The sequence below is a fragment of the Molothrus ater genome, chromosome 4 (genome assembly GCF_012460135.2).
Source record: "Molothrus ater isolate BHLD 08-10-18 breed brown headed cowbird chromosome 4, BPBGC_Mater_1.1, whole genome shotgun sequence".
NCBI lineage: Eukaryota > Metazoa > Chordata > Aves > Passeriformes > Icteridae > Molothrus > Molothrus ater.
Genome location: NC_050481.2, coordinates 57,330,313 through 57,391,260, shown reverse-complemented (window position 1 = coordinate 57,391,260; position 60,948 = coordinate 57,330,313). Strand labels below are relative to the sequence as shown.

General features: G+C 37.5%; 1 protein-coding gene across 3 annotated transcripts; it reads right to left on the bottom strand.

Annotated features, from left to right (window-relative positions):
- Positions 1-9,092: 9,092 nt before the first annotated feature.
- On the bottom strand, positions 9,093-58,383 carry TAPT1 (transmembrane anterior posterior transformation 1). Of its 3 annotated transcripts, XM_036382351.2 has the most exons (15): positions 58,154-58,383; positions 53,484-53,614; positions 49,270-49,388; positions 44,182-44,205; positions 35,220-35,382; positions 31,390-31,525; positions 30,498-30,595; positions 30,253-30,322; positions 22,537-22,617; positions 21,585-21,694; positions 19,995-20,054; positions 18,549-18,617; positions 17,503-17,579; positions 13,873-14,033; positions 9,093-11,229 (listed from the first exon to the last, which is right to left on the bottom strand). In XM_036382351.2, the coding sequence occupies exons 1-15, from the start codon at positions 58,368-58,370 to the stop codon at positions 11,000-11,002; spliced, it is 1,746 nt and encodes a 581-aa protein (XP_036238244.1). In that variant the 5' UTR covers positions 58,371-58,383; the 3' UTR covers positions 9,093-10,999. The 3 variants fall into 3 exon arrangements, with proteins under 3 accessions (XP_036238244.1, XP_036238245.1, XP_036238246.1); XM_036382352.2 differs by lacking the exon at positions 44,182-44,205; XM_036382353.2 differs by lacking the exons at positions 53,484-53,614; positions 58,154-58,383 and adding an exon at positions 44,865-44,931 and having other exon boundaries at positions 49,270-49,359.
- Positions 58,384-60,948: the final 2,565 nt, after the last annotated feature.

Sequence of the window (60,948 nt, the reverse complement as noted above, 5' to 3'; positions counted from 1 at the left end):
TCAGTCAAAGTAGATTGTTCTGCAAGCCACACATCAGCTAACCCTGCTCCCAGTCGGGTCTGCTCTAATTGCTGCCTTGAAAGAAAGCTGTGCACAGCCCAGGCAACTCTGTAACCTGCTCATTACAGACTTGGGAATTAGGAGGTATTCAGTTCTTACCATGATTGCTCTTAATAAGCCCATATAATTATATGATAATATGATGCAAAATTTCTTCTGTGGGTTCTCTGCACTAAAGGAGCATTTCACCCTGGGAGAAAATGTTTAGTTAAGGTGGCAAGGGTTGTTTTTGCACTGCAGTCTCTCAACACTTGTGCTTGCTGTATTTCCTAAGGCTGGAACTCCTGGGGTCAGCTGATTATACAGCAATCTGCAATTTATGTATTTATTTTAGAGAAAAAATCTCATCTTAGGATGAGATGAGACATCATCAGACAAAAGCTTCCAAGTAATTACCACTAATAAAAAAGATGTCCTGGAGGTCCCAGAAAAGAAAGTGGCATTCAAAGCTTTTTGTTTTTCAAATCTCACAGTGTGCATCAATCATGGTGCTTCAGACAGGGGTGAACCTGCCCTGAAGTTTATCCCCAGAGAATGGGTAATCCTGAAACCTGGTCTGAAACTGCCCTGCACATTCCCTTGGGGAAGCCTAACACAGTGAGTAAATCTAAAGTAAATCAATGAGTTTCTTTGCCTCAGGCAAGTGCTGTTCTTTAGGATGGACCAGCACTATAAGTCCTTCTGGCCTTGCTCCTTACTCTGAGTCAGATTTTGGGTCAGTGAGCTAGATTCCCTGTTAGCATTTCATGGATTTCTTAAGCAGAAATAGTCTCCCATGTCCCACTGTGGGAGAACGTGCTGCTGTGAGGCTTAATTGAGATTTGTTGGGTTTGAGATTATTGACTGAAATGTGAAAGCATGATATTACATTTGCACAGGGATTTATTGCACATTTCAGAAAGCAGAAAGGACTGTGGCTTAGGTGAAAGCTATTATAGAATTTCAGGTGTAGGTTTTCATAAGTGTATCACTTTCAAGCAGACACAAACTTTTAAGCAGTGACAGTTGTTTGCTAGAGGAGTGTCCCAGGATGATCTGTAGTGTATTTCCTAAATAATTACTTCAGATTAAAGGGATATTTAAATGTTACTGCACTGAAGGGAAAGCTATAATGGTGCTTTCAACTTGCAACCTAGAAATTACTAATTGAATTTGTTTTAATTAGGAAAAGTCAGCTACAATTGAGGAGCTGTCCCACATAATTTGGAAGATTTTTGTAAATTGCAATGCCCTAGAAATTGCTACCATTTGCCTGATAGCAATAGTGTGGGATGGGTTTTGTGGAGTTTTGTGTTTGTTCTGGCTTTTGCTGTTTGTGGGTTTTTCTTTGCTTTTTTTGGTTATCATTTTCTTTTTTGTTTGTTTTTGTGGAATTTTTTCCTGTTTGTTTTGTTTTTTCTTTAACAAGTATTTGCCTTTAGGTTTTTTCATTAGGTTTTATTTTTTATTTTCTTTTTTCCATTTTATTTTATTCACAAGATTGGGGTCTTTACACTAAATTAGCACTGTATAAAAATACATTAAATGCACAGAAAACCTGTCAGGGTGAAGTATGTCACTGATTCTTTGTGGTCTGCTGGTATTTCACTGAGAATTCAGGCTCAAGGACTTAACTTCATGCCTGAAGTATTTTATTTCAATTCTCATCCAAAAATATAACATCCAGATCTTTGACACCTTGCTGGAAGTGTAAATGTAAAGATTGTTGAAGTGCAAAGGAAACTGGGCAAAGCTTGCAGCTTTCCTCTCCCCTTCACAGCACTACATCAAGGATTTCATGTCAAGACAGTGGCATTGTAAGTGGAGCTGATATTGTGTTTCAGCTGCCTGCTTCAGGTCTTGGAATAAAGTGATGTTTGATTATCTGTAATCAAGGTGTCAGGGTCCCAAAGCCAAACCATTAATCCATATTTATAGCTATTACACCTTCATAATAAGAAGTGCCAATCTCAACAGAATATACAGGAGATCAGTTTCATGAAACTATTCAGGTGTTTAAATAAAATTAATTACCATCTAAATCTTTTTAAAGTCCAGCCCAGACTTGGTGCAATTTGGCCATGCTGCTACATGAGAAACATCCAAACTTTATGCTGACAGAGACAACTTGATGATAGATTTGCTTTATCAACTATAAGGTACTTCAATAGGAGCATAACATGGAAAGGAAGAATCACACTGTTGGTTTTGTTCAACAGAAGGTTTTTGTGAAGCCTTGGCAGGAGGATGGTCTCCAGTCTTGGGACCAGTGCAGACAAAGTAGGGAGAGTCTAGAGGAAAGAACTTTAAACTATTTCATCTAGGAAAAGAGGTGATCAAGAAGAGTTATTATAACAGTTCTCCACTAAAAATGTAATTTGGAAGAAGGTGATTTGTTGCTCACTCTGCCTGTTAGGGTAAGGAGAAAGGAAATTAATGTATCACAGGCTTCCTCTGCTTCCGCTCCTAGCAGGTAGCACCACAATAAAGATGGTTTGTTACGCTGCTCCAGTATCCTGCCAGCAAGTAAGAATTCATTCTTTGTTGTAGAAAAGAACAAATGTCTTGCCAAAAAAAGAAATTACAGTCATCACTGCAATGAAAAAGCAGCAGGGGCTGTGAAAGGTTCAGATGGGTGTGATGGAAGGGCTCCTGCCCAGGAGATGTGTTCTCTGCACCAAGACAGCCAAGTGACACAGGAAGGGACCCTGGCCAATCAACTAAGGTACCCAGAGAGAGCAGGGGAGAAAACAGTAGGGATGCTGCCCTCCACTTGGGAATCCTGAGCCTTCTGCTCTAGGGTCAGGTGAAGCCAAAAGCTTCCTGGAGGGAAGCACACAGGTGCTGTTTCCAAGGTGGCTTTGTCACCCTCAGCCAAGGGATGGCATTGCATGAGCTGTTGAGGAAGATGAGAACCCTCTTGACAAGGGAAGCTTTGTCTGTTGGCTTTCCAGGATGGGGAGGCTTTCAGTCAGATTTGGGAGGAAAAGAATAACAGGAGCCCATTGGTAAGCAGTAACTGTTCAATCCCAGCTAAAGCCTCAGGACCAGAAAAAATCAGGTAGTTACTGTAAATCCAAGGCAGGGACAGGTAGGAATGTGCCTCCACTGAACATTTCAGATGCTGAAATCCAAATGTGGATACTGCCAGAGCTGCACACCATTCCATCTCCCTGAGACAGCAAAGCACCAGGACAGAGGGAGAGCCACAGCCCTCACCCTGTGTTTGAGGGTCATGGTAGCTGACTTTGACTTGGCTTTCTTGTTTCTCATCACTGGGCACTTAAGACATCACAAAATGCTTCGGAGATTTATCTCATACCTCCTCTACTCCTGCTGAAGGGCCTTTGGAAAACATCAGCTCTGGTGACAGCTTAGCACTTTTCTCCTTTTACCCCTAGAGGTTATCAAAGGCACATTAGTCAGAAGGGCTTTGCCCACCATGAGAGCTTCTTACTTTATTCATATCACCCTTCTTTGTAGAAACACCACACTAAGACAGAACACAGCAGTACAAACCCACCATTCTCCCTACCAAATATACCACCAGCAATCTCATGGGAACTTATGAGGATCTTGACACATCAGTACAAAGGGATGTGAGATTTTTCACTCAGCTTAGGTCTTATCCTTGGCACCAAAACAAAAAACTCTGAAAAGTGGCTAACAAAGTTGGTAGCAGATTTCTTGTGATTTAAAAGAGCAGTCTTTGGAAAAGGAAAAAAGGAAATGATAGATCAAACCAACTGCAGTCTTCCACAGTTTTTCTGGGCACATAATCAGATTTGGGTTTTGTTCTTTTCAGCATTTGAAGAGTAATGTGATGATGAATGAAAGCCAGCATAAATTTGTCAGATCATTTCAAACCAGTGCATTTCCCTTCAACAACACAGCACACCATAAGGTGAGAAGCAGCAGATAATCACATATGTTGACTTTTATGAGGCTTTTGATACTCTTTCATGTGATCTTTCCAAACTAAGGAAACATAGTAGAGATTAAAATTGCTTGGAGCAGCTGATAAAGCTTGTTGGGAAATCCTGCTTGGGGACTATTCATCACCATTTCATCCTCACACAGCAGTAGGGTTTTGCAGGGGTCTCTTCATGCTCCATTGCCACTCAGTGTTTTTAATCAGTAATATTGGGCAGGTGCCAGAGAAAGGTGAAGTGGAGGCTGTGGATACACTACCTGACAGGAGTTCAAAACAAACTTGACTAACCACAGAAACAGATGGTAAAGAAATTGAACTGAAGCAGCTCTGATACAGGATTTTACATTTTGGCAGCAGTATATACAGCACGAGTGCAGGCTTGGGAATAATCAGGCAGTTCCATTGGAAGCATCTAGTTCCTGCAGCACATTCAAACTCTCCTGGGTCAGAAGTGGCATCCTGTTTTTAAGAGGGAATTTCCATACCAGGATATGGCAGCTAAAAGCTGGCTGATGTAATCCTCAGGTTCAGCTCAGCTGGGATGGAAGGTATCAGCTGGAGTTCTGTGCTCAGAGTGAGCATGGGACACACTCTCCACACAAACAGAAGCTGAACTCATTGTGGGGGTTCAGCAGGAGCCTGAAGGGAAACACAAAGCAGTCTCAGCTGCCAAGGATGTAAGAAGAAAAGAGAGGGAGAGGCAAAATCTATTCTGCATGCCACAGATGGACAAAAAATAGGGAGGGTTAAATTTCAGTAAGGAAGACTTAAAGCAGATAGTGGGAAGGTAATAACAGCAATACAGTGTACATATTTACTGTTCAAGAAGATTGTCATTTGAGATAGAGAAAGATGTTAATTATCAGGATTGGACACTGCATTGGACAGGACCTGAGCTAGAATCAGTAGCTCTATCCAGCTTCTCATACTGTGAAACAGGCTTGATTAACAAGATTTAAAAAAATAGGTAAAACAAGTGAGTGAGCAGTGAGCCCTGGAACAAAGCCAGCAGACACAGCTGAACAAGGCAGCTCTGGCACCAAGCTGCATGGCTGGACCATGTGGCCAACACACAGCAACAAGGGGGGAACAGCAGCAAAATAGAACCAGAAAAACCAAAATTTTGACATTGGCTTTCCAGAGCACTCCAGCTGCTCTGGCCTAGTGCACTGGACTCTCTTCCCTGATTCTTTACAAGCTGTGACTGGCCCAGGCTTTGAAAAGCCAGTAGTGGAAGGGCTGGAGCTGATGTTGGATGACTCCAATGCCTCCTTTGCCTTCAACAAGGCAGGTAAATAAATTCCACAAAATTGCTCTGATTAGCAGAGCATCCATGCAAAGAATCACTACTGGGGCTTTGGGCCTTGCTTTTGAGAAATGAGGGTCTAGCACAAAATCTGGCTGGAGAATTTATTTGTTCCCACATGGAAGCAAAATAGCTCGTGGTCAGTCAGTAAATGGCTGAACAGGCACCACAAAGCATCACTTCAGACACAGCAGAATTCACTTTACTCCAGTGTTAAAGTAATTTAAAATGACTAAAGACACTCAGAGATTTATTGATCAGCCCAACAGGTGTATTCTCTGCTATTGCATTAGGGACATTGTCTCCCATCAGTGGTTAGTGCTGAGATTCAATACAAGGTTCATTTTCATTGCAGTTACACCTCAAGAGACTCCAAAGGGCAGAAAGCATCAGCCTGAAAACAATGTCCCACAGCTTCCAGGTTAGATACACATGGTACTTCAGGAATTGTTCCCAGAAGGAACTCACCTACCTCAGCTCCTGCTGCCTTGGCTACAGAAAGGTGGCTGGTGGCTGTATTGCTGCCTTTAACAAGAGTGCCAAGCTCAAATCCAAGCTGCAGGAAAATTTTGGTCTGACATTCAGAGCTGTACCAGGATTGTAGTTGGTAGCATCAACTCACACACCTTCCTGTGTTGATTTAGTGTATCAGTCCTAAGAATATGCTGTCCAGTGCTGGATTTTAAGTTTCCTTTCACACTTCTCAGTATATCAAATGCATCACTTCCTAAGAATCGGCAATCCCACTTATTTTAAACTGCCAGTATCAAACAAGTGATTCCTGAGCTACCTTGATAATGTATTTTCTGGGACAGCAGACAGGGAGCCTACAAGATGGAGAAACTTTTACAAGGGCATGTAGCGACAGGACAAGGGGGAATGGCTTCAGACTAGGAGTAGGTTTAGATTAGGAAGAAATTCTTTACTGTGAGACTGGTGGGACACTGGCACAAGCTGCCCAGAGAAGCTGTGGCTGCCCCATCCCCAGAAATGTTCAAGGCCAGGTTGGATGGGGCTCAGAGCAACCTGGTCTAAAGAAAGGTGTCCCTGCCCATGGCAGTGGGGTTGGAATTAGATGATATTTAAGGTCCCTTCCAACCCAAACCATTCAGTGACTCTGCAATCTAAGCACCTGTCAGGACTGGGCATCACAGGAACATACTGAAAACTGTCAATAAAGTTATTATTGCTCTTGTCCAACAAACTGAGCACGGATGGGAAGAAGAACAACAAAAAACCTGAGACTTCTTGAACACCAAAAATTGCTCTATTAAAAATATACTGCCTTGTAGCACAGCTCTCATACCACCACTCCAAGAGCAGTAATTTCTGATATAAAAATGTGGAAGCAGCAAACACAACATATAATGCATGCAACGTGTTTGCCTATAGAACACAGGATTTATCGAGAAAAGCTTGTCATAGAACTGCTCAGGTCTGCTTGTCATTGAACTGCTCAGCAGCACTGCCTTGGGTTTTTTGCTCAGCAAAAAACTAGAACCCAAGGCAGTGCTGCTGAACCCAAATCTTCCTATCCACAAAAATTGACTCCTCTCTCTCCCTCTCCCCACAACGCTCAATATTTCCTTGCAGTTCATCTGCCAGACAGAACTGCCTCCAGCTGGGAATGAACCTCAGCTCTGCTTGATAGCATCACTCTCCCAGGCAGTGGTGATGAATGGAAGCAATGACAGCCTACACAGCCTAAAGCTGCAGCTGTGAGGAACAGGTGGGCAGCAGAGTTACAACACGGGCACATTTTAAAAGCTGAGTTTATTTCATCACAAATATGATAAGTGTTTTGGTCAAAATTGAGAAATTTCTTAAAACTTATTGCAATTTTGGATTTTTTTGTTATTACAACTGTGAGCTTACTAATAAATGTTCTTTAGTGTTATATATTTATGATCTTTTACAACTCTGCTGGCAGTGTTTTACTAAATCAGGGTATACTGAAGTCCTAAAAAAAGCCTAACTGGACTCAGGCTTGGTAGGTATGGTTGCTGAAAGTTACTATGAAAAAGACCTACAGAAATTATACATTGCTTTCTGACAGCCTTCACAGTCTAAATATTTTATATAATTATATACAGAAAAATTTCTTTGAGATAAAGGTGGTCCCAACTGCAGCTTGCCCTGACAGCCGCTCAGTATTTACACAAAGTTATTTGTTTCCCTGCACTCAGCAAAATTAAGCCAGTCCAAATTTCTAAGAAAGAGCACTTATTCTGAAGAAGTTTTAAAAGCAAATTTTGTTTAGCATTTGTGAAGAGCATTCTGAAGCTATGACTCCCCAAGACTGAGTTGAACAACACCTAGTTTACTCACAATGAAAGAGCCCAGTTTATAAGACAAAATGTTTCAGGAGCTTCACAGAGTCTGATTACATTTGTGCTATAATTAAGTTGCATCCGTCCTTGCTCACCACCACCACCAAGAAGGTTCACATCTCCAGCCCAAGAGCTGAGCTGGCACAGCAGCCACAGCTGGGCAAGCACTGGCTTTAGCAACAGTGACCTCATCGATTATGCCGAGTCACAGAAACAGACTCTGGAACAAATTAATGGACTACACAAAATTTTGCACCACAAAAAAATTAAGACAAAGTCGAAAAGTTTTCACAAACTCACTCTAAATTAAGAGGAGAGTAAATGAACAGCATGGTTATGATTGTAAAACTACTATGCTTGAGGGGAAATTCTGTTTGGCTGATGAACATCTGAAAGGCTTGAAAAGATTAATTAAATAATCCTGTCAAAACCAGTTGTTTCTTAATGCTCCCATAATGAATAATACTAATTATGAATATACACTGTACTCAATGTGTGCTTTTGGAATTAATTTGGCAACTGTGACTTTAGCTGAAATGTTTCCTAGATTTTATTTTTGAAAGGATTTATCAATTGAAGAACTTAATTTATTCACTACTTAACTTGTGATGCTCTTATCTGTATCACTGTTAAGACAGGAGCTTTTCAAGGAAACCTAAATAATTTCTATAGATGAGAAATTTGGTGTTGCTGTTTTTTCTTGTTTGGTGGTTTGTTCCGCCTCAGCCACCTCTACAGTTCTGAGAGCACCACCCAGGGTCAGAAAGCAGCTGTGATTTTTCATCAAAGATACTCTGCTAGAGATCCAAGGAATCCCTATAAATCATGAACACAAAGATGAGAACTATCAGAGAGCTTGCAGCAAAAGGAAGGAATGCCCAGCTGGGCCCCTTCCAGACCTGGGGAGCTCAGGGAAGTGCTGTGTTTGCCATGCCCTCTGCACAGTGCCTCGAGTCCACCTTGCTGTTATGGTGATGCCAGGGCAATGAAGCCTCACCTGCACAGCAGGCAGGGCTGTACCAGCCATACCCAAAGCCCAGCTGGGCTGCTTTAGAGCAGGCACCACAATTCAAGTGTCAGACCAAGCCCCAGGAGGATTCAGGCCAGGACTCGCGCCCCAGTGCTCAGCAAGGGCTTTGCCTGTGCTGCTCCTGCATTCACACTTGGCTTTGCTGGGGAGGTGTGAATCCAACTGTAGTAACTGACTACAGAAAGTACAACTCCCCTGAGACATGGGATTTGTTCACTCACATGCCCTTAAAAACCAAATTAATAATAGGTTGGCATCAATATCTTCTTTCTACAAGTGGTAACAACCAACTGCTACAGGAATAGATCTGAAGCCATTGATAACCCAGTTCTTAGACTCATTCAAGTCCCACATTTGCAAGAATCCTACTTTATGGAAATTGGAAATTAATACATTAAATACTTTGCAAGATCACCAACTCTGAATATTAAAAAAGAAATGTTGACGCTGTACTTTTCCTTTTTTAAACAAATATTACAAAATTGAATTTTATTGAGTTTCACACAAGATGCACTTATAAAATTGATACAGAATGTCATTCAACAGAAAAAAAAATTAAAGCAATTTCAAGCTTTCTTTAGCAACTGCTAAATAATTATAAAATAAGATACACCAAATTGACAGATAATCTTAATTTCAATGTGTGAACATCTCCAATTAGTATAAAATACATCAAAAATTAAAGATTTTCAAATTTTTCCACAGCACAAGTCCTCTTCTTTTTACTTTCATCCCTAAACATAACCACAGATTTTGGCCATGACTCCCACCACTCTTATGGGAGAGGAGAGGCTGAAAGACTGCAGCAGGGAGTTCCCACCAGAGCAGACAACCCTAAACTGTACAGCAGAGTTCTCTCATTATCAAGTCTGCTCAGACACACAACTCTGTCCAACTGCTTCCATCTGCTATATTACTGTAGTCCTGCAAGTCTCAGGGATTAGCAGATACATTAAACTTTCAAATGTTCATACAGCAAAGAAACTGTGGCTTTCCCATTCTGACAAATTATGAAATTAGAAAGAGCAAATTGTCTTCATTTGTTCAGTACTGAAGTACTTTTATGATACCTTCCCTTGGAAAGTAAAATTGGTGCTTACTTGAATGTCTGAAAGGCATTTTGGAAGCTAATGCTGTGTTTTAACAACATATGAAGAATTAATCATTAGCTAAGGGGTCTCTTCTGATAAAACTCTCCAGCCTATGTTTTGAGCTCAAATTTAATCCATTCTTGGTCTGAGGATTCCAAAACTTCTTTTGTCAACCCTCCCAACCCTGCATCTCACACCAGAAATTAAGATGCATTGTAATGCTTAAATGCTCTTTATAGATCTAGTCCAACTACTTAAGTTTGACTACAACCAATCAATTACATTGAATGGATAATTATGGTTTGATTGTAAGTGTGAGCTTTTTATAGGCATGTTCTCAGGCAAGTTAATACACAGATGTCATTCCTCTAAGAGTTATATGCAAAATGCAGTGCAATGTTCTTTACTGCTGTGTTAATGCCACACGTACAGTTCCAACACAACACTTGCTTGCTGCAATTAACACTCCCATTCCTTAACATTAGAAGTGCCCCTTTAATATTTTTTCCTACAGCAACAAAAAATCCTCAGCTTTTAAAAAAATTTCTAAATAATTTGCCTTGCAGGACACACAACACATGAAATGAATATGCTTCATATTTGCCCAGTTAAGCAGAACCTTCATTACTGTGAACTTTCCTTGGTGTTTAGTATTCAGATAAAATACTAAGCAGTAAGTCTTTCACTTAAAGGCAAAATTTTATTCTGATTACAAGATTTTCAAGATACATCTTGAAAATATTTTTGTTGACAAGAATAACTATCTTGACTTACTGTTTTATGTACCAATGCTTTATGTGTTTGTTGATATAAGCACAAGTTTTGAATTCTGCTTGCAGATGTTTAATAAAACACGGTAACTGGATAGGCAAGCTTCCGGTCAAGTCACCAAACATTTCCAGGAATATCCTTACACTGGAGGAACCTTCATGACAAATAGTGTTCTGGAAGCATGGTTCCATAATGCAGAACAGGGTTATGCTTTTTTCCAGTCTGTGTTCCAGAAAAGTGATACTGCAGCTCTGCCACCAGGCTAGAGACTCACGATCCACCACATTTCCCAAGAGGCAAGATAAAGATCACTTACTTGACCTGACCAGATACCAAGCCAAGTTACTTGTAGAAAGAAATTAATAATTTTTTTGCCATTAATAATTTAAGTTTTTAAATAAATATTTATTTGCCTTTTGGCAACTGTCCATTCTGGTAGCATCTGCTGTCCCAACAGCTCAGTATCCTTAGCACATAGATTTAAAAAAAAATAAATTCTTAGTCAATTCTGTTTCCACAAATAGTAAACCTGTCTATCTCCAACAAGTCTTTCTTTGCAGACCTGTGTTTTAATTCTGAGCTGTCTTGGCTTATATCTTTTTCTTCTCCATCAGGAGTTGTCAGAAATTGATCAGAATTGCTTGTTACAAGTAAAGATGGCATATTCTCCTTCTGATGCACTGGTTGATTGGTAACTGATGTAGAACCGTTTTCATCTGTGGGAATTCCTGTTGGAACAGAAGACAATTACAAAGATAATAATGAATTTAACACAGACATATTGATACAATGTGCAACTTCCAGATTTGTCCAAAGCTATCCTGAAAAAGTGTGCTGCAGCAAGTCAGCAGAACAGCAGAAAAATGCTTTCTGGAAGCCACTACCTCTTCTTAGCTTTATGGTAAGAGATTTCCTTTTCTAATTTAGAAAACATATAGAAAATAAATAGACAGAAAAAACAAATTCTACAGAAGTTTAAATAATCAGCAAGAGCATAAGCTGCAGAAGTTAGGACATACATGCTTATTTTTGTTGGCTTGAGCAAAAAGATTTTTGACAGTCCTTGTGTGAATCACACAAATGTTTGCTACTGAAATGAACAAAAGGAATCTCTGTAGCAGGAACTAGATGTGCCTAATCCTCTTGATAAGTACAATAAACCTGCCTTCTCCAGGGATAGCTAATAAATGACTCATGCACTGCTATGCACTGGCTTCTAAAGCAGTGCTATTAAAGATGTCTATTTTTATTCCTGTCTCTTACTTCAGTGGAACTGAACACTGGCTTCATTAACCTAGGATATTGGTAAGTTATATCCATGTATTTTTTCCATATTTTGTTAAAACGCTTAAAGAATTAAAATGCACAAGCAAATCACAAGGAGAGAAGAAAAAAGAAAAAAATTATCTCCTCCTCAGTAAAGACTGAGCTATTGCTTCTAAAGGAATCTGAAAAAATCTGACTGATGTGGAGAGTACTGCAGACCAGCCCAAGGAAATGTTCCCTGTCAGAATGGCAGCACTATCCAAATTACTACAAAACTTATTTCTGCAGAGCATCTGTCCACAGTATGCCATCTACTACTTGGAGGTACATGAGTTACCCTCTACAATCTTACGGAAATTAAAGGTACTAAACTTGCATTGAAAAAGGAGACAAATAATTTTAATTCTAGAGCTTGGTTACAAACGTAAATATTTTCTAACTCAGCAGCTTCCAGATGTAGCTGGTCAGCCTATAAATGATTACCAGTAATTCCATCCTTCAAGAGCAAGTTTAGAATTTTATTCTTCAAAATTTCAACTGTTTTTGTGGACAAGGTGGAAACTCTTTAGGAAATTAGCTGACTTAAACTATAAGCTGGCAGAAAGGAGACCAGACCAATTTATTCCCTTACCCTCATCCTAAGAAGAGATGGGTTGAGAGACTGTATAGTAAAAACCTGGTAAGTGGGACACAGAGACTAACTAATACTGCAGAGTCCATCCAGCAGTAATAATGCAAATGCTGGGGAAGGTAAAATAATTCTTTCACATAATCAAGATTTCTAGTAAATAAAGAGGTGTTAAAAAATATAAAATCCCCAAAAAACTGTAAAATTTGAGTTCTTCTCATCACCAGTGGAAGCCAGGAATACTCTCAATAAAATCCACAAAAGCTTTTTGGTTGCTACTTTTTGCTCAAAATATTCCTGTTGGAGAAAATAAGCATCCCTGCCACTTCAGCTCAAAAGAGTCTTCAGGATTTACATTATACTGAGCCTTCATACTGTAAGTTGAAGGCTCAATATAAGTAAATACAACTTAAAAATGTACTAATAGAATGTTTAATTAAAACATTATAATCATTATAGTACCCTAATGAAATGCAAAACTGAATGCAAATATGAACAATTCATATCACATTCTTTCATCGTGAAAGTAAAGCAGTTGTATGAACTTAAAAGTAAACATTTGCACCAAGTTTCTGCCTGATGTGATTTGACACATATGAGATACAGAGGTTTAAGCCAAACACTGACAGATTCTTAACTCTCCCCTTGCTGGCCAGACACTCTGACGACTAACGAGCACCTTGCATTTCAAGCTGTTCAAGTTGTTGGCAAGCCATTGAGTGAACACAATAAAAGCCCCACTGTTAAGTTCTCTAAGGCTCTCATTGAGCTTTTCCCACAGGAAGATGCAATCCAATTGAGTTGACAGGAACAATGAAGGTTTCTGTTTCCTCCTATAATGTGTCACACAAACACAATACTGCCATATTCCCATTATAAATTAACTGCTGATGCTGAGGACCTGTAAGTGGAAATTGTGCTGCACAGACTGGAAATGGGGTAGAGACCCACTGAAATTCCTATCTGGATTTCATAAAGCTTTCCATTATGTGTTCATGACAACTACAATTAACTGTACCTATGCATAAACCTACCATGTTTTACTTTGATTTCCATGAGAAATATAGATTGCTTCCCTACTAAACTTAAGCACTGTCACAGATGATATGTAAATATTCCCTTATTTGCACAGTGACATAGCAAAGGGGGTTGGACTAGATGGTCTTTAAAGGTTCCTTCCAACCCAAACCAAACTGTTCTATGACTGTGATTTTAAAACAAAAGCATGCTTCAATTCCATTGTTTCTATCACCTCCACATATCACAGTGATAGGAGAATTGATTACCTAAAGAAGATGCATGAGCTAAAACCAATAAATTCTACTATATTTGCAGACTTGTATTCACAGCTGTGCTATGGCACAATTAAGGTCCAGCAACAGGGTTTGTGCAGCAAACATTGCCATGCATCTGGTTTAATATCAAATTTAGTCTGAAAGATTTTCACTAAAAAACAAATCAAGGCAGCTGGCCTTACCTTGGGTAGATTTAAATGTGCCTTGCTGTTTGCCAGCTGGCTTCCCTGGGGTGGCAGTCAGGATAGGATTAAATAATTTCTCCTCCATTTTTGCTTCCTTTACATATTGACATGATTTCCCCAGCAGTACAATGCTGTTAAGGACTTTGAGAGATATTAACCTGGAAAAAAAATTGTTTACATATTTGCATTAGCACATTAAAATAATTGCATATTATTCATACTGCAATTATTCATATGAAAATAATTGCAGTATGGTAAGTGCTGTCTTAGAAGGATTAGCTAAGAAAATTAAATCCTTTCAATATCAAGATCAAAAGGTAACATTTTTCCTTATTAATAAATTGTTTCCTTAAACAATTTGTTTCAGATTCAATGCTTAATTTTCTTCCAGAAAGCATCTAGAAAAAAACACCAAGTTTTATTATTTAACTAAAGGACTACAAGGACAATTAAGCAGCCATTTAAGACATTAAATATTTAAACACAGAATTATAAAGTGCCCTCAACACTGCAAGTCCAAAATAAATGTACCCAAATTAAGTGTGCCCAGCCAAGGATCTTTAGTAGACTTGGAACCACAGCACAGCAAATACAGAACCATGGAATCATTAAGGTTGGAAAAGATTTCCAAGATCATTGAGTCCAGCCATTAATCCTGCACTGCCAAGTCCTATATCTAGCTTTTACAAACTACAGGCTAATCATACTAAGTCCTTTTTCACATCACAGGAGACAGAGCATAAAATTCAACAAATCCAAAGAGGCAGCACTGCATTACCATCATAGCACAGTCCAGATGATGGCAGATTCTTTTTCTACTATGACTAAAATGCAGCACAAACATCACTGAGTACCTTTCCCACCTGTCTCCTTGTTTGAAGAAAAGGAGGCCTCATCTAATATCAAGTGCTTTTTTACCATTCAACTGAGTTTTGCAAAATCTAATTTTCATTAGTAGGAACACATGACTCAAAGAACAATGTCCACTCCAAGGAGTGAAGGGTCATTGCAGAACAACAAGGAGAGTGATCTGTTCTCTGCAAGATGAATGAAATATTCTCTATGCAAATCAAGCTATGTAACAACAGTGAACCAAATGCAGACTCTAAATTCATTCTCCACTCTCTGAAGTCTGTTTATCATGTACATCATTAAAAGACTAAAAAGACAACTTGAAATGAACATTCACAGACCCATGGAGCAGGTCTAATTGCTTCATCATAAAGTGACCCAAGCACACTCCAGCAGCAGCTCCCCTATCTCTGCGTAAATGTAATCAGAACTTGTCAAACAAAAAAACAAACTACTCTACACTTTTAAGGGAAAAAGTAAGTTTATACTATTTCAATAGAGAAATGGAAGAAAGAGCAGAGCACACCACTTTCAGTACTCAGAAGAAAGTGACATTTTAGTATCCAAGCAACCACAAAGAAGGTATCATTTTATATCAGTTGAAAGCTGTGCTTCTCTTCAATTTTATTATATTATTGGGACAGATTTTATTTCAGACAGTTGAGAAGTTTTCCTTCATTTTTAATGTTTTAGAGGTGTTTTTCTTATGCTTCTTATGTAACATGTTTTTTGTTCTGAGAGAATAGGTTTCTACAGCATAGTTTGACTCTGATTTAATGAGATCAGAAGTTGAAAAGGCCATAAATCACCACTTCCCTGTATCAGTTCCAGCTTCTCATTGAAAATTGTGCAAGCATTTCTAGCAATTCTCCTTTATTCTTTTCTGCCAGCCTATCTCAGGCTCAAATTTCTAACAATGTAAGTTAGCAGTTGTTCAAAATTCTAGAAAAAGAAAACTCATGGGTTTTTTGGCAAGACTCTTTAACTACAATTAAAGATTAACTAGAGTTGTTAATAAACAATACAAAATTAATCCATCCATAGTATAGGCACACTGCTTCAGATTTTATCATGCCATTTCTCACATATCTATGCTATTATGTTTGTATTCTATATATATTCTAACATCTGATGAAAAGCTGAAATTTATGTTCAGAACAAAAATTACTTGAAAGATGCGGGAGGTAAGCTAGCTCCAAGTCTGAGATCACAGCAAGAGTAAAAATTTGTTCTCACTTTTCCATAAGGACAAAATAGACCAAACTGTATTTAGTTTTGTGACCTATGTCTTTAAATAGCAGCATTTAACACTTAATATTAATCACATTACTTCTTTCTGCCCTCCATTCCCCAAGCCACAGAGAGTGAAAAATCCTAGGTTGCAGCAGTGGAATGGTAGAGGTAGGAAAATATTACACATATTGGGAAAAAGGAAAAACCACGGAGCAGGATGAAAGTGCTGACCTTGGTGTACCACAGCTTGAATGTGATGATCAGGGCATAGTGCTTTGAACTATACAAAGCTAGCTTTAGGGAGAACATGGGCACAGCATGTAGTATGCTGGGGAAAAAGTCAAAGTATGGTACAGAGGAATGTGGCTAAAATTTTACCATTTGGCCTATATGCAGTATCTCAAAGTCTTAATTAACTGACACTAAACAGATGTGTCCCTACACTGATGTAGACAAAACACATGTGATCAAGCTCTATTTTTTGCAGATTAGTGTCAGATTAGAGGTAATAGTCTACTTATTAATAAAGAACGTGTAGTAATCCTGTTCTTTTCACAAGCTATTGTAGAACAGTAGTCTCCTCCCTTCCAGCATGGTCTCCTCTCTTCCTGCTGAACCACTGCCTCAGCCTTAGAAGTCTTATGATTCTCAAGCCTTGCTGCCTTCACTTAAAACACAACTTGATAGGACACTGGAAGAAGCACTCTCACAATACTGCAGGCAGGTCCTTCTTCCATCAACAGCTTGAAACTTCATTGCTTATGATCAATTTTGAGAGACAACAAACAATGACAGTGCAGTATACAGCATTCCTAGAAAGTACAGACAGTACACAGATAGTACACAGCAAGTGTCTCAAGACAGGCAAACTAAACTGGATGTAAAGTACACTTATGCAGTCTAGAAATACCTATCAACTGGTGAGAAGTTAAAGGTAAGGTAAGTATAAACTGACTTGGCAGTGAAGGGATGCTGAAGGGATAATTATACATCTTTGGTATGGAAAATGAACTGCCATTGAACATTGTATTTCTTAACTAAGATTACTTAATGACCTACCCTTCCCAGGAAATGTGAGCCTTGCATTTATTTTTTAATAGTAGTTTCCTAAGCCAAAGTAAACCTTGCATTTATCTACCCGAGAGAAAATTTCATTATCTGCTCAGAGCACTTGAACTGCTTATTTTTGTTCGCTTCTTGAATCTTTCAGTCTTTTTACAGAAAACTTCATTCCTTGGAATTCAATTTCCCTTTTTACACAGAAGTATGGTGCTTGTTTCTCAGATTGCCTCAGTCTTTTTGCAATGAGTTATTTCCATTACTGAAGTTACTTATTGAGGGCTATAATCTCCCAATGTAGTCACAGTACTCAGGGACAAATCTGCACTGTCAATTTCAGATTATGAGCATAAGGGTTTTACATTTATATTCTACTGAATTTAAATTCTGTTTATCCTTACATCCAGACATATCAACAGAAACTTCTTGCACATATGTAATCAAATAATGGTGAATACTTTTCAATTGTGTGGATTTACTTACCCACAGTAGAACAGCACAACACAAACATAAGCTAAGACTCCTTGTACTTTTATTGAGCTTGTTACGACTCTGATGAGCTGTTTCAGATAAAGTTAAAATTTAGCACAGAGTTATTAACAGAATGTTGTAACAGACATTTCTTGATTGGTAAATTCAAGAAAAAGTAGAAACATTTACATTAACAGAAATTTAGTCTAATGCTCCCCTTGGCAGTACTAACTACTCCAGATCTTGATTTGTATGAGTATTATACCAGCACTTAGTTGCAACTTTGCCAAAACCAGAGTTTGACAATGTTTCCTTAACACTGACTTTCAAGTAAAATAAGAAGTGGAAAAAAGCATATTTGCTGACAAAGCATGTACAGATCCCCAGCATTATAATTACTGCTTGTCTGTATGTGTGTATCTTATGTGTGTATGGGGAAGGTCAGGACAGCTATTTAGAGAAAACATTCTGTAACAGTTGATTCAGGACAGCATGTGGACAGTTTCATTAATTAAGTCATTTTATAGCAATATGTATCTGTAACAAAGTCAACTATTTAGAGTGATGTACTCAACGACAGCTCAGGAGCTCAGTGCCTTATATAAAAGAATATAGAGTCATTAAGCATCATTACTGGGGACAGCCACAAGGACTCCTATGAAAAACCTCAATAAACTGCTGCACTACTGCTAACCTTCTGGCAACCAGCTGCTTTGACTATTCCAAATGAATGAATAGGATAACTGCCAAAAGGAATACATGTTTAGTAAATACAGATGTAGTTTAATTCCACTGGTACAATTCAAGTTCTTACAAATTCCACAAAATTAATATAGATTCGATTTTCTATGAAAGGCTGAGAAACAATAAAGCATTTGTGAAGCCACGAGTAGTATGAGATACAGGTTATACTGAGTGTTAACTCAACCTTTCAGCATAATTTCAGTTACCTCAGATGATTATTTCATCCTCAAAACATCCAGCCAGCTATCTCAGAGGGACACATGCTCAAAGTGAGATCTTATTGACAGAAAACGGATAGGAATGATAATACTTACTAAAACAGCCAGTGGAAGAGGAATGAAACCCATTCTTCTGGAAACAGAATCACTATAATCTGTATATGCCTAGAAAAAAAAGAGGAAGAATAATGAACTATTTATGCAAAGGAATGAGCTTATTTTAGCTTGGCACACCCTCCAGATAAGAATAAAGCTCTGTTAACAAACACGATACTGGTATAAAGTGTACCTATTCACATTTTGGAATTCAAATGGAGATAGCTGCACTCTCAGACAAAAATGTAATACTACCATGACCAGTAAGATTAGTTTCAATGCCCTAAATCAAGAGCAACTGGAGTATAATACAAATGTCTAAACCAAGAGCAACTAGGACACTGAATCCAAAGCCACTATGATATTTCATCTGTACATTATTACCGGCTTAGAGACCTTTTTGTATTAATTTGACTGATCCTCAAATTCTCTACAGAAAAAACTGTTACAGGGATAAAAGAACAATTATCCACTGCACTAGCAATTTTAAATCATTCTACAAACATCTATAATTAGCCTTAAGATAACTGTGTTAAAATTATTTTGAAAATGTTTTTACTTTTGTACTCAAAACACAAGTACTTCACATGACAGCTTGCCTGCAGTATTGAACATCACACCAAAGTCAGCGCCTAAATGATGCTATTTTATTTCACACAGAGGATCCTTAGGAAAAGTAATGGAGTTTTCAAAACTAATGAACTGGTGTTTTTTATTATTATTATTTGTAGCTGATGCTGTCAAGCTTCTTTATGAGGTTTACGTACTGCATTCCTCACAACAGCCCAAGAAACAAGCCCAAGAAAACGACAGAAATCATAGTAATGAAGTTCATTTACAGTTACAGCAGACTTCTAAAGCACTGATGAGTGGAATGCTAACAAGTGAAACCTAAGGAGTCCTCATCCATGAAAGGTGTGCAGTAAACAGCTCTCCAAAAAATGGTACTAACTAAAAATAGGTGGTCAGTGTGTTCTATAAATACCCATGCCATGACAGTAACATGCATAGTACAAACATCTCTAAACATCAGTGCACTCTATCTGTAAAGAAACATAAATTCCTAATGAATGCTGTACTTTAATCCAACAGTTAAAATACCATGAAAAGAACAGGGTAATATGAAATTACCCTGTTAAGTTTACTTACTTCCCATGTATGTCAAAAATGTGAAGTTGTTACAACTGTCCCCTTACTGTAAGTGAATTTGGAAAAGACTACTCAGTAGTATATTAAATGAAGCTCAAACTGACCTGAACAACTGGATATAATATAAATCATAAAGAAACATTCCTGTTATCTCTTATTAAAGAAAGCAGAGCAGAGTTTCAGCGCTGCAGGAGTGTAACAGTACTGTATGTATTTCTTTAAGTGTTGGTTCCAATATTCCCCTTGTAACAATTGTCTTAGTTAATACAGGAAAGAGCACTTTATTTTCAGGCTTACATTTTTCTGTCGACTGCTAACAAGGTCAAATGCAAGACTGGCTCTGTATTCACTGTAGACCTGGAAAAAATCCAGCACATCAGATGTGTGATTAATTTGTTATCACACATTATAAAAGCAACACAGATATCAATAAAGTATTTCCATAAAGTATTATGAACTTATGCATTTGCTGAAAGAGTCAAAGCCAGTTTTTCTGAGATCTAATGACACTCTTCAAGAGATGAGCCTCTATTTCTGCAATAAAGTAATTTGCATACATAAATATATATATACACACACACAACAAACAAACAACCCTATGCTATGCTCTAGGAATTGAACACGACTTCATAAAGTTACTGAATTTCAGGATCATGAGAAACATGAAATAAAAGAAATCACACTTAGTTTTTCCCCCCCACAGTTCATAACTGCTTTTAAGCTACAAGAAGGCTAGCCCTGGGATCAAATTAAACAAATGAGAGAGCTTTCTTATATGCTAAGCAAATAATCCCATGAAAAAATCAAACTGCATCAAATTTTTTTCTTCTCTTTAAAACAGTTCAGCATATTAAGAAAGAAAAGCATCTATCGTAAAGGTAAGTGGCACAAACCCCATAAAGTTTATTAAATAAACCTTGTAAACTTGCCAGTGACTACCCCCATCCTCCAGCTGTTTCAGCACTCTGAAGCATGCTACATTTTTGGCTACCATGGCTTCATTACTGCTCTTTTCCACACTCTCTATACAAAAGTAGGGCATGCATAAATGCCTCTGGCATAAGGGAGCTTATTAAGTGCATCTATTACACTTGTTTCTACACCTCACAATGTAGTTACTACGGAGATGCTGAAAAAGAAAGCACCTCACAAGTTCTGATCTCATTTTCTGAGAAGTGGTTTTAATAGTTAAAAGACACTAGCTCATATCTTCACAAATGTATTGAGCACATTTGAATTCACAGTGTGGAACACAAATGGCCCATGTGTAATGCTGCAACACACAAGAAGCAACCTCATCTACTGCTTTAAAAGAAGGACTGGATAATATATGCGGGCTAAGAAATTTCAGGAGTGGGAAACTAACATAACCTACTTGCTATTAGTGCTCCAGGGACAGTGGGAAAAAAAGATCTCTGATTTCAGATTCCACTTTTAACACACATGCAATAATAGAGTTAAAGCAGCCTAACAAAATATGCTTTTCCAAAAGCCTGAATTTTAACCTACAGTCCATTTTGTTAGGGAAGGCTACAAGCTCTGTCTAGACTGCAGAACAAGTAACCTTCTTTCAGTTTAAATCACTTCACAAAATGATCTGCCAGTAATGTGAATTGTAGCTATTATCTGAGCTTTTATACAAAACTTGCAATAATTTATGGATCTGGAACTACTAATTTAGAAGCAGAGGTGTTAGTTACACATTAAAAAGATCCTCAAAAATATATTGTATCAGGAAATTAGCAAGCTTTCCCAAGCGATATCAAGCATATGAAAAGAACAATTTTTATGTTTTCTGCACTGGAAAAAATTTTAATATTTAAAAAAATATTAGCAAAATTAAATTCCATTTAAAATAGCACCCAACATTCCAAACAGGATACCTACATCTGCCGTGATGTCATTGAATTTTGTTATAAAGGCATGTTTCACAATGTCCACTGCAATTTCTGAAGCAACCACCATGCAAACATCCGGGAATAACACCCAAAAGTGATCTGAAGATTGTGAAGAAACAAGTTAGGCCATTTAATTTAATATCAGCATACAAAAAGAATTATAACTACTCTATTCAACAATGAAAAATCCTCGTGAGTCTGAAGAATAAGCTGACATATCACTGAGCATGCAGTGTGCAAATTCTTGCTTATTCCATTGCTGTCCTAAAAACTTATCAGTGCTGTACTATCACACCAGAGTTAGGATTAGGCTCTAAACTCTTCACTTTGTAAACCTCTACCTCTAGTAGGAAGACAACCTTTGTAAGTACTAGATACAACGTGTTCAGTATATATAAGACATAGACAAAGCATCTGCTCTTTTAGATACTTAAGGTAAAATTTAGGTAGCCTGGTAAGATTCAGGCAAAATATACCACACAGATCAGGGGTCAAAATTATTAAAACAATGTTTTAATAAAATCACTGTTTTATACAATATTTATTAAATATGTCATTAAAATCTTAAGTACAATCAATTTTAGATTAAGAATTGTATTTTTAACAAATCTTTATCACATTTCAATCTCACTAGCTACTTTCTAGGGGATTCTTCATTCACAGTGTACTCAAAGGAAAGGAAAGGGCTGGGAAGAAATTATTCCAGACACTGCTTGAAAGATAACTACACATGTTTATAGCATAACAATAGATATTTCTAGCAGAAAGAACACAGTCATTCTTAGAAGAACACCAGAAATAGAAAACTGAGAATCTAAGGTATTTGACAAAATTAGGATTTGTTAATTCAATGTGTTGATTACCCTTATCTTTCAGGTTGAGGGAAGAAGCAAGAGATACAGCTCTTGATAGCACAGAATTTTTTCTTGTAGTTTACTCACCTGGATTCCATGAGAACTGTTCCATATTTCTTAGACATACAATTAGTAGCAGCACGTAATTAGTGAACCTCTCCTTTATATCTGGATTAAAAAAAAAAAACAAAATCTGTCAACTCCAAAGAAACATTTATTTGCATATAAAGGTACCTACTCTTTCTGAGGTTCTATCATTTATTAATTTTTGGATTAGATAACATTTTCCACTAGTTATTTAACTGGATTTAAAGGGTGGGGGAAATGCTGGGCACCACACCATGGACAGGATTTCCGCAGAACGTTGTGAACTGGTCTGTCCAATGCTGTCTCACCTCAGGGTACCCAGCAGCAGAAACTTACTATCACCTCTTCTAATAAATTAACAAAATAATCATTCTTCTTGATAAAGTCCATCTATTCCTTCTGTGATTCAAAAAGAACCAGCACTTCCTGTTACTAAAATAAAGAGAATGTATCTACCTGTCCTTTCAAGCTATTAGCAAGGTATATTTCATTTTCTACAGATCATAGATATTCAAATTGTTGCATACTGGGTTCATTAAAAGGAAGAAAAAAATGTTTGAAGACTGTTACACCTTAGCTAGAAGGCTCCTACCAGTCTTTCACACTGCCCTCTTAAAGGGAACAGCAGGATGTATCACATAAGCACTGTAGCACAAGAGCAATCTAATTCAGGACAAAGTCCTATGCCTTGCCTCCCAGACAAGGCAGTATTGTTTTCTACTTTGGTATTCTGTTTCCAGAGATGACACACACAGAGCTTGCTTCAAGAAGCATCACATTTTTTAGCGTATTAAAAAGCACCTTCCTGAAAACGTATTGCTGCAAAGCAGGGTAAAACCTAAAACATAATGTCATCACTATTTAGGAAGTCCAAGAAGTCTTTTTAGAAGATAGAGCTACTAAGAAAATCTGTGAAGACACTCTTATTTCTTGTTACACCTGTCAGTAACCACAAAAATAATTTCTTTGTGGGCCAAAGGTTAATTTTCTTAAGCACATCCAAAGGGTTCATTTTCTTAAGCACCTCCAATATTGTGTGGGGTTCTACCTACTGATTTTGGGAAACAAGAAATAGAAATGTTCAGAAGAACACACAAGGATTAATCTGGTCAAAAAAACATTGGCTTTGTGTCAACAGTTCCATCATCTCTGACTGACTACAGGTCAACAGCAACACTTGTGGCTGCAGTTACTACAGTATAATAATATCCCTCATTTTAGAATAGAAGTTTGGAAATACTGGCAGCTCTGAAAAGATAAAAGAACAAATCCTCCAGGAGAAGGAAAGAAAAAGCACACAGAATTCAAGACGAATGGGATTTCATGCATAATATCATAAATTCATTTGTCAGTATAGGCTGGGGAAGGGACAGAGGAAGTACAAGCTTTCAAAATAGAATGAATGGCATATATATGGGGAGGGGGGGAGAAAAAAGGAAACATTTTGGTACAATAAATTTAAAGCAGAAAAAAGGACTTAAGTAAAACCTAATCCTAATTTCTTCATTTCCTGCCAATAACACTCCAACAAGTACATTCTTCTATGCTTCTGAATTCACAAAATATTGCCCAAATGACCAGAACACAGTATTGTCTGAAAAACCTAGTGACAATGCACCACTTGACACTGTCACAAATGGATGAAAATGCAGTCAAGCACTCACTGATCTACATGATTTATCATGCCCATTAGTGACTTGGAAATAATCACTGAGTTTTCAGACTTTTACACTGAATTTAAAAATAGTTTTATCTTCTATTTCCCACATTGCCATGACATATCATTGATCAGCAATGTATAACAAACAGAGATCTCATCTTTAGTTTTTCAGGTCCCATGGAGGCCAGTACAGAGAGATATTCTCAAGTGGGAAGCAAGGACATTAATTCAGGCCTAACATTAAAGCATGTCTCAAGCTAATCCTCCAGACATTTATTACCTGCTTGGTATATGTTAGCTCACCAGTCAACAGGATTAAATTGAGAGGGGACATTTTGGACTTTAAATTTCTTCTTATAATGCTGTAATAATACCAATTTTTCTTCCACTGATTTCTGAGACTGGGTGACAGGCTGATACCTACTTTCCCCCTCTGCTTATTTCCCCTGTTCTCAGTGGCCTCCCTTCTAATCTGTTATCTCCTCTGCCACAGCTGTTCAAGGCTGTTAGGAGGGAGAGAAATAACTGTGGCTGCTGCTCTTCATCCTCATCCCTCTCATCAACTGTCAGAGTTGCAAGCAAGGCAGACAGGGCACTTTACAGCAGCTTCAACAGCAAACTCAAACAAATCAAAAATTCATTTCACTTCTCACCCTCATGGTCAAGGACCAAAAAGGCTTCCAAAACAACCACTGGTAATCAGTCCTAAATATTAATTAAAATTCCAGAATACAAAATATGTACAGTAATGTTTCATCATTTATTATGAACTTATTTGATGTTGTATACGTACATTTGTTTTTTTTAAATTGGTGAGGGGATTTTCCTGTACCATGTATTGGCACTTCTTGGATGATGTGGTGAACTACAGAACAAGTGAAGCTACATCCCTGGGTCCACACTTGCTCATGCTCTTAAGAACAACAAAGGCAAAGTATATCAATGTAATTGTGACTTTGGCAAAATGGTGACAAACCACCAGTGTTAGTGATTAGTTCCAGACAGCACAGGTACTAGCAGGAGGCAATCATTCTATTCTGCTTCAGCATAACAAAGAGTGAAGTGGAAAAAAAGTGATCTCTTCATTCTCCATTGTGACAATGCTTAGTAACAGTGATATAAACCATTTCAACTCAGTTTTGCATGTCTTCCACTAAGTATATATGATAAGTACAGCACATAACTGTTTTTCTGTTAGGATACAGTATAGCTTCAATAACCCTTGCCATTATAAGACAGGGTTAAATGAGAGCCAAAATGTCAGGCCAATGACATTTTAAATGGTCCTCAGCTACTTCCACAAGGACATGATTAAGAAGCTTACTTCCTCAGTGTTTATGACCCTAAGTGTTAAAAAGCTGACATGTAGCACTAATTCAGATATATTTATCCCCTTGACCAATCTCTTGTCAGCACATACAGTGCTGATGACATATTGTGCAGAAATCTGGATGGATATCAGTGACAGGTGCTGCTCCTCAGGGGTCCATACTGGGACCAGTGTTATTTAGTATCTTCACTAACAACACAGATGAAGGAATTGAGTGCACCCTCAGCAAAACTGCAGATGACTGAGTGCTGAGGTTGCCACACCAGAAGGGTAGGATGTCATCCAGAAGGACCTGGACAAACTCAAGAATTGGACCCACGATCTCAAAAGGTGTAATAAGACCAAGTGCAAGGTGCTGCATCTGGGCTGGGGCAACCCCAGGTACCAACACAGGCTGGGGATGAACAGATCAAACCAGCCCTGTTGAGAAGGACTTGGGGGTTCTGGTGGATGAGAGGCTGGGCACGAGCTGGCAACGTGTGCTCACAGCCCAGAGAGCCAAATGTGTCCTGGGCTGCATCACAGTGAGAGCCCAGGAACAGAGATCCTGAAGTGGGGTAAATAGTCTTTAGAACACACAGCTATTTCCTTCCAGATTCCCTGATACATTATGCAGGATTCCCAAACCAGAAAGATAAAAAAATTATCATGTTAATCCCACTGTTTATATGTTTAGATCAAAAGCTAGTTATATAAGAAGTGAAAGAAGATCTTTTGGTTTACATCTCAGCGACTCCTAAATAGCTGTAGTGCCAACTACCTCTTAACAAGTGACCAGAGCACAAGAAAGGATCAAACACTGAACAAGGAACCATCTCAAACACACCAATCTCAAACACAGTCCTGCCCTCAAATCCCTCATCCTTAAAATAAACAACTCGATTAGAATAATGGTATTAAAAAAACCCTAAAGCCACACAAGAAAGCAGTTCAAATTTCAAAGACCAAAGGCAAAAATAAAGGCTATTCAGTATTGTGATCAAAGTCAGAGACTGATAAATTTGGAACAAAGAAGAACAGAGAAGAAAAGTACAGAATTATAAAAAAGAAAACTGAAGTTCCTAAAACTTTAGAATAAATATGTTAAATTTTTGAGACAAGAGATTTAAAAAACAAGGAAGAGTCAGGCCTAATAACAAACTGAAGGAAATAACCTAATGCACTACATCTAATGCACTTCTTTGTATGAGGTACAATTGACTTTTGTGAAAAAATTTAATGTAAAGCACAGCTTGAAATTAAAATAGGACATTTAAAAGCATAAAGGAAGGCAGCAGGCTGGGCTTTCAACAATAATGAAAGAACTTCTCTTTATAATTTGGTCTCCTTGTTCTCTAATACTGACCCTACAAAATTAGTTTATGGATAACTATTTCAAAAAGAGAATATACTATTTAAATTTAGGGAAATATTTCTTTCTGATACAACAAATAAGAGGCTTTCTGTATAGAAGTGCTTTCCAATGGCTGCAGTGTTTAGATTGCCTGGGTGTACATAAATTTCCTTGTAAAAGTCAGGGCGACAATGCAAAAGTAGTTTTGCTGCAGCTGACAAATCAAAGCTGTGGGAATAGCATGGTTGAAGTCCCAGATTTTGTAGCTGCAGTGTCAAGCAGCTATAGAAGCCCCAAGGTCTTTGTTGATCTGCCCCTAAAAGATAACAGGTTTAGTTTTATTAGATAACAATTAACTTATGTATATTTCATGTCCTGTTCAATTCATTTATATGTGGATGATTCACAGTTATTTTAATCCTGAAGTTTTAGTGGATTAGCAGTTACAGTAGAATTTTAAATGGCCATACAAAGGTGAGAAGGATCACTGACTCCACTAAGTCCAGAAATGTTAATACTGGGAAAAATAATACAGCCGCACATCAGCTTGCTATCCACCAACTGGTGCTGAGCACAGTGCCAAGCGAAAATGATTTCACAATTTCCAGTAGCTTGCTGGCACTTCCTGTCCTGATGTCATACTATGTAGAAGCTTGAGCCAGGCAGGGCTCTGCAAGGTATTTCAATGTGTGATACAGGGCATTTCCTAGAAAGTACAGCTTGTGCAGTTCATTTCTGTTTTCAGACTTTTATTCACAAGAAAACTTGCTTTTAAATTTTAGTTGTAGTAACTTCTCTTGAACACAGTATCTACTCTTGTGGTCATTGCTCATCTTTTCTGCTATGTCGTATTTTTCTTTTGATTAACATGCTAAATAAGAAGAGAGTTTCGCCTACTTGTGAGAAATTCCTCAGATGCCCCTGTGAGACTCCTATTATTCCGCTCAAATTATTTACCTACTTTGTACTAATCAGTACCTTTACACTGAATTGAAAACATTTAAATACTATTTAAATACTGTTTAATAACAGTAATACTTTGAGCTGAGCCCAGAAAAGGTGAATCCATTCAGTGTGTCCAAGCTTCATCAGATGACTGCAAACATCAGTAGAAAATTACTGAAAGAAGCAGAGAAAGGTGGGAATATATGGGAGTGCCTAGATTTAGTGTTTCCTTTCAGAAGTTTAGTTCAGCCCAGGCATGCAGTTTGAGCACAATTTGTTCTAGGACACACAAGACAGCCCAAAGGCTAACTGGAAGCTCAGCTGACAGGACCAGACTAGCCTCAGTTCCAGGGCAGGATGAAGTACTGGCATACCATGCCACCACTATCATAAAGATACACTATCAAAAGATGCACCATCATTTCAGCTGCACGAAATAAAACATTTAAAGGATGCTAAAGTGATCAGAATACATGAATTGAAACAATACTGTTCCATCAGTACTGTTACTGAGGCTGTGATGCAGTAAATCTGTTAAGTTCAAAAGAGGTGAAAAGCTCTACTAAAAATCTGTCAGTTATTTATCTCTGAGAAGAAAAACACTGCTATTTATAACCATACTGAAAGGTGTTCCAGGAAAAGTGATCTGTTTGAAAGGAATAAATTAGCTTGTTTTGTGCACTCTTCTATATATATACTCACTGCTTCCATCCCCACACTAATGAATGGCAATACTCTTCCATCAACTGATAAAGGACAACCTGGTTCTGCTATTATGGGTCTTCAATAATAATGAAGCAATAAAATAAAATATTGATATCCTTTTCTTTTTATGGAGGAAATTGCTAGCAATTTCTATTATCAGTCCCTTGCTTATTTCAACATGAAAGAGGCCTCACCTTTAGGCAGGAGAGCTAGATGCATAGTGGTAACTATTTTCTGCACTAATAATAAACCTTATCTAGGTTTTCTGTCAATAGTTAAGTAAACTTCATTTTTAGCATTCTCACTGTAAAGTTAAATATGTCTGATTTTAAAAATATAAGTAACTAGATCTTGGAACTGAAAATAATACTATTATCACAGAATAAACATTATCAACATATCTGGGAAGATCTTTTGGGGGAGGTTTAAGCTTAAAATTTAGTGTTAATTTTCTGTTATATAATTCTCTGTGATATATTTAAGGTTTTATGTAAGTCGTCTTTCATCCAAAGAATTACAGAACATTTGCATGTTTGCAGATGAATTAGACAGAGGTCATATCAACAGTCAGAACTCAAAACCTGATGTAAGCCTATTGAAAATTTAACTTATGATACAAAAATATGAATAATCTGTTTTTAAATAAGTAGCTATTTTATTTTTTTTAACCTATTGCACATTTGAGTTATCTGGTTTAAAAACTTTGGGCTGAAATGAAAAGAATATGTTCTATTTTCTGTGCTCATCTGTATAAATGAAAGTGGAGAAATTCCAATCAGATATGTGAGGGTGCTGAGGCACTGGCACAGATTGCCCAAAGAAGCTGTGGATGTCCCCTGGAGGAGGGGACCAAGGTGGACGGGGCTCTGAGCAACCTGGTCTAGTGGAAGGTGACCCTGCCCATGGCAGGGGGTTGGAATGAGAGAATCTTTGAGGTCCCTTCCAGTCCAGGGCATTCTGAGATTCTACAAAACCAGTACAAGCAAAGAAGCTCTAGCACAACCTTAAAGTGCAATCATTCCTACTGGCTTTGAAATCAATAATTCAATACATATTTCAAATGGCTGACACCAGTATTAGGAAGAATCTCCATCAAAGGAGATTCTTTGAACAGACCTGAAGAGCTTTTCCTCATGAGACACACTGAGTACAAGTGCCCAAAATTCATCCTAAGCAGCAACACAGTTAAGAAGTGCCAGAAGCAAGTATCCTAATTACCTTCTATCTACTGGGAGCAAAAAAATTAGAGTAATCTCTGGTATATCCCTCATATATCAGCTACTTTGTTGCACTGATTTTTTGTTTGTTTGGGATTTTTTTTTGTTTGTTTTAGGGTTAGAGGGGAGGTATTTCAAGACCCACCTTCACAGGGAACCAATAACATGCATTCTGAGATCACTGTGTCAATACAGCACACTATAAAGTCAATTTTTTGAAAACAGAAGGTTTGATCCCTTGGAAGCACAGGGATTTCAGCACAAAGCCAGTAGGCTGTTTTAGCACCTCAAAAAAAACTTGCCATAAAAGGACTAAGTGTTCCTTGAAGTGGATCTCAGGTTTCATCCTACTGAACCAATCAGTAAAACGGGTGAAGAGGAATGCAAGTCAGAACACTCAAATTCACCAAGGTAAAATGTTTACAGTAAGAATAATATTAAATACATTGATAATATTAAATACATTAATTAATTAAATAAACAGTCTCCCTCCACATTTTCTCCTGATCAGCAGTGCTATACATACCACTATTTGACATTTGAAAAAGATTGTTCTTCTCAAACTTCTTGAAAACACTTCCTTTTATTTCGACGAACTGCAATTTTTAGAAACAGTTAGTTAGTTTTTACTCATAAAAAACTGACATTAAAGAAATAATATTATCAAAAAAGATGTCATTTTAAAATATTAATATTTAAGATATATGATACACAAAGATATAGGATTCTGAAACAAATGAGGGTAGCTATATGATAAAGGTACATACTTACATTATTGGACATCATGATGGTAAGCAGTGATTTATTGTGGGAATTGAAGGCCACATTAAGGGTTGTTGCCTGAACCATTATGAGAATAGCATGCAGGACTGCATAGCAGGGTTAAGGAAGAATATTTGAAATAGGTTTTCTGCACAACAGTACTGAAGAGCAGTGAACCACAGATCTCCTATTTTGCTTTCAAAGTTTAACAGGAAAGTTTCCACATTCCTGTAAACCAGACTTACAGCAAGACAATACTTACATGTATGTAATAAATGCACAGTGCTTTGTAGCATGTAATAATGATGCTAATTTTTCTTGCTCTAAAAGAACTCAATGACATTAATTGTGAGAAACATCAATACAATCTGAAGAAAAAAATCTCAGGTAAAGATTCAGAATTAGCCTAAAGATTTCAGAAAAAATAGGGAAAAATTGTAAGAATTTTAAATTCATTACCAAAACTACTGGGCTGCAGTATCTCTTTAGATTCAAAAATTCATTTTAAGATTATTTCACACTAAGAACATTTGCATCCTGAATATGCATGAGCTAATCCTTTCACTTCAAGAAAATATATTCAAGCTAGATGCATTTAACATACCACTAAATAACAAAACTCTTCTACCTTTAAGGCCTTGTGAGCCAAAATACTCAAAACCAAATCAGAAATAAAATTTTCCATGAACTATCCAACTGTGGCTTTTTATTTTACTACAGGTACACCATCATAAAGGGATTATTTCTTTTAAAGCAGGTGGTACTGGCAATCTTACTTTTCAAGTAAAGGAAGACTGATTTAGGAACACTATCAATTTTTCAAATGTATTAAAATAATTCAGAGCAATTACGCTGTAATTTAACTTAGAAAATTTTGTAATTTATCAAAGAAAAAGGATACAGACATAGAACACTGCCATGAAGAAGTGAGGAATCACACCTATGTGAGCTCTTTTTCTTTCCTTAGGTTCTGTAGCTGTCCAATAAAGAGCATCCAAAATATCTTGTCCAAATGAAGAAATCAGACGATCAGCCACCTAAACAAGAACAACTTTACTGCCTTTTTCTCTCCAGCACTTGAGTAAGCCCAGGTCAAGAACACTTCAAACTAAAAGTACAGCTCAATCTAAAGAAGGTTTCACATATATATCACTTTTGATCTCTCCATTTTCTCTCTGGATTTCACAGCAACACCATTCCTTTTGTGTATTAAGCAGTTTACTTTCCCTTTCAAATTTACTATCCCCTTTGCAACAGTATTTGGAATATACAATAATATATTGTTATCTTAGATGCTTTCTTGAAAGATACTCAAGTACAACTTAAACCTCAGCCTTTTATAAAGTAGTATGCATGTTGTATCAAACCATTTAAAATGTTTTTCCCCATCCCTCTGGGTTTAATAGAAAAAACCCAACAATAAAAAAGTGAATTCCAGACGGAACATTGGCTTACAGGTACAAAACATTAGCTTACAGGTACAAAAAGCCTGAAATTAGACTTGGCTTTACTGCTTTCTATACATTGAAGTATATACTTAATGCAAATGTCTACATAAAGCAGAATTCAAAATTAAAAGTACTATAACACAAAAACAAGCTATTAAAAGGGACTTGAAAGTCTGCCAAAAAGGAAAAGTATGTTGAAAAAACAACAAACACCTGGAGTATAATCCAAAGAATATACACACAAATAGGAAAAAAAAGCCTCTAGCAGTAATTCTAAAGACAAAAAACGTATGGACAGCATTTTGAACTTGTAATTTAATACCACAGCAAGAAAGGTCATAGGGAGTTCCACCAGTTCCCAACATTTCATCAGCAACAAACATATAAAACTGAAAATCATTACACAGAAGAACATTTTTTCTGTCTATACAATGCAGCTCAATAATTATAAAACCAAGCTACTCAGGGGAACAAAACCAGAACTTCAAAAATTAAACTTGGCATGTCTGGCTAAAAAAAGAGCTCTCTCTCATTGCTTACTAATTCAACCAAATGGAAACAGGTTAAGATGACAAACTGATTATCTCTACTTAAGAAACACAAGGAATATTTTCTCTTAGTGTCTTTCTGTAAAACAACAATTTTGGACATGTTAAATCAACATGTAGCAGTACAGAACCAGGTGCACAATGTCCCTGCAAGTATTGATCCTACTAGATAGAAAATGAGTTCTTGGGACAACACAAACCTAGACTTCAGATAATCTCCTGACTTTTTAAACTAAATAATTGTCAAGGTAAAGATATTGAAGTGAGTAAAGTCATACTTATTTCTGACACTATTACTGAATGAAGTTTGCTAAAATATGAACATTGAATTAAAACAAAATTTTACAGGATGCCTCAAGCAGATGTACAATGTGCTGTGCTCTAAGAATCACCTATGAAATAAAATGAACAAAGCCATGAGCAGATGAATTATCATAGATCTGAAGCTCCCAACCCCATCAGTTTGAGAGATATTTACAGTGGCATTGTTTTCGGCTTTTAGATTTTGCAAATTGAGATTGTCTGCATTATTTGGTTCCTGCTCATTGTGATGACCCACTGAGTAATTACACCTGGTGTAGTAACACCAGCTACAGAAACTTAAGAGTTTGGTAAGTTTTTGTTCACAATATTGTGAGGGTTTTAATAGATAAAATGGTGGCTTTGCTTTCCTTTCTATTTAATTTAAGCAGTCCTTGGTTCTTTGCTGAAAGGATAGAAAATATTAAAACCCACCACACAATATTGTTGCTTGCTTTTCCAAATGTGACTTACCTAAACCCTACATGCCGGCTCCAGGCTCCAGCAGAATTCCATGGTGAGTGCTGTCACCAGCGTAACGCACACTGGGGCTTCACAAGGAGCAGGAGCCGGTGGGTCTGAATCTAAAAAAGAAAAGTGTCATTTAAGCCAAATGTGCTGAATGCTCCCCTTAGCCTGTCAGTTGGGAGCATTCAGCACATAATTTGAAGGTTTTGCATTCCTCATATCTGTCCAGGACAATACTCCCCGGACTTGCCAACAGCCGAAAACATTAGGACATTGTAAACATCTCTGCTGCTCGGTGATTTACTAGACTGAAAAGATCTTCCTTATTTTGAAAACTTGGTAAAATATGTAAAGCATATTGCTTAAAAAAGAGCATATTAAGAATTCCTTAAAAAGAATTGCTTGCATCAGTAGCAAAGACTTTTAATAAAAATCACCAAAGTAGTCTAAGCAAGCCAATATTCAAACTGTTGAAAGCTGACTATCCAAGTCTTTCAGTGGGATACCATGAACATTTTCTGCCAATACTCCTGCAACCTGTCATGGTAAAAAAGCCCCTTAAAAACACACACTCTGCTGGGTTTCATGAGACACCATAGAAATTAAATACTGTTCCCAAATTCAAAGTCTAATGTAATTTTTCTAATAACCATGAGTAGTAACAAACTTCCCCCTTTCCTAAAAGAAACAATGCAGCACTTTTCTTAGTTAAAACACACAATTTTGGTTCTGCCAAACATAGCAAAGTAATTCAATTCCTCGTTCCAAACAGAATGTCACATGGCTTCCAATTCACAGGAAACACTGCAGTATTGCTTCAAATTATGTGGTAAGCACATAAAGCTGAGTACATAAAGTACACATAAAGTACAGCACTAAGTGATTTGTAGTCTTGAAATAAAGAGAAAATACTATTTTAAGTACATGGATTTATTTAGTAAGTGATAATCCCTCATCAATTATGGAAGTACATATGGATGAGTATTTCCCCACACAACTAAAATCTAGATAGTAACTCAGTGCCAATTCAATATTTGTACGTATTTTCCAGCAAATGTAAAATCAAAAGCAACAAAAACCCTATGAGTAAACAACTGGAGTGGCTTGTATGATATTTATTTCACTTACTATAACAAAGTGTGTTCATTCTGCAATATTTTCGTATTTTATTAGGAAAGAACAAATGCCTTCAGACAAAATATTCAGATTTTGCAGAATGTCACCCTGTTTCAGCAGTCTTCAAACAAGGGTACAACAGATGTTCAAATAAGGATTAATATTTCATTCAGGAATCCCAGATACCTAGCAGAATAACTTTTGTGTACAAAGCTCTGATTGAGTCCGTTTAAGAGGTTGTATTCCTACTATGTCCTATATTTGCAGGATGGAGATTAGATTGTGCCCATGAAAACATTATTTACTTTGTGAACCATTGATCATAGAAGCACAATTAAAAATCTTATGCTTTATATTAATAGAAAAACAGAAACTGTTTTTCTTGACACAATTTATCTTACCTCTCAAAACAGAATTTCCTTTTCTACATTCATTCATTCATTCACCTTAAAGGCTTGTGTCTGCTAGCCCAATTCCATGTTTTCTATTATCCTCCTTCTCTTCTCTCTCCAGGATTTATCATTATTTCATATCAACAGCTTCTACTTTTCTTAGTGAGTTCAAAATCTCATTCATTACCTGGCACTTTATAAGACACTTCTTTCATTTCCATTTCTCGAGTTTCTTGCTATGAAATTGATTAATAAGCTCCATAAATTAGGCATTATGAAACAGTATCTAAACCCTTATTGTTCACAAACCTGTTTCACTGCATCTGAGCTTATTATCTTAGCTATGTGCAGATTTGTGAGAATACCAGATGTGCCACATTCTAAGTCAATACTGGAACACAAAATATTTTAGATAGTCTGACAAAAGCATGCTTCATATTCTGATGTCAACATCCTTACCTCAAGCATGTTATAGATGATGTAGAGCTTTATGACAGACTGTCCCCTTATCAGATGATACATCATAGAGTAGTCAACATAGTGCATCATGAAGTAGCAGATGACCAATATAACTCCTTTGAGCATGTCACATACCTGAGCAGGTTGTAGCAAACGTCTGTCACTGAAATAGAAAGGGCAAAAAGTTCCACTAAATGTCATATACCCACCAAATACAGATGTTGCTAAGTCATTATGAATGTACAAAGCTGTTCATCATGGATATATTTCAATGTAGTTTATTATGCCTCCTCCCCTGCCCTCACTCCACCACCATGACTATGACCCACATTTATAGATCACACTCACAATCACAGGATCACAGTCTCTTACTAGCCACATCTCTGTAATTAAAACATTATATTTGTTGAGAGCTTCCACTTTTCAATAACCTTCTGTATGCATGCCCTAGGTTTCTAATTTACCTTCCCACTTCCACACAATTCTATGATTTTGACTTCCTCAGGTACAGAAATTGTATTCACTATGATCAAAAAGATATGAAGCAGTCATCTTCAATTTCAGTATAAGGAACCAGATGCTGAGGAAGAGGTTGTAAATTCTGTATCTTCATTTAGCTCTAAGCTCTGCAGCAGTAAATGCAAACAATTTGACATCAGAGCTGGAGGTGGATTGTGAACCAAATGCAGAAGTTTTCCATGAGTAACCCAGGAGACTAAAGGAATGATTACACAATTTCTTCTAGTAAAACTACAGGAAGAAAATAGCTTTATCTCAATCGCCACGACAGTATATATAAGCATAGTGAAATAGCAAGGCCATATTCACGTGTCTATTAACTTAGTTTAGTATTAATAGGATGCAAAGCAGTTAAAAAGCCTTTGAATTATATCAAAAGGTTGAGAATTAAATATAAAAGAGGAGGAAATAATTTATATTAAATATATATATATTTTTTCAAATACACTGAAATGCTTTTATAGAAGCTAATGTTTCAAAGAAGTTGCAAGCAATTAGCAAAATTCAAGTAATGAATTTTCAGTTTCTGTATTCTTAAATCAGTAGGTCATCCAGACATTAGACAATGTTCCCATGAACTGATAAAACGTTTAGAAAAAAAACTAAGAGTTGTCTTGTAAAAATGTATGCTATTTGTAAAAAACATCCAAACAGCTACTTGTGACCTCTGGAGTAGTTCTACAGACCCTGCAGAGAAGGGTCTGCTACCTCAGTCATTCTATTTTAATCACACCTGGAGTGTTATAATTTGGGTTTCTCTGTTGTTTTCCATGCAAAAGAAATTGCCCTGAAAACAACATTCACACATGCCATCACTCCTGGAACCACACAATGACATTCCACATTGGGCAAATAGGTCATGCTCTTGCTGGGAGTATGAGCAACAAAGTTCCCAGAACTCTCAGATTTTACAGTATAACACTTTGAACAGAGAGCAACTGCTCCTTTTATTATATAGTTTTTACTGCATAAACTGTATTAAAAACAATTACATTCTAAATAAAAGAATTCAACCTAGTCCAGCATACCAGAACTGCTTACATAGGCTTTCTCTCCCTAAGAGACATTTTCTTGCTTTCAGAAGTGCTCCAGTAACAAACAATGTTCACGCCATATCTTATTTCAGCCTAAGTCCTTGACAAAATGCCTCAGTGAATTTTCTTCCTTTCTTCAGTCCCCAAACTGAGTTTAAACTGCAAACACCAATTGAAAAAATTAAAGAAAACTGGATGTGTACCTTTTGCCCACTGCTTAAAAAGGCTATGATTGTCTTTGCATGACACACAAAAAAATGCACCCTCCCCAACCTGCAAAATCACACTTTGAAAATTTACTGCCTTATTTTATTACATCTGAGTTAAATGATTATAGTTATTAAAATATAATAGTATATATGAAATATTTACAAGACTTAAACAAGGTCATGATTATGATTACTGTTCATAGGCTGAGTAACAGCATATTCCTTTTCCTCAAATCTACTTCCATTTTGGAAGTGTATTCAGTCATTTCTGTACAAGTTTCCCAGCCAACACTCAAACCCTGAAATACAGATTGGGATACAGTCATAAAGGTACTATTATGCCATAACAGTAATGCCAGACCTTAGCACATGAAAAAGAGAATGAGAACTTTTTTACTCAGAATATCAGCATCTTCATTCTTCCAGCCAACAACTACCTTATCATTAGAGAAGTAGTGAGTACCTGGTAGGGAAAACCTGATGAACAAAAGAGACACCCACCTGAAAATCTCATTCAGGGTCTTTTAAAATTTTGTTAAGGTACCAGTTTTAACAATAGGATGGTCTCACTGAAATGCAGTAGTGAGTAGAATCTGTTTATGAAGCTTCTGAAGGAGTCCAGAAAGATTGTCAAAGGAAAATGCTTTGATGAACACAAGTCAATACAGACTGAGAATATCATGTCAAAGGTTTTCTTGCTTACAAGTAACATCAAGGATGATCAATCATCAGTCACAAACTGCAGATGTTCTGTACTGGTAACTCTAGCACTCTTCTCCGTCTGTTGATGCTCATCTGACTACACTCAAGTAAAACCAACTCAGGAGAAGCCAATGTAAATGCACACAGCAACCATGACAAGGCACTACAAATTCTGAGAAGAGACTACATAAAACCAGGAGCACAACCTCTCTTCTAAAGGTGGTCTCAACTCTGAAAACTGTCACAGGAGACTAATTCTGTATGAAGTCACATACAAACTTGCACACAGCATCCTATAAAAGATTTTGAGAATGTGCTATGTACAGAACAAACTTGATTATCACTGAAATTTAATTCAAAAACTGCCCTAAAAAGTCAGATCAACGATTCTTGATTGCTGTGCTTTACAGGTATTAAACTTTTGTAGAACAGATCCCATTCAAATAATATTTTTAGAGAATTTCAGAATCATTTAGGTTGGAAAAGACCTTTCAGATAATTGAATCCACCTGTTAACTTATCATTGCCAAGTCCATCATTAAACCACAGTCTATCCATCTTTTAAGTACCTCCAGGGATGGTGATTGCACCACTCCCCTGAGCAGCAACCTGTTCCATTGCTTTACAATCATTTGGGTGAAGAAATTTTTCCTAATATCTGATCCAAGCCTCCCTTGGCATAACTTGAAGTCCTCTTGTCCTCTTGTTTTAACTTGGATTTAGTTTCTCACTAGTCTGTCTGTATGACTAGGAAAAAAAACTGCAATAAACAATATTTTTTTGACATTTTCATTAAAAATACAATCTATCAATATTCTATCCAAAGTTCTAAATAACTTCTTGTGCTTCTCATTCACATGGGAAGCAGAACCAACAGTAATGCTGTGACAATTTCAGAACAAGTGTCCTGGTTTGGGCTGGGACACAGCACCTTTTATTTTTAGTAGCTGGTTTTTTTTTGATTTAGTGTAAGAATGATGATAACACACTGAATGTTTTGGTTGGTACTAAGAAGTGCTTACCCTGAGTCAAGGATTTTTCAGTGTCATTTGCTCTACTAGTGAGGAGCTGCACAGAAGGCTGGCACAGAATATAGCCAGGACAGGATGTCCCAAACTAGCCAAAGGGATATTCCACATCACAGAGCATCACACCCAGTATATAAACTGGGAGTGTTACCCAGAATGGGGTCTATCACTGTTCAGGGACTGGCTGGGTACCAGGCAGTGGCTGGTGGACAACTCTGTCACTTGTTTCTCTTAGAGTTCTGTTAGATTCTCTCCTTCTCCTTTTCATTACTATTATTATTGTCATATTTAGTATTATTATTAGCAGATTTTGTTTCAAATATTAAATTGTTTTTATCTCAACCCATGAGCTTTACCAAAACTTTCCAATTCCCTTCCCCATGGGTAGAAGATGGAAGGAGTGAGCGAGTGGCTGCATGGTACTTAGTTGCCAGCTGGGACTAAACCACAACATCTTAGTCACAAAAATATCCTCACAGTTTCAATTTCCTCAGTTTGATGACAGAAGAGCTGTCATCATCTAAACCCTCTACTACGTACAAGGGATTACTGCAAAGATTAACTACAGAAAACTGCTTTCTAGAAAGTAAGAAGAGTAAGAAGATCCTGGCATTTAAAATATATTCCAGTGCTCTTTCACTGTACACTAGAAAAGACCCTTTCATATTGACTAAACAAGTAATCTACAGTGTACCGCTAACATGTTTCCAATTGAGAGAGATTAACATGTCTCCTCCATAAATCCATAGAAGCATTTTTATTGTAGGAGAATCATCTTCCACCTTGGTTAATAACATTTAAAAAAGGATTTTGAGGTGTGGTTCTGCATATAATATAGAAAAGAGAAAATTATTTCCTACAAAGACAAGGAAATCAAGTAAATGGATTAAGTCTCATGATTTGTCACCTTTTGGTGGATACACAGAACTGATTGCAAAGCCTGCAGCAATGCAATGATGCAGTCAGTGTTCAGTGAGAGCTGACCACTGCAGTTTTAGTGCACAATCAGGCACACAGTTCAATCTGTATTTGTCACAAATCATTCCTATCCTCTGCATTAAGCTGTTTAATACACAGAAACACACACAGGTTGATGCGATTTCATGCCTGTCATAGCATCCCAGCATTCTGCATTCATTTTTCTCAATACGTGTTTTTACTTATTGTCTCCAGTAACTACTCACTGCCAACACTGAAAAGTACTTTCAGGACATCTTAAGCACTAATTAATCAGACCTCATGATTAGTATCACACACAAACTCATACTGCTGTAGTCATGCACATCATGAGTACCACAGAATCTCAAAGAAACAAAATTAAAAGCTCACATTGGCCAAGCTATGACAACTACAAAAAAGCCAAAAAACAAACAAGAAAAACACAGCATACTGCTGGTAATTTCAATACCTCACTTGAAAGTAGGGACCCAAGTTTTTAAGAATTAGACATTACTGAGTTGATGTGAAAACTCAGAGTGTGATATTGTACAACTTTAGAAACCATTACATGGAGATATGAGAAGCTGAAACAGCTTAGCTCACTTCCAAACACTTCACATTTTTACAGCTGTGCGTGAAGTATGACAGAATACCACTACGAAAATTACACGTGGGTCTTATTTCTCATAAGTGACAAAATGAGAACAATAATTAAAGTGCACTACAATGATACAACTTCAATCATTCTGGCAGCAAGGTAACAAAGCAGTGGGCAGAAGAATTTTTCTGTAGAAAGCAGTTAGTCTTTTCCTTCAAAGCTATCCCAGGCATACAGTGATGCTGCACAAGTGAGTTAAATATTAACACTTGCCTGGCTTTAGTGAACTCTGCTCTTGAAAGTCGGTATCATGAGAGCCTGTGTCCAAGATGTAGTTCCTCTAATGTCCTACCAGATTCCAGAAATAATATTACATGGCTTCAAAATTTAGCTGGATATAATTTACCTCACAATTTTCACACCTCAAACTAGTAAATAAAAGGATCCAGAGCATCTGGACTTTCCTTGATATACACCTTGTTCCGATACATGATTTATATCTTTTCATATAATTATTTTCTGGATTATTTGAGCAACCTGGTTTAGTGGAAGGTGCCCCTGCCCATGGCAGGGGGGCTGGAACTGGTGATCTTTAAGGTCCCTTCCAACCCAAACCATTCAATGATTCTATGATTATTCCATTACTACTTCAAATATTTTTTGCTTTGAGTCATGCTCTCTAAGATGCTCTTTACAGAATTTTACAAGTGGTTTCATTATGCTAAGTCTTAAGTTCCCACATTAGCTGTATAGCCTAGACTATCTAGGAATCAAACTTTAAAACTTCTTCAAACAGCCAAGTGTCTTAATACTGAAGAGTAAGACATATCCATTCTATTATCCACTATGTTAAATCTTATACTGCTTTACTATTACTATCACTGAATACACCAAAATGTTTAAACATGAGATGATCCTTCAACCTGCATGAATTCAGTAAAAATCCAAGCATTCCTTTACAGATAAACTCTCTTGGCACTGTAATTTAACCAGTAAATTATGGCAATACAGAAAAAAATCACACAGAGACTTCACCATTCTACAGCATGTACTTAACAGATGTTCAAACTCCTCAGCCTTTGGGTATATTTATCTTTACATCTACTAATTGACAGAAAATCTCCACTGAAACAAAGCCTTACTTCTCAGAACGCCATAAACAAAGAAATCCATACTTTAGGTGATATACAAACTTATTATTAATTTAACATTTAACAAAGTGATACTATGCAAGCCACACCACTATACCTCTCTATTCCACCTCAGCATGCTTCTGTTTCAGCGCAGTCAGTTGTTAGAAAAGCAGAACCATGCCACACTCAATGCTTACCCCACAGTATTTACAGCAGTTCAAAGTGAAACTATGGCAAAATTTCCACAATGCACTGATTGACATCAACCAGGAACTGAGCAAATCAGTGTTACAGAAAAAACCTACTTTTTACAAAAATCAAGGGTTAATACTCATGCTTCAAACTTTCCAATTTATGGTTTGTGAACCATGAGACAAATTTAGAAAGTGTAAATCCAAGTCTTTCCTCTGTTTAGAAAACCATTGATCCGTGTATATCCCCTCCCTTCAGAAGGCTAAAAGCAAGCAAACTGCCTCACAAATATGCAAAATAATTACTTCTAGAATACTGGTATATTCTATAAAATTAAATTAAAATACTATCAAATTAGAATGTTACCAAATATACTGGCTACCCACAAACTTAGATAAGTTTTAGGAAAAACAACAATTTTTTTTTCCAAGATGACTTGTGACACTTGTAAGAAATCCCCTCTGTTACAAAATCAAGTCAAACTTATATCACAATCCACATAAAACACCTATCCAATGAAGAAAATTCTAGTGTGAAAACCAGTGCTCATCATAAGCAAACCCAATTCAAAGTTTAAGGAACTAGTTGAACTAGTTATCTGTCTGTAATTTTCAAGGTATTTCTATTTAACATCATACTCAAAATGCCATGAGCCACATTTTATACAGCATTAAGACTTCTGTCTCCATCTACTGGCTGGAAAGCTTTAGGTTCCATCATCCATAGGGGCTGTGACTACACAGATGGTCACACTACTGAACCTTAATGTTTGCTACTGAACAGCGTGATGGATTTCACAGTAATTTCTCTTTAATAAATTAAAGAAGCAAAGCAGCTCATGGTTTTCAAAGCATTGGTATCTACCCCTCCAAACTTGTTTTTGTTCCAAAAGCTGTACGACTGAATTTACTCAGCATCAAGCAGAGTGTTATTAAAAATAAATCACAGTTTACTAATATTTGTCTTTAATATGTTCAAAATCACAAGTAGCTAATGAACAAGATTGCTTAAGCAAGTGATTTCCAAGAAAACCAAGATTGTGTGTCGGGCATTTTAATAAGATTTGCTTATTGAATTTAAAGTAGTTAAACCATTTGGAACATGAAATGCAACCTGGACAAAAAGAAATTTGTTCTTGCTGTATAAAAAAGCTTAAAAGAAGTCTCACTACGGTTGCTTCTGGTATGCTTTTCAGCAACTGAAACAACAAAATGAACAATGTTTTCACTACATTGTGTAATCTGCAGACAAGTACACTTGTCTGTGAATTTAGTTACTTTGGCATCAAACCCATATGCACTCTGAATATATTATTTTAAACTTAACTGCACAGACTGTCACATGATGTCATATGATACCTTTATTTTTATCTTACAGGCCTCCTGGTGCTCCTCAATTCTTCACTAGTCTGATTACATATGGTTTTCCAATCATCTTTTAGAGTCATTGGGGTTTTGATTGTTTTGGTTTTTTTAAATCCACAGGCATTCAAGGTATTTTCTTGTTTATTGATACAATTCACTGCATTTTAATGGGTTCCTTTAGTTTAGACTATTTAGTCTCATCCAACTAATTCACATGAATAATTCTCACTCATAATAATTCATTATTCTAAACAATTACTCCTATGAAGTCAACACACAAAATTTCCAATACTGATGTCATATATACAGTAATTTAAAGATATGAATACACTGTCACTGCAAAAATGTTTTAGATGGATATTTTCATCTTAATAACATTCACATATATATATTTTAAAGCTTTTGTAAAAATAATAATGCTATAAATGTTGACACTTATAAAGCCCTTTTTATTTGGGTTTATTGTTCTGCTAATAATGCACTGAAGATGTCTTTTATCATTTTACAAATTTAAGCATGTATTTTACAGCAAGCCTCTTCTACCTGTATTATTTATTCAATGCTAACATTTTCAAACAGGCAACCACTGAGGAGTGCAATAATGTATTTCAGTTATTGATATTGTGGTCTAGTTAAAGTTTTGCTCAGGTATCTTTTCTTTCTCCATTTTACATTGAAGATACTTGGACGGTTTTGTTTTTTGTGTAGTTTTTACCAAACTCTCTATTCTTCAATATATCCTTCATAAAAGAACTGTGGTGTCATGAATTTCTAATTTTACATGAAGCACTAACAAAAATTATTACATTAACACATAAGGGTATATTTTCCTGTTAGCATAATTAAAGATGTAAGGGAAAATAAAATCCAAGCGAGGTTGTCTGAAGAGTATACTTGCCCACATAAGTACACACTAAAATTTTTTTTAATGGACTATGTGATCTATTGAAATATTTTCCTACAATTATGCTCAAGTTTGGCTTCAGGAAAAGAAACTACTTTGAGCAAATCTAATTTCCAGCTTGGGATTTTAACAAGTGATACACCATACACTATACAGGACTTCACTGATGTACAGTTGTGATTCTACAGACTGATAAGAAAAATGTCCCAAATGTGGACTTCTAAGAAACTGAGAGCCGAGCTTGCCAAAATTAGGTGGCATTGCATTTCTCAAACAACAAAAAGCCTCTACATGCACACAATACAGCACGAGACCATGCTAAGAATGAAACAAAACCAACCTTGCTGTTAGGCCCCGATGAGAGCTGTCTCAAAAAAATAAAAAAAACAACGAGGTTTCAAAAGAGTGACAACTAGAATAAGCTTTCATTAGGCTTTTATTTTTTAAATAACAGAATCAAATATAACTGAAGATAGTTAACAAACATATGCTGAAGTGCTGTATTTTATTATACATAGAATTATCTATGAGTCTAATACTAAGACACCTGGCAATGAACTTTCTGAACTCCTATGATTGAGGTTAAGCATTACAAAAAATACCTGCTTTAAGTACAAACAAAAATATAGCTATGAACCTGACTGAAGCAGTACTTAGAAGAAACCTCAAAAAGGCTAAGGCACTATAAACTGAAGTACAGCAGGGGCTATAGTTTTTCCAAGATATTCTTTTTTAAACTGGACCAAATTGGTCCATAGGCACTCTATGTGAAAAATGCTTTAAATCTAAGATAACTCATTTCCACAGTGATGTTAAGTTACACAAGAAAATACACCTACCACAAATTGCACTGAATCAATTTCATGTGTTTGTTATTAAAACTAAGTTTTGGTTTCTCCTTTGAGGTATGTTGGTTAATTTAGCTATACTACCCATTTGTAACCAGCCTTTTTACTGATTACCTGTAGATGTGTGAATTTGGCTGACAGCACAGAAGGAAAAAGAAAATCAGGATCTACTCACCAAGGAGGAATCCCTGTGACACCACATTCCATCCTATAAAGGAAGTGAAAGTGCTCTTCCCTTCGGTCTGATTTACAAGAAAGAAAGAAAGAGAAGGTTGTAATGTTGCTACACTATGCACTGTTATGGAAAGGAGAGCAAGGAGTACTTGATCTGAGAGTATACTACAGAAAAAAAATGAATGCATCTTCCTTTTTTGGTTGGTAGAAAGCTACACATTTTGGTGGGCAGATGCACAACATCCTAAATGAACTTCAGGTGACAAAAGGAAGTTTATGGATTTCATAGCTAAATTCCTCAAAGAAAAAAAAAGGCTTGGGAGTAAGTGTATAACAGAGGTTCAAATTTTTTTAATAGCCTGATAACATGAACAAATAAATAATGTCCATAAGAAGAATGCCACTGTATTTGTTTGTTTTATTGTTCCAGATATGCTTTGTTTCTACAGTTTCTTTCTTGGAATAATGTTGTTCTATTTATTTCCTACCGAAAAACAGGAATCTGTAAACTCACAGGAGGCCAATGAGAATTTTAAGATGTACATACAGTATAGCTGAAGTTATTCATGTTATTGCTGACAGGACCTAAATTCACTTATTTCAGAGAGCAGAGTAAAAGAAAAATACAGGTATTTACAATCTATCTATATCTACTTTCACATGGAAGAATTCACAGAATATTCTGAGTTGGAAGGGAACCCACAAGGATCATTAAGTCCAACTCTTAAATAAATGGCCTGCACAGGGATTGAACTCACAACTGTGGTGTCATTAGCACCATGCTCCAGTTCCTGGTGGGATTCAGCTCTGGTGTGAGGCACTGGAGGTGCTGGGGCATGTGAGGGGTGGGTGGGTGCTGCTCACAAAAGCAGGATCTTGTTGGGCTTCCACTATCAAGGTGCTGCCCTCATCCCTGGACCCACTCCTGGCAGTGGGAACTCGGGAACCCCTGAAGATGAGGTGTGTGTGGGAGGTCTCTTGTAAAGGTTTTGTCAATCTATCTTTACATGTAAGAAAATACATAATCTTCTACTGTATTTTTTTGAGAAAACGACAATTTGGAGAAAAACCCCTCACCTTCCCTCCCAAATCCTTTCTTGCCTTGTGGAGATGATGGAAAATGCCTTCAAACATAATTAAATGGGGAGTCTTATCAGAGTTTCACTAACACGCAATTTTAGCTTTCATATCATGGCGTTTTACAAATAATACAGAAGAGCTTTTCCACATTCCCACATTGCCTTTATTGGCATGCAACATATTTTCAAGAAAAATAAGTTAGCTCTATGAAAGAGCTTCAAAACAGGCAGTGATATTAATCTACCCAGAATCTCTGAGCCTGAGGTATTGATCAAAAAATTGTCTGAATTGTAAATGAATGTCTAAATTGTAAATGAAACTTTCAACCTTGGGCAGAGTCAGTTTTAGGAACCTGTCACCAAGGACTCTAATTCAAACAGAACTCCACCAGGTCCACTGCTCTGTCTACCTTGGCACATACTTTGCTGGAACAATGAATCTTTTATGCTGTCAAAGAATGTTTTAATAAAGTGAGAATAGTCTACAAGATTCAAAGAGAATAATTTAGGAAAGTTCTTTTTATTGTGTCAAAAGAAAATATAGTAGAGCTGATTGTTTTTTTTGATTTCAGAAGATGTAATCTGATTTTGTGAAGTGCTTGTTAATTTTTTCTAAAAGCACCCTGCCACTTATAGAGCACAGACTAATGAAGTTGCACCTGCCAAAACTACCAAAACCATGTGATGATTCAGCCCTTGCCAGTTTGATCTCAGTAATTAAACAAAGCATTTAGTTCACTCAATGATAGTCTTGGATTCTTCTGACTAAAGTTCTCTAAGTTTTTTAAAAGATTGCTTTGTCAGCACCAATATAGTTCTGACAAAAACACAGAACTAAATTTGCTCAAAAGGAAAGATCAAGTGATGAGGAAGGATGACAGAAGTCAGACTGAAGTGCTTACACTGTCTAGGCAGAAAGAGTAAACTATTTTCTTTAAGATACATTACTCTTTCTTTCCTTTCAGAACTCCGTAAAATGAAATATTCCAACATGTGAAAGAGGCTATAAACCACTTCCCCTACATTTAAGCACTTTGCATAATATACCCTAGACAGGAATTAGCTCATTTATATAGAATGTGGTTTTATTGTTAAAAAAAGGGTAATATAATCTTTCTCTACACTGAAAAGAGAAGATAGAATTATGAGGAAATAAATAAACTGAAGAGTAAACTGGAAGGGAAGCAGAACACTCACTGCTCAATTACTCCACTGAGATGTTGAGAGAAAAGTCAGGATGAAGGGAGGAGCACTTTTATTTACTACACAGAATGGAATATGATGTGGCAGGTTCAAGTAACAACTAGTCAACATTTATTTGATATTTGCAAGGAAGAACAAGCCAGAAGATAAACAGCCACCTGCTTTGTAAGTACCTTTTATAATTACAAATGTGCTTTACTTATTCAACTCTATTTTGTTACAAATACATAAAAATGTATTTCCTGAGCTGGAAGAAAATCACAAAAATTTTTGCCATAACAAATTAAATCAGCATAACTACAAAAACCAAAAAAAAAACCCCAAAAATTCAAAGTGCAGACTCTGAATACTTGGAAATAAGAATTATTACATCTGAAGAAGTTCCATTACATACTATGAGTCCTAAAACTTTCAGTAAAAAGCCACAAACTTTAGAACATGAATGAATTAAACCCTCTACTGAACAACTGGAGATTCTAGTGAACTAAATTCCAACACATTGGAAGAAATTGTGAAGGAATTGCTTCTGGAGTTGTTACAAAAACAAAGACTTCTTCACTCAAGATAAGTTTCACAGCGTCTTACTTGATAACCCTTTAACACAGGCAAGTTCAACAGATTAAACCACTTTTTACTGTCCCTGACACACAAAATACTGTCAAGCAAGCAGACTAAATATTAGCATTGCAGGTGCATGTATGCATATATACACATATCACACACATGAGTGCATATGGGGCTTCAAATGTCACTTTTGTCAGCATATTGAGCAACAACCTAAAACAGTAATTGGTCTTTGAAATCTTTAATTATAATTTCAGAAGAGCAGAAAATTTCTTTGCCAAAAGCAAAGCTGAGTTTATAAACGAGGAAGAACATTTTTAAAACAGAAAAAAGTAAGATTCAAATGATACACTGAACTTCATTACATTTACCTGAATTTAGTAATAGCATCTATACAGATATCTACAAATAGGAACAGAATTTGCCTTGTCATCAGGCTAAAGCCAAACAACTGTCATTTCTACACAGCTAAGAAAACTCTTGACCTACTAAGTCTGAGGTTCAGTGCAAAATTAACAGCACAATAAAACATTAGAGACTGCCATCTAGTGCCTATGTTTAACTTCACCAGATACAAACATCTCAGCTTTGGACTATATTTCACAATATTATTTTTTTGCAACTAACTAGCATTTGCTTGTAATCAGAACATACATTTCTAAACTAGGCATCTAAAAGATCTTCACATATAAAAGATAATATTGATAATGCAAATACAAACAACATAATTAAAAAAAAAATCAGTAACCATAAATCAACTTCATGTTTTGGAAAATTTAGAATAAAGATCCTGAAGTCTATATTTATCAAGAAAAAAAAATTACATCAATACAAATGCTCCATTTATTTTAGACTACACTTAAGGTTTACACAGCCAACTTTACCATGAAGTAGCAGGTTTTATGAAGGAGATTAATTCTATCCAATTTTTGATGCCTATACCAGAAAAGCTAAAAACTTTATGTATTAGCAACTTCTTAGTATTGATATGAACAGAAAATCAAGGCATTAAGATCTAATATTTCTTAATATTCTGCTTCGTTTTCCTCTCCATGCTTCACTCCCTAGGATTCTTCAGAGGAAAGAAAAGAACACTTTTTATTCAGGGATCTTTTCAGCAAAGTTTTCCATGAAAATAAAGAAAGCTTTAACTGTTAAAAAATAAACAACTTCTGTTTTGATATCAAAGAGCCTATCAAAATACATGAGCCAAGTCTAAGGAATTTTAAAAAAATGTTCACATAGATGTTAGGTAAAAGAACAAAACTATAAGGTAAGGTTAGATCTCTCTCCTTTACTAACCTGAATATGCCTAAGTGGTGCTGTTATCAAACTGTTGTGTCTGAAGGAAGCAATGGTGACAGTTAGTGACTGCTGCTAAAGCTTAAAGGTCACACACACACACCTTTACTTTGGCTAGCTTACACTGAGACTTCTATTTTTCAGTGGAAGAAGTCATTAGTAGTTCAAACAGTACTGAAAGGCCATAAAATGAAGCATACACATAAATGGTGAAATATCATTGAAGGGTATCAACACCTTTCTCTTGAATCAACTTACCGTAAGCCATAGCAAGGCAAAGTGATGAACCGGAACATTGCCAGAAAAACTCTCAAAGGAAGCAGGGTGAACACATACAGAAAAGCATCCAGGCACAAAAAGATTCCAAAAAACATCAACTAAATTACAAAAATAAACAGAAGTATGTTAGTAGTTTATAAAATTCACAAAAAGTTTATAAAGAATTATGCTATGAAATATACATTTACATAAGACTAATTAACCAAATAAGCACAATATTCTCACTTGTTCAATCAGCTGAACCATAAAAAAAATTAACATGCTATGCATTTGAAGACTATTCAGCAATTCTGCACCACAAGGTCCAAGTAATGAAGGCTTTTGTAGAATTTCACAGCTCACTGCACTTAGTATTTATTTAATATATAAACAGCAGTTGAATATAGCTGCCACTCACTTTCCAATGGTAACTTTCCTGTAAGGTTAACAAAGTTCATGTTTTAACCTTAGGGGGAAAACCAACAGAGTTGTGCATAACTGTGCACAGCCATTTTCTTCCTATCTCCTTTTTCAACATTATTTCCTCACCCCAAAAAGTTTTCTATTACCTTGTAAATTTTCTATTGCACAGCTAATTACAGCTGTGGTAGATCTCCTTCAAGGAATCCAGAAATTCTTTTTCTTTTTCATACAAAGAATATAACATACAAAGTTGAAATATCTTATCCTTAATTTACACAAACATTAAAGCCATTCATTGTGGCTACAAGCCAAGCAACTCTATGAGAATTAAACTAGACATAAACTCCACAATTCCAACTCCCATATACCAGACTCTCCCCACATGGCATTCCTTCTTTATCTGCTCTTTAAATGATTCTGTGTTCTATCTAAATGAAGTCTAGAAATATGGTTTTATGCTTCTGTCAGACCATGAGCTAGTAATTTTTCCTGCAAGGATACTCCTATACAAGCCAGTTTAACTGGCTGCACAATTAAGACTAGCAACATCTAAGCAGACCCACATATCCATGTCAGATATGCATTTACATGTGGAAGTTGTATGTACTGCTGATGGGAAAGGAAGATACTGGGATGAGGGTGTAAACCAAAGTACAAGTAAATTACTTTTAGCTCTCTCAGTCCCTCTGCCTTTCAAAGTACCTTCTTTGTTAGCTTGTGCAATGGCCAGTCCCATGTCCAGGGAGCCCTCTTACACCTCATACATTCTAACTCCAAAAGCAATCCCACAGACTGCACCCCAGAAGAACTATCTACAAACCACATAAGACAACTGACTTAGGCACAACTGTACTGCCATCATTCCTGAATTTTTATTTTCCTTTATAATATTATTTCAACCAATTCTACAGTGGTAGAATACCTCAATACCATCATGATGTTAAGGTCTCTTTCCTGATATTTACTCATTCATCTCAAGTACTATTTTCTAAAACATCATCATTTTTAGTTATTATTCAAAGTTATCAGGAGCAGTGGTTACATGAACTGTAGATAAATTTATGCACTGCCTTAATATGTCATTAAGCTATCTATGTATTTTAAAATAACTTTTAAACTAGGTATTGAATATTAAAGCAATGAAGATGACCAGAACTGAATACTTACTATTTTTAAACTCCTTAACCCCGACAAAACAGAAAGATAGCCAGTCATTTTGCTTGTGTTCTTTGAGGACATCCTTATAATCTCAAAAACAATGCTACTTTTTCTTTTAGATCTAGACTTCTAGACTTCTAGATTTCTTCTCCCCAAGTGCAATGGCAGTTTTTCACGTTCTATAAACTTGCATTAAGATTTGCAATTATTGCTGAATGTCCTCATTTTCCCAATATTTTTACTACATGCACCCAATGAAATATAATCAGTGCTAAACCTTCTACTCCTTTCTGTAAACATTATTTTTGCTGCTCCATTAAGGAACTAACAGAAAAGCCTACAGAGCTTTTCCATCATCATAACTATAATTTAACACAGGAGCACAAAGTTGAACTTTGAGATCAACTGAAAACTGTTCCCTTAAGATGGCAGGAATAGAGACTACCAGACCACCTTATGTAGTATAAGTAACCTACTAAATGAAAAGCTCCCACTGAAAAGACACAAAATGCCTGAGGGGAAGTATCACTTACATGGTGAATTATCTAGCTTCTCTAAACAAAGAAAGGTACTCAGAACAACAACAAAAATACTACCTTTTGAACATTAAACTCCTGTCTAAAACTATGGATGTTAGATAAGTGCCTATTAAGTAATATCTCCTGAGAGTAGGCTTTGATAAATTTACTCCGATTTATTCTCACTCTTCCTGATTATAGTTTTCATTCTTATTCTGTAATTATAAGGTAGTAAACAAAACAAACCATCGAGAAAATTCTTCTCTTCCTTTACTAGTGCCTGACATGCTTTATTTCAAGCAAGTGGATTTTTGTATCACATTGGCAAGCAGTTTCTGCAACAGGTGATGATCTGTACACTATCTAGTTGATTTCTAGGTGCTCAATTTGATAAAGTTAGTATGTATACTAACATGGACTAAGCCAGGAAAAGAACTAAAATATATTTCATAATCTCAGTGTAAAAAGATAACAATAATTTTCAAAATCTCTTTATTATTCAGTTTCATAATATTTCATATTCAAAGGACAGACTGAAGTTTGATTTACCATGCAAAACCCATCAGTTGCACCACTTACAGCATTAATCTTATTTGTAAAAAGACTGCTGGATATTACGTGTTCTAACACACCAAAAATTTTATTGAAAATCTATGGTTACAATCCTTCAGAATAATTTCTGTGCCTTGGAGACAGCATGTAATAATCTACATAATTAAAAATGGAGATGATGTAGAAATGCTGTGTCATTGAACTGAGTCTCTACCATAAGTATATGAAGTATGAATATTCTATCATAAACTGGAACGTGTAAATATGGAGGATGTGAAGACACCATCCCTGGAGATGTTCAAAGCCTTCAATCCTGAACAACCTGTTGTAGGTTACACAGCTTTAGGCAAGGGCATGGACTACTCCATGGGTCCATCCCAATCTCATTTATTCCGTGATCTTCTGCAGTAACTGACTGGGAATTTAATTCGGTAAAGCCAGGCCTCATCACGGCTGAAGGATGAATTTAATGATACTGAAAGGGGAACATGAGCACACTACTGACCAAAGGAATCCTGCCCACCTTCCTCCCTCCTCCACTGCTCTTTCATCTTTAGTTATAAAGCTCCCCTTCTGTCCTTGTGTAGACTCTGGATTCTCAAGATTATTGGCTGAGCAAATCAGCTCACTATTCTAGCACAGAGCAAACAGAGCAAGGAAAGTATAACATTCACTGCCAAACTATGAGCGGATTTAACTCCTGGAATGGTCCAACAAGAACCACAGCTCATGCAAAACAGGCAGTATGCATAAAGCAGGAGACTGAAGTAGGAGAAGAGCAAAACAAACTTCTTCCTTCAGTTTAAATTAAAATGATTTAGCCCTATGTAACTTCATCCCTAGAGATTTTGGGAATTTTAGCAGTATTAATTTTAATGTTATCATTACACTGCAGCCTAGCCAAACCTTATTACCAATGGTGCCTTACTCATCAATCCTGAGCACACTGCTGCTGCTGCTGCTCCCAAATCAACATGGTTAAGCCAGAACAAAACCTTGGCTCACTGCAGGGCCAGAATAATATCTAAGCTGACATAAAGGAGGTGGCAAGAATCCCTCAGGAAGGGCTATAACACTGGGACAGAGAGGGGAGATGTGGCAAACAGTGGCAAGAAGCAAAATAAAAGACTACAAAAATTAAGTTAAAAACCTTGGAAAAACTCATCTGTCACCATATTTTTATAAGACTGAAACCTTCCCATTCTCAGAGAACTTTATACAGGAAAAAATATTTGAAAAAATGTTTTAAATGTAAAATTACATTTTGCTGTAAAAAGTTTTCTTTTGCTTGATTATTCCTTTAAGAATCAATGACATCTTTATATTTGAAATAATTTGTCATCATCTGAATTGTTTGTCTCTACTAATGAATTGCCAGCAGCAACAAGAAAACAGGCAAAAAAAACCTGAAACAAAAATGTTTAAGTTAGTTACATTGAAAAATAATCATTATAGAGGTTTACATTTTGTTTTTGTAGCAAAAGTGTTTTAAATAGTTCTTTAAATAATTTAATTCAACAGATTTCATCTCTAAATTGAATCAGAAGTTAAAGCATACTTCACCTTTTCCAGTTCTTTTGGTATCCGCATGCACGTGTACACTCTCTCTCGCCGCTCTGTGTATTTTGCCTCATTGTGCTCAAGGAAATAACCTCTTGTTAGCTCAGCACTGATGAACCTCAGCAAGGAAAGATCTATTCAGAAACACACATAGGCAGAAGTCACTTCAGGCATGACCTCCAGAGGGTGAGAAGCTGCTAACTTTTGTTACTTATTACTTGCTACATGTTTCATTTGCATAGCCTCTAACCCAGAAGGTTTTGCTGATGGTTAAATAACTTTGCATGGAAGGAGTTTCAGGAGATGCAAGTCCAATGCTCTCCAATTCATTTCCCTGCTGCCTCCCAACAAACAAGCTACTTTTCCCAGGCAATCAGATATCCACTTCTACAAAACATTACTCAAAGCAGCTACACAAAATGCAACATGCTGAGTGAATCTAATCCTTAATGTATTATCAGACCTCCTAAATTTACTAAACTCTATTTTTGACTTCTTAAAAGCTATTTTCTCACTTGTTTTTATTTTAAAGAATAAAACATTAGCAACTTGTTTTTTATTTTAAAGAATAGCTTTCCACAACAGCAAAACATGACAGACGTGTGATCCCAAGCAATTCAGTGCACAAATAGTACAAACACACTGAACCTTTGGGATCAGGTCTTTCACAGTCAAAAAGCCATCAAGCACGTACAGATCTCCTCTGCTTTAATGGCTGTAGGTAAATAACCTGAAGGCTGACTGGCCTGTGTTTAAGCAGCTCATATTGGCTTCTAAAAAAGACTTTGCACAGAAGAGTCTTACAAAATTTATAACATATGAAATTATAATTATGAAATTCAGGCTGTCAGCACAAGAAGGTTGAACTTAAGTTTCAACACTCACAGACAAGGTCTGACATTATCACCTCCTTGTAACACTTCAGAAGTGACAGAACACTACAATGAAGTTCAACATCTCCGGTTATTGGCATTTAAAAACAGAAACTCTCAATGTTCACACAATACCCAGAAGATGAAAATCATTCATCTAGACAAACAGATGAAAAGCTAGAGACGCTTACTATGATACAAGCACATGTTTACAAATGGTAAAGCTAGAAACACTATGATACAAGCACATGTTCACAAATGGTAAATTCAAATTTCAGCCAAAGTCTTAGGGACTAGAGGAGGGAGAAGTAATCTTGCATGGTAGAATGCTCTGCATTTTTCAGGGCAGGAAGAGGCTGTATATACATTCTTAGCAAAACAACTCAGGTTACAGCTGTTAAGAGCAGAATGCAAGTATTGACACTCTGCATGAAGAATTCACCCAAAACTGTCTGAGGCAATGCCTTCTCAATATTCATCACATTGAAGATGAAGACTTTCACAGTAGCCAGAAGTTTACAGAGTTTTAAAGCAAAGAAGGAATCAGCTCAAGCAGAAATATAAAAGAAGCAAAAGAGGGTGTGCTTACAGCATGCATTACCTTGGGTGGGAGGTGTGATTACAACCTGGGGGAAATTACAGGCACTTTGTAGTTTGTGGTGCTGCATTAATATTCTCCATATGTCTGGTATTGTGATTTATCATATTGCTGGTACTGACTGTAAAATTCACTAACTACCTGTTAATTATGTATTGTTAATAAATCATGATTTTCTTCAAACGATGAGAACTGACCCATTTTCCTGTGTATGAGCTTGTCACTGGAAAATGATTTTGGTGATCCACTTCTACTAAGTAGGCCAAAATCACTCAAAGCCTTAAAGGCATTTATTTTAAAACAAACAAAACAACATGTTGCTTAATGGGTAATAATAAACAAATATTTACATATAAAGTTTCAAACAAAGTTCATTCTGTGAAATCACTGCTTAGACCTCTTGCAAACTTGTTTTCTGGAGTCTCCCTTTGTAACACTATCACTTTTAACTTTTTTGGTTATTCCAATTCTTCAATGTTTAAAAACTGGAAAGTAAAGCCAGGTATGTATAAGCACACCAAATAATTACTCTGTTAAATGCCCAGGTGTATTTTCTTCCACCTCAAATAACCAACCTTCTCTAACTTAAAGATACAGCCATCTCAAACAACTGAAGTTTCCTGCACAGTAAATATATGCATACGAGCAAGTACCATGGGGTAACTTATGAGTCCCTGCCAACTTCAGATATTTTAAGATTTTAGCTAATGGGTTATTTGTTCCCACCCCTTCTTACCTAACACAAATTATTTCAGAGGCCTATTGCTGAAAACTATTTAAATTATTTTAAGTAACTATTTAAATTATTTTAAGTTTCCAACACCTTAGACCTTCATGCCCTAGATATTGAGGGATAATCAATCCTCCTGACTGAGCTTGATCAACACACAAGCTCCAGAGTGTGGGTGCAAAATCCCCTCTCCAGTGACAGGGGATGCACTGGAGCACACAGCCACTGAGCCAGCTCCCTTCTGAGCGCTTACTGCCACCCAGCACCAGGCTCAGCTCTGGGCCAGCTGTGAAACAGATTAGCGGCTGACCCTGTGGGAAAAACACAGTAACCAAAAGAACAGCATGAGACACCACGGCAGAACAAAGTAATAAATCATTTGAAAAACAGCTTAATGCTGCTATCAAAGCATCAAGCAACATTTTCTTTTAAAAGTAAACTCTACCTCCCACTTCAAATTCCTTCCCTACTTCAAATTCCCCTCTTTTGCAGTCAGAAAGTTTTAGACTGTGGTCCAAGTTTAATCTGTTCAGACAGATTCATACTCTTAATGCTTACAGTATGCTCATTTACCTCCACACCTCAGGACAGGAAAGCATAAGCATCTTCAAAAAACACAAAAGACACAAATTCCTTCAAGGTAAGAAGACAGTGATTTAGCTAAGTTAGACTTCAATGCATAGCTGCACAAAGGATAACCATTAACCAGAAAGGAGAGGAAAAGTTAAGGAAATGTGAAATGTACTGCACTTCAGTAAGTTTCTATTCTATAATCATTAATTTAATCCTAAACACAGCAGTTCCAGGCACTCACTTCACTCCTGTCAATCCTAAATACACACTTCTTCCATAAGCACACCAATTAATCAAAAAATATATATTTTAAAAAGTATTTTCTTCTCCACTAATCAACTTCTCTTTACAGTACTAGTCCTGCTTCATCAAAGAAACCCCTACTTTATTAGTTAACATACTGCTACCCTTAGACAAGTTAGAATTTTTAGTTGCTCAATCAAGAAGCCTGTTCTTATGTTTTCTTGCCATGAAACATCAAAGAGCACTGAAGATTTTTAAGTATTTTAAAATTTCAAATAAATTGCATGAACATAGTTAAGTATTCTCCACCACCTCCAGTCACAATCTCCTTTTTATAAAGTTATTTGTTCAGTTGTTTTTCAGGCACATCGGTATGTATCTTGATCATTCTTTTTTTTCACCTAAAAGCAACTCATGCTACTACAATCAAGCAAATTCCTTTACACTTATGAAAATTACATCACCTTTACATTCTGTAGTGTTCACCAACACCACAGAACTGCAGCCAATGATGCTGCATATCTGATGATATAATACATCAGAAACAGACATTGCACCCATCAAACTCGAAGGAAAGCATTCAATTATTGACATATTACTGAAGTTAAATCCTATTATTTTATTTTCTTTTTTTTTGATAAGACTGTGTTATCACATTCAAGCCAACACTGAGAAAGCCTTGAAAGTTTAACACTTCAACCACTTTCCAGATTTTCAGCAAGCCAATCATTTAAGAATACAGCAGCAATGTAGCTATTTATAACCTTAAATTAATTTACAACATTAAATTAATCCTGACACGGTGACTGACAGGTTTTACAAAAACTGCAGGGGTATTTCAAAAAGTTACTTAGTAGATACCTGAAATAACCGGTTGAAGTCTGAATGTAAATATAGCTGCATACTGATAACAAAGGCCATGACATTTCCCCTTATTTTTCCTTATGAATCCCCAGCTGGCAAATTTAATTTACTTTAAATAACTTCTAATAATCTGCGTACTTCCAAGTTCTAACAGCATCGTCACTGCCAGCAGCAGAGGCAAAGACCACTGCAGTCGCAGCTGTAAGCGTGTAACAAGAGCTGGTAAGACGACCAAACACTTCTAGCACTTCAGCAAGAAACTGGAGCGAGCCCGCAGCCTCCCGGCCCGCGGGGCTCGGGGAGCGCTCCGAGCGACCCCTCTCGCTCCAGGCACCGCTGCACCGGGCAGGTACCGAGGCCGACAGCCGGAGTCCCACCTTCGGGCACAGCACCCCTCCAGGGACGGTGCCCGAGCTGCTCGCACCCCTCCCGAGCAGCAGCTGACAAAACTGCGTGACAGGGCACGAGGACCCGTCCGCCCGCGCTCCGCACCCCAACACCCCGTACGGGGACCGGGGCACAGCCGGCCACGCGCACCCCGCCTCACGGAGCGAACCCACGGGCAGGGCTGAGGGAGAGCTCCCCGCGGGCCGCCCGCCGCTCCCGGGGCCCGCCCGCTCCCGGCGCACTTTTCAAGTCGCTCGCCCAAGTTCGCACGGGCGAACCAAGAGCCGCCCGCCCTGGGCAACGCCGCTACGGCCACACAGGTACCCCCGTGCGGGCCACCTTGTCCCGGGGCCCCCTCTGCCGCGAGGAGGAGCCCGCTGGCCCCGCCGCCGCCGCCGCCGCTCACCCGAGAGGCTCCGCTTCTTCTTCCTGCCCCGGTCGCTCTCGTAGAAGCCTAACGTCTCCGTTCGCTGCTGCGGGGACGGCTGCCCCGGGCCGGCGGTGGGCGGCCGCGGCTCGCTGCTCCCCCAGAGAGTTTTCGGCTCTCCGCGGCCGCTGTCCTGCCGCCCTTCCCCGCCGCTGCCCGGCGCGGCGGCGGCGGCGGCGTCGGCAACGCCGGCCATGTTCGCCGCCCGCTGCGCGCCCGCCGCCCCCGCGCCGCGCGCCTGCCGGTGACTCATCACCGCGCGACAGCCGCGGGCCCGGCCGCGCGCCACTGCCCCGCACGCGGGGGGCGGAGAGGGGCGGGCCGGCGCGCCGCCATCTTGCCGCCGTTAACCCCTCAGGGAACGGGCCCTGTCCCGGCGCCTCCCGCTGCCCCGCCCCGAGGCTCCCCCGGCTCTCAGGGTGCTGCAATGGAAGGCACCAGGTTTGCGTCGGGGGACGGACTCAGTGGGGTCTCCGCCGTTTTTCGCAAAAAGCATCACGCGTGTGATGGTCACGGTCTCACGGCCCCCTCCCCACGGGCCGTGGGACAGCAGCTCAAAGCGGTGGCTAACAAGGTGATTAAACCTTGAACCACGCAAATAAAGACCTTGTTCAAAAATGGAAAGCGAGTGGTGAATTATTAACTTAAAGCCAACAGGGCTTCGGTGAACTGCAGAGCACGAGTTGGCCTGGGCCGGGCGCCTGAGGTCACAGCCCGGCGCTGCCCCGGCCGGCCCTGGCGGAGCCGCGGCTGCCGGGCCTGCCCTGTCCCGCCCGGCTCGCACGGAGCTCAGCGCGCCCCGCAGCGCTCGGAGAGCCCGCTAAGCTCAGCGAGCCCCACCAGCCCGAAAAAAGGGCCTGAAATCTCGTGGTTTGTAAAGTGCTGGAAATGCCGTTCGGTCCTGGCAGCGTGGTACTGGCGGTGATGAGGCTTGCTAGACACTATACTAATGAAAAATAATTGTTCCTGCCACAGACTGTTTGTAATTTACACACAAAGGTGAGTATGAGAAGCAGGCATCTCAAGGTAACAGTGAAGCACTTGTTTGCAAGGGAATTCACGTGGGCACGAGGACAAAATACCTGGCCTGAATTTCAAGTACGAGATCTCCTTCACATTCAGTTCTATTGTTCTTATCATACATTCACAGGCCAAATTCAGTCAGCTTAATATTTAGCCACTCACCCTGGGAAAACAAAGAATGCTTTATTCTTTCTTTGGAAGGCCATAGTAGTCTTCATCTATAACTCTTAAGTTAATTGTACAGTTGTCTCAAAGAGCATTTTGGGCTTTGGATAGACTGGATGTGCCCATTCCCATTGCCATTAGTAGTTGTAAATGCCCCAAATATGGCATTTCAAGCCAAATATTATATTTTCAATCAAAATTTTGTATCCAATCCAATTTTGTATTCAATCCAATTTTTGTATCCAAATCCAAATCTTGTGTTTTCAGACAGGGGAGTGCTTCTTGCAGACAGTGATACTGTGTAATAAGAGCATCAGAGAGGGAGCTATCAGTAATAGCTACTATACTACACATTTTCAGTCTGGAGTTTCATCTTTTCTCTTTAGATGTAAAAAGCAGTTGGAAAAATAGGATGCAGAACAAAAGTTTCAAAAAGAACTGAAAAATTCTCTCAGCTGAAGGGCTGGTGCAGTCTCTGCAAAGTTACATGATGCCCTGAGAGATGTTCTGTTTCTCTCCTTCCAACTGTATAAACTTTCATCCAACTGTAAGATGCATTGCATGATATTTAAGGACAACAAATTGTCACAACCTTGTGTCAGTCTTACCAAAAAGAAGGTGCTTGCAGCATCAAGCATCATCTAACATCTTATTCAGGCCCACTGAGAAGCTATCTAATGAGTTGCTGGCACCAGTTGTGACAGCACATACATTTTTGTCATCAGGGGTTGACCCAAGACAATCTTGCTTAATTTACAAGATCTTCAGTTTTCTGCTTGAAGTAATTCAGCTGAAGGCACGATAATATTATGACTGCAGTATGGTTCAGCTAAGAATTCACTCTACTTTTGACACTTCAAAAGCACTTTGAGCAGGTATCCTTGAGTTTTACCCAGGGAGTCCTTATGCAGTTTTTTTTTTTTCTGTATTTACATACAGTTTATAAACATCATTTGCTGGATTATTAGTACGTTCTTTTTCACATGCAAATACATGTGTTCCAAATATTACATGTGATATTTTGGCACAGTAGCCATTTCTGGAAGGTCAACCCAACTGCAGCAAAATCCAGTGTTAAGGTATTTGAGGCCTTGAACTAGTCAAGACAAAGGAGAAAAGTTGCTTGGTGAGAAACATTAGCAATGCTCATATAGGAAGTAGTGGTTAATTATGATATCTGCTGTTGGGAATTATCTGGAACCATCTGCTGTTTGGACAGGAAAAGCTGATTTTTTTTTGCCTTCCAAAGCTTATCTGCTTTGAGACATGCTATGGAGTGACTCTGCAGCACTGTTCATGAATCTTTTTCCTGAAACGATTTTCTTAGAACAAGACACAGCCCTGTCAATGTTCCTACAGCTGCAGTTCCACCTTTTTCCCCAAGAGATAATTAGCAGGTGGGGAGGAGGGGGAGGATTGTTTCAAAACAATGCCTGTCTCCCAGGAGAAAAACCCAGTTTCATTCACAGAACAGCAAAAAACACTAGGATAGTGAATACAGACTGAGAAGTAAGGGCTACTTGAATTTTAGTAGGAATATCAGCTCTTTGGATCTTTGGGGCTTTCTTTGCACAAGCTACTTAATT

Coding starts and splice junctions, on each gene's coding strand:
- TAPT1 (XM_036382351.2), bottom strand. CDS start 58,370: ATGGCCGGCGTTGCCGACGCCGCCGCCGCCGCCGCGCCGGGCAGCGGC. Junction 49,389..53,483: donor TACCAAAAGAACTGGAAAAG/GTGAAGTATGCT, acceptor TTTGTAATTTAG/TTGATGTTTTTTGGAATCTT. Junction 30,596..31,389: donor CATGGCAGTGTTCTATGTCT/GTATCCTTTTTC, acceptor CCTGCTATGCAG/TCCTGCATGCTATTCTCATA.